Source organism: Ambystoma mexicanum, chromosome 12 (genome assembly GCF_040938575.1).
Source record: "Ambystoma mexicanum isolate Mex_15411 chromosome 12, UKY_AmexF1_1, whole genome shotgun sequence".
NCBI classification, from domain to species: domain Eukaryota; kingdom Metazoa; phylum Chordata; class Amphibia; order Caudata; family Ambystomatidae; genus Ambystoma; species Ambystoma mexicanum.
Window position 1 is genome coordinate 254,321,395 of NC_090936.1, and position 72,089 is coordinate 254,393,483.

Consider the following 72,089-nt stretch of genomic DNA (forward strand, 5'->3'; position numbering starts at 1 on the left):
AACTTTTACCCCAAAATATCTGGGACCTTATTCTATTACGGCAATAATTAACCCAGTAGCGGTTAAACTTGATTTACCAGCTAATATGCAAATTCACCCTGTTTTTTATGTGTCACTCCTGAAACCAGTGGTACCCGGAACCCGACTACTCAAACCTCCAGAACCTATTCAAATAGATGGGGAACCCAAATTCGAAGTGAGGAACATTTTAGATTCAAAAATGTTTAGGTCAAAGCTTTTCTACCTAATTGATTGGAAGGGGTACGGACCTCAGGAGAGGTCGTGGGAACCCAGTGACCATGTGCATGCACCTCGATTAGTCAGGAAATTCCACTGACTCTTCCCAGACAAACCAAAACCCCCAGAGGGAACAACCTTGGGAGGGGCCTTGGGGGGGAGTGCTGTCACGATGCCCGCTCCTGGGGAGCCGGCTCCGGCCCTGCGTCCCCGAAAGCGGACATCAAGTCCCCAGGGAAGGTCCCAGCAACCCCTTATAGGGGGCCTTTGGACAGTGTCCTGGCGCCTGTGGCGCCAGGCTCATAGAAAACGTCAGTCCTGGCGCCATAGGCGCCAGGCTCATTATGAAAGTGTTTGGGTGCACTTACCTGATGCAGACCATGCTGCAGAACCCCGGCCTCCTTGAGGCCTGAAAGGAACTACTTTACCTGTGGGACTCATTTACCACCCGGGCGTGGTCGGGGAAGGATACATACCTGATTGTAGGAAGGACACATTCTAGGAACTTCTTCCAAGGCTATTTAAACCACACCCGATCAGCCACACGTGCTTCGCGTTGTTCTGCATCTAGCAGCTGGACGCTCACCGTGTCTGCTCCTGCATCCTGACTTCTGCCACGCCTGCCAGCATCCTGAATCACCTGCAAAGGAAGGGAACAAGAGAACAGAAGAAGGAAAAGGCCTTACCTGCTAAATCTGCATCCCGGAGACATTTCGCCGACGATCCTGAAAAGAAAGACATTTATTTTTAAAAGCACATCACATCGATCGCTGCAGCGCCTCATTCTACTCATCTTACAGGGCGCTTCCATGTTCTGCAGCGACCATCCGGATTCACAGTCGCGCCCCAGCGCCTAGGGAGAAAAAGACAATAACGAAGGTGAGAGAAAGAAGGGAAAAGGGAAGCTAAATCTCCATGTTAAGACTTACCTGCTGGGTCATTCCCTTTTCGTTTCGGGTCCGCGCCGCATCCAGGCATTTTTGGACCCCGGCCCCTAAGGGGAAAAAGACATCAGCGTTAATGAGCGAATGAAAAGACATTACCAAGACGCTCATTAAAGACTTAACTGATTTCCACAAGGATTTCACCTCTCATCTTGGGTCGGTGCCTGTTCCCCGCATTCCGTACCCCGGCCCCTATGGGGAAAAAGACACTAGCATTAGAACATTAATACATGGACACAAGGGGAACCACTTATCAAAAACTTACCTGGAAGCCAAGCAAGTTTGGTTCTCACCAATCCGAAAATCCAGTGAAGTAACTGGATACCAACGTGCCCCTGCATCAGAAGCAGGATGGAGAGCTCGTCCTTCCAGACCGTAAGGTGCGACGCTACGGGGAAGCACAGAAGGGTTTTGAGGAGGGTGAGAGGGGTAAGTGGGAGGCCGATTGCATTACCCCGCAGACAGTTAACCCCCTATTTTCACCTACAGAAGGATACTTCTGCGAGTCAGACAAGCCAGATTTGGGGCCCGGTCCAGTCCATCTCCCGACCCCTGCGCATCACTTTAGACGAGGTCACAACAGCGCGAACCAGGCCAGCACCACCGTGGGAGTCAGGTGAGCGTTACACCATCCCTTGCTTTCACTTGGCATCCCTTTGTCACATTCACTGTAGCCTTCAATCACAGTTCAGTTAACTTTACAAGTTCTACTAGCCTTATAGCATTCAGAAACTCTTAATGTCTTTTTAAACAAATATTTGGTTAACTTTCACTGGTTCACTCAGGTCCCCCTCCTCCGGGCTCCGACCTTCCCCTGTAGGTAGTTTTGGATTCCCACGATCGGGCACGGGCCTTCAAACCACCAGCTTCAATCTTGTTTCTTTACAATCTTTGACGCTTTCACTTTTATGTACTTGCCAGTTTGACACAGACACTTCCGATAGACGATCGCATCTCGCCGGGCTACTCTGTTTTATTGCAGCGTTTACTTTTCACAATTAAGCTTCTGTTTCTCACGGCTGCCATCCTACGTGCAACCCACAATACTGCATACAGTTCAAAGGTTTATACCGCCTCCCCTCCCAAGGCCTTCTGGTATCTGCCGTTCCGTTCACTTCTTGTCAAAGACTTTCGACTGTACGCTGGGATTTGTACCCTTGACTTTCTGCTCGTATGACCACTTTGACTATTCGCCTCCTTTCTTAGTTATTTCCTCTTGTGGCTTCTCTCACATGCACAATATCAGCATTCTTTATTCTTGCTACAATGTGCTTTCGCTTGCGGTTTCTCGACAACCTAACTAGCACTTCAAACTTTAATGTCCTTTTCATTCACCATCACAAGCCGGTCTCCCTTTTCACTTGCCGGCAGCGGCTGATAAAATGTATCGAGACCTTCCGCTCAGTCAAGGCTTTTGGCCCATTGCGGTTAGCCTCCTTTCAAGTCCTCACGCAGCACATGAAGGAGGTACCACCATAACCTTCTGCAGTGGCAGGGAGTTGCTCCTTTGGGATTCTGTAGCGAATTTTACCTTGCAGCTGGTTGGACCTTGCCTTTCGTTCGCCTCCTGGTCCCGTGTGCTCTGCTTCCATATTCACACTGCCTTCCCAGGATTTCATGCCCTTCCGTTCTGCTCGTCTTGCTCGCTACTGTTGCACGTCTCGCCTTGCTCTCTGGGTCCTGCCATGCTCTGCCTTTTATCCCAGTTGGGAAAGGTAACAGGATTCAGGTGTGAGTCATTAAGGATTAAGTGCCTGACTCTGCCTGACCTTTATTGGTGGGACATGTCAAAAGGACTGGTTGTGTGTGAGTCTGTCTTTCCCTGAAGTGCTTTGTCCATGCAGCAGAGCGTGTGTAGGAAAGGGGGGGCTAAAGTTCCTAAATAGTACATGGAATGGAAGTGTTCTACAGGGCAATGGGTACAGGGTTACCACGTCCCTCCTCTGGGTCCCCCACTCCCACTCCCCAGTGACACATCATCCAGGTGATCCTCCCGGACTGGTCCACCCCTGCGTTCTGGATCCAATAGTGATGGCTGTGCCCTGGCCACCTGGATGACAGATCCTAAGGGACAAGTCGGTGCTACACCCTTTGGTTTCCCACACAGTGTTTGGAACAAACACTTTTATATTCCCAGGCACAGATACGCCTGCCCAATCAAAACGCCCAATCAAAAAAGCCCACAGAGGGCTCTGACCTGCCCAGTTCTATCAGTAACTGCAGACCCGGAAGAGGAACCACAGTTCGCAGGGACAGGACATTTTCATTTTTGGTCGACATAGCGACTACCAAGTCCTGCATTAACCCCTTAAGTGCTATGGATGAGATTGCCCGTCCTAGATGCATGGGAATGCCCATTATGAGCATTTTCCTTAGCAGTTAAATGGTTAAGGAGGGAAGATTGCCTTTGTCGTACAGAATAATAGGCATGCAGGGATTTTCCCCTCACAATAGGCACACAAGAAGTTGTAGCACCCTTGTTGCATTCAAAACAGACACTGATTAATATATTGGGCAGAGATATTATGAGAAAACTAAACATGACAATCTCATTTTCAGAAAAGGGCATATTGTGTTCTACCCCAGGCATGTATCACACATGGGTTGCAGCAATCATCCAAGCGTCCTGCACTCACAGCACCGTCCGATGTGCACAACTTCATCGAGAGTTTTCCTTTACGGGATGCAGAAAAATAAGTAAAGGGGTAGACCTGCACTAGAATCCCTGATCCTTCAGGTATTATACAGTTATCACAGAAATTGGATCAGTAGAACGGGATGACACTGATTAAGTTTTAATACATATCACGTTTTATTCAATTAATTAATCACAAAAAAATTCATACTAATATCATAAAATCACATAAAAATCAATCAATTCATACCCTCATTCATAACCACATATAACACTCATTCAGACCTTTGAATATAAAAAGCCCTAGTGTTTTCACAATAGGTATTCAAAATATCATTACATCCCATGTTCATTACAACAAATGTATTCCTTTGGCCTATTCAGCAATGACCCAGTCCATAGTATCGAGTGTCATTGTATAACTGGTATCGAATTCCACCAGATATCTTTTTCAGAAAAACGTCGACACGTGTTTCGGTCGGAGACCATCTTCAGGACGTTGGGCTTGGAGCAAATACCCCACCCTGTTCTTTACGTATATGGGCCAATAGTAAATCTAAAAATCAATAATAAAAACAACAATGTCATCCCTATTTCTTAAACGAGGTGACAGAAAATGTCACATTGTGTTAGAAATTAATACACACAAAGGCCCTACTCACCCCCAAGATACACTTCTCAGGATCGTGGGTGGGACAACAGGAATAAATCCTCCACTAGCATCAGTATGTATAATGAGCCTGTGGAACCAATAAAAGCAAACAAAGAACACCACTTAGTGTGTTACTTAACATATTCAACACTACCAAATGCAACAATAATAACCGCTTGAGCATTTTTCAATGGTTAATCGTCATTGACCCCCCTAAAGAACACTATACATTGACCGATCTGATTGGGAGTCTTCCTCTTTCACATGACAATTAAAATAGCACCCAGATCATGACCTGTTGCATTTGTAAAATATTGAAATTCTGCAGTTTTACACCTTACATATTGTAGCCCGGGATGGGCGGGTTGAGTATATTGGAGTTCAGTTCTACAGAGTTGTCTGACATTTCCTGACTGTTCCTTTGTGAATAACATTTTTCTTGCAAGTTGTGAACTTTTGTGTTATTTCCTTGGATTGCTTTGTGGAGGCCGCACCTTTACACCATTAGAACCAGCACAATGTTAGGGGCACTAAGGGATCTTTTTTGGGTAGAAAAAACAGGACATGCAGAGTTTGCAACCCATTATGCTCCTCAAAAACAAATACTACAGAAAAATACAATAATTGTGGATTTGTGATAGTATATGTATGTGTTGGAGGAGACAGGGCATGGCCAGAGAAAGATGAAGGAGAAACGTGTCACTGGGGGATGATAATCGGAATAGGAAAACCAAAACCAAAGGAAAGAGCACACAGGGTTGTTCAACAGAGGGCTATACACAATGTCAATGGTTCACTTTGAAAAGGATGTGTAAAAAGGACTAAAGGCAAATTAATTGTGAATAATTATTACAAGATGTGCTTCTGTTTTGGGCATTAAACATGTAGCATGCAAGGACAGTGAATGGTTCATAAATGACTGGAGCAATCATTGCCAATCTAGCGTCCAGACAAGCCCCGTGCTCCTAATTACAAAAACACACAGCTAGGCTGCTAGGACATTAAGTAGTTAACTATTGCCCCAATGGTAATGGCAAAGATAACTCTTCAATTATCCAGTATGACTATTACTTTGGAGAACATGGGGGATTGGGATTGATGAAGCACAGTGGTAAAGAGCATTGACAGAATGAGTGTAAGAATGGTGCATGGATGGGGGAAATGCACAGACTAGGAAGGTACGTAGGTGAAAAAGCAGCATTGAGTGATTGTTCCCACAGGGAGGAGCATGGTGGAGAAAGTTGTAAATCAGAGCAGGGTGACAAAAGAGCACAAAGAAGGGAGAAGTACACTGGAGGAAGGAGAACAGAAGTAGAATAGGAGCATGCAGTACAGTTGTATAGAGCACATGGGAGGAAAGAGAACAAAAGAAAGAACACAAGAGAGTTGGGCAAGGAGGAGCAACAGAAAGGTTGGCACACAGGAACTGAAGGATCATGTGTGTGGTTCAGGCATTGATTGGTAAGGCGTGGAAGGTGCTCTTGTGAAGGAGTTTAGTTAGGGAAGGTGCCTGGTGGGAGAAGGCGCTCAGGTAAGGAAGGTGCATTGTGGAAGGTGTGCTCAACATGGTGGCAGTGTGCAAGGGGTGAATTGGCACAAGGAGAGTAAGATACATGAGGATGTAGGTTGTACATGGGAGAAGTTGCCCACAAGAAACAATGATAAGAGAAGCTGCACAGGTTGTACAATTATTGAGGAAGTATCCGAGCATCCAGAGAGTTTAGTAGTGGGGTGATAGAGTAAGGTATTCCTGGGATCCAGGTGTTTAATCAATAGATATTCATTGGCCTGATCTTCTACATCCCCACACATAAAAAGCATCTGAGTATGTTGGACCATTCAGTAGGTGATCAGAAGCACACACGTCAATTAAATCTGCATGATGACACTACAGTAGGATAGAAGCATTCTACAGGCCACAGGGAAGTAGCAAAGGAAAAGAGAACAAGATTTGTGTCTCGAGACCGGGTGAGTGCCAGAGTTGATTAACAAATGCATTAAAGCATCCATGGGCCTAGGCATAGGACCCCTGCACCTATACTGTTGCAGTGTGTAGTGGCTAGCTTTGACATGGGCAACCCCCACTCATATATTTCACATGAAGCCAACATTTTAAAGTTGTTTTTTAACCAGAGCATAGCTTTAGGGATGCACCACCAAACTATTTGTGCTATCCAGGCCAAAGCCAGCTGCCCTAGAGGCAGCTCAGTAAGGCTGCTTAGTCTCAGGCATATGCATACTACCTTAAGAAAAGGAGTTGATTTTATGAGTGTAAAGGATGGGTTGGGTTCTCTGTGTCGCATTTTCACATCATCTTGTCATAAAGTCGGTACAACAGATCATGCAATACACAAGACTAATTCAATAATGCAATGCTTTTATTAAATCTTTGCAAGGTGGAACTGGGAATACTTAATTGAATCCAAATTAAAAGAGGGGATTCTTTGTTAAGTATGTCACGGTGGGGGGATACATCTTGTCCAGTGAAAGTGCTATTTTAAGGGGAACTTATGTACTTAATCCAATGTTCAGTCTCTCATCAAATATACACAATTTCAAGGGGTCTGCACCCGGGAAAGTGTCCTTGAAAGAACACACACTCTCAGGGAATTTTTTCTGCCCGTTAGTTGTATATGGTAGGTGATTCAAACATTGAGCAGTCTGTCAGGACTCTAGCTCTTTGATGCAATCCTACTTGGCCCAGACCTTTAAACTGCCTCATTTGCTCTTGAGGTCTCCTGGTGCTCTTAATGGGGCAAGACCATGAGTGTTCCCATCTTATACTAGTGCTCTTTTTGGGTAGGACTTTCTCACTTCTCTAACTGGGCCATTTTCAGGAAGCAGTAATTATGACCCCCCTACAGCCAATGATTGTTCTCCTGGTTTTGAGCCCACTGCAGGCTCTTCTGAATCTCTCAAGGTTGCAAGATTCGTCTTAACTGTTGCGTCTTTGCAGCTTGGAACTACCATTAGGATCTGAGCTGCAGCCCGCAGCAAACTCCTGTCTTGCTCCTTCTCTGTCATGGGCTCTGGCTCCTGCCAGCTTCTGGGTCAAGGCCCCCAGTAGGCTTTTTGCTCTGTTCTCTCCTACAAGTCTCAGTCTCTTACAGTATAGATTTGTTGTTTTATCCACCCTTTCCCCTCAAATCTCCCTTCTGCCTCTCCCACTTGTCTCACTATTACAACACCAGCTGTCTAGAACACGATCCTAACTCCCACATAGTATATTGTGTTGGCGTCTTTTTATTTATTGCTATGGACTTGAATTGTTCCAGTGAGAGTTTTGATTGATAGATCAATTTCACCATTAGCCCCGGGTAGTCTGATTTGTCTATGCTTTATGGTTCCACCGTCACCCCAATTGCAAATTCCTGTTTTCCATTTATTTTTAGGTGTTGTAGTTTCTCTGATTATTCAATTCAGCCAGTTCCCTAGTGCACATGGCTTAGGGCTTAAATTGTATCTCTGTCCTCTTGTGATCAGGCCAATGCATTATCGGGGCTTTCAGCTCCTGTGTTCTTGCTGCTGAGGTTGGAGTTCCATGCAAGTATCTTGGCCCACTTTCACCCTCACCCCTTTGCGATGCTCTAGTCCACACTGATATTTCAGCTATCATCCTTTTCTTCAGATCTTCCCACCACATTTCTGTTGTCAGCCCCATTCTTGTGTTCCATGCCATTGCTATGCGACGCTTCACCAGTATACACATTAAGTCTTTCATTTTTGCCATGTGTGCCCCCTGTTTGCCACCCCTTGGGAACAAGCTCAGTGGCTAGGACTCTGGCGACTACACCTGTATTTGAATTCTGCCTTCCGCTGCCCTATCTTTAACAGTGTCCCAAAAATTAGTTATCCCTGGGCAGGACCACAGCATGTGCAGCATATCAGCTTTCTCTGCTGCACAGCGCGGGCAGCTCTGGGTTTGCTTGCTACCCATGTTAGACATTCTCTTGGGCGTTAGGTATGCTCTGTGTATAAGATAACGCTGCAATTGCCTGAACCTCGCATTCCTGGAGACTTTCTTTACATAGTGGAGGGCTCTGCGCCATTCCTCATCTGTGAAGGTTCTCTGGAGTTCCACCTCCCATCCTGCTCATGATTGCAGCTCTCTTGCATTGTTGCTGACCAGGAGCTGTTCATAAAGTCTGGATGTTGTATGTCCCCCTTCCAACACATTGTACCACGCGTCCATCTCCCCCTCTGTGTCTTCATCTTCGGGTATGGTCTTCCACCTCTTCCTGATCGTCCTTACCATGCTGTTGTACAATATAAATTGGCTTCTATGTATGTCCTGCTCTTTCATCAGGGTCTGGAAGTCCACCCACTGTCCATCTCGCCATAAGTCCCCGATCTGGGCCACTCCCTTCTCTTCCCACTGTGCATGATATGTGCTAGAGATTCCGTGCGGGCGTCGACTAATCCCACGAGGGGAATTTGCCTGGAGCAGGGGTCTTGTGTCCCTTGGGTTTTCCGTGCCCTCCTCCATAGCCAATTTGACCATGGTGGGGAGTGATTTGGTCAAGGATTTTTCTATCCATAAGAGCTCCCTCAGGTAGTATTGTCGTATTGCCGGCTGAAAAAGCAGTGTCTGTGGATATATCGTCTCCCAGCCACCTTACCACAGATTGGAGTTGTCCTGCCAAGTAATAACGTTCAAAATCCAGCAACCTGATCCCTCCCCATTCATAATCCCTTTGTAATGTGTTCAGAGCTATTCTATTTCTCCCCCCACCCCACAGGAAAAAAGGACCAGGGAATGTTGTGTGGGATATTAGTGAAGTAGTTTAGCAGGTGGACAGTACCGTCATCTTCAGTAGGGCCGCTCTCCCTATCATGCCCAGTGGGAGCGTCCTCCAGAATGCAATTGCTTTCCCTATTTTGTCTTGGGCCACCTGTGTGTTAGCACTATGCGTCTCTGTGGTGTCATGATGTATGTCCACTTCCAAGTAACGAAAGGTGTGTAGCGTCCATGTGAGGCCCAGATTGGGGAGTTGGTCAAGGGTAGCCCATCCCAAATCCACTAGGGGGAACAGCAAGGACTTCCCTTTATTAATAGAGATTCCCGACAATCTCGCAAACACACCCAAGGCTTCTAGCAGGTCCGGCAAGCGTACCCACAGGTTCGCGACATAGAGGAGCATGTCTCAGCATATATCAAAATTTGGTGTACTACTCCATCTGTTTCTATTCCAGCATCTTTGTACTCTGCCCTGAGAAAAGCCACAAATGGTTCCCGGGCCAGTAAATATAGCATCAGGGATAGTGGGCATCCCTGTTTTGTACCCCTGCAGACTTTCCACCCCTCCGAGATGGGTCTGCCTGTCTTCACCCTTGCCCTGGGATCCCTGTATAGGATCCTTATCCAGCGTAGGAATCCCTCTCCTATCCCAAAGTGGGCAAGCATGCCCAGCAACCAGTTCCAATTTATGGAGTCAAGGCCTTTATGGCATCCAGTGACGCCACCACACATTCTCCCTGTCTCTGATTTGTACTCTCTACTATATGTTGGAGTCTGTGCAGATTCCACGTTGTGTTCCTCCCCCGTACATAACCCGTTTGATCTGAGTGCACCAATGTAGGTATGACTCATTTAAGTCGACTGGCTAGGGTTGCTGTCAAGATTTTGGAGTCCTGATTTATCAGGGAGATCGGTCTGTAGGGGCCGCACTCAAGGGGTGGTTTGCTTGGCTTTAATATAGGTATTATTACCGGTTCTGACATGCTCTTCGGTAGCTGTCCTCTCTCGTCGGCCTCCTCATACATATCTAGCAATCGTGGGGCCAGGGTGTCTTTGTATTTCTTGTAAAATTCACTGCGTAACCTGTCGGGTCCCGGGGACTTGCCTGTTGGGAGATCAGCTATTACAGCCATCACTTCCTCTACTGTGAGGGGTGCTTCCAGTGTCTGTGCTTGCTTATCCATTAGCATGGGAAGGTTAATCTCCACCAGGGCGTCGGCTATGTCCCCCACCTCTGCATCCTGGTTCCGGGAGTACAACCCTTCAAAGAATTGAGAACATACCTCATGCATCCCTTCCTGGGTCCTCACTTCCATCCCCTGGTCATCTTTATTTACATTTATTGGGTCATGCCTGCTTTCCTGCCTGGTTAGCCAGTCTAAAAGCCTACTGGGCTTATCACCCTTTGAGTGTAGCCTCTGTATATACTTCCCATAGTCCATAGTCCCATAGTCCATAGTCCAAGCAGCATTGAACTGCAACCTCAGAATAGTGAGTTCCCCCAGTTCTTCCGCAATCGTGTCTGCCTGTGTCTCTACGCATTCTATCACTCTATTTCCCCCAGGCATGCCAGAATGCTTCCCCTGAGTCCTCCTGCATTCCATATCGCAGCTCCCCTGACCACCACTTTGAAGGCTTCCCAGACCTTTCCCATGCTGTCACCGTCCCTGCGTTATATTCAAAATAGTGGTTTATCGTAACTCGGATATGCTCTTGGAAATCCCTGTCCGTCAGCGCCTCCACCCTCAGGTGCCATGTGGGTATGGGGGTCCCCCTGTATGTGTATGACCATGTTGCTACCAGCGGGACGTGGTCGGATAGCGTTCATGCTTTGATATGTATCCCCGTGAATTCCCCCAGAGTCTCCCTGCCCGTGAATAGATAGTCTATTTGGGTGTTGTGCTGTAGTGTGTGTATCCCATGGTGTCTGCGTGTACCTTCCTCCAGACGTCTTCCAGTTCCAGCTTGTCCAGGACCTTCTGCAGCGCCCTGGCCGGTGGTGCTGGCTTTCTTTGCTTGGTGTCAGATCTGTCCAACAGTGGGTTCAGTGTGCAGTTATAGTCTCCAACCCAAATAAATGACGATTCCCTGAATGGGGCCAGCTGAAGTGTCTTGAAGAACTCTGTCACGTCGTGATTGGGGGCATATGTGTTTATTAGGCACACCTCTCCGTTCTCCAACATTCCGTGTACTATTACCATTCTGTCATCCGATCCCTATCCGATATTATGAGCTGGAAGGGTACTCCTGGGGCAAACCACGTCAGCACACCCCTGGCATAGTTAGAATATGTTGAGCTGTACATTTGTCCTCCCCATTTTTTGACTAACTTTTCAGCTGTCTGATGCGTTTCTTGCAGCATTGCGATTTGAACTTTCTCCCTATTCAGCCAGACATACACCCTTAGTCTCTTAACATAGGAATTCAGTCCCCTGACGTTCCAGGTAGCCATGATGGCTTTTTATTGGCCCATTTGTTTACTGTGTCCTGCGGCCCGCCTATTCGATGGACCCATGTGCTGTCTTATGTCTGGCAGCTGGCTCTCCCATTTCTTCCTCAGCTGCTCTCCTCCTGCTGGGGTGGTTCTGACCCTTCCCCTCCATGTTAATTCTTGTCTGCACGGATTCTATACTGGACCACTGCCTTGATGTTCTTTCCTGACTTCAATTGTTGGGGTGTGTCTCTATTAGTCCGCCACCAGCGCCTTGTCCATGTCCCAGTCTTGATTGTAGGCCTGCAGTAGCTGCTGAACCCTCACAGACCCTCAAAAGCGTGAAGCACTGAACTACTCCAAAAACAGTTGAGCACTCCACACCTCTGGGGTAAAGTGGATAAAATAATGAAGTCACAGATTCCTTCCGCACCTTCTGGATATCTTCAGTAGAGAAAATAATAAAGGGGAAATACATGAATTAACCACATATGACACCTAACCCACTCTTCTATTATCTATTAGCTGAATAAATGATTAACTGTGTTTCCTCTGCTTATTGCCCAGAGGAAGGTTATGGTTTTTCTTCTTGTATATTAAAGTGTAATTTATTTAAAAATAACTCTGGTCTGTAAACTACGTTGAGGCGTCAGTTTCCTTTCTGTGTTTCCTATGATTATTACCCAGAGGAAGGTTATGGTTTTTCTTCTTGTATATTAAAGCGTAATTTATTTTAAAGTAACTCTTGTCTGTAAACTACGTTGAGTCATCAGTTTCCTTTTAAAGGAATATCCTGTTTCCTTAACCTGAATATCCTGTTTCCTTAACCTGGACATGGTTATTAATCAAGTACAACAGGTGCCCTTCAAAGTGCTAAATGTCTTTTCAAAAGAAGAAAATGTTGCTTTCTTTAACACACACAATGAACTGTTTTTTCATTTAGGCTCCTTGAAACTGTTTCTCTGCTTAGAATCTTTAATATTCATTTGCAGTCCAACCACACTTGCTAGTGGCTCTTATAGTTGTAGAAGTCTCACGTTCCTTGCGCTCCGAACAACCACACTCCTGTCTCCACGGAACGTATGAGGAGTCGCCACGAAATTGTCAAAGGAAGAAACCCAACAAACTATTTAAATATCCATGACAGAGCTTTCAATGAAGTTCATCCGGGAAACAGACTTCAGTTCCCGTATGCACTCGTTGCAGCGTGCTTGCCAAAATCCAGTTTCAATTTCCGCACCAACCACGCGTCCCATCAACTAAACTATGCAGCGTTCATGTTACCTTGTAGTAAGCACTTCAATTAAGATTGGAACACGATACTGCCCCCCAAGTATTATCACAGCCTTAAACTACCTCGGGAAGATCAAATGACACTTCACACACATTAAAATGTTGCGAAAAATACAAAACTAAAAGTAGATAACTAGGAAAGGGCATCGACTGCAACCTTTAAATTAACGTACAGCGAAGGGTATTATTACAGTTCTCCTTCATCTACCAAACCAAACGGACACGCGGGAAGCTGTCAGATCTAATAATGAACAGGGAAACTCACTAACCCTTTCCGCTTCAATGCAACTTTCAAGCTAGGGAACTTACGAACGCATTGCAGTCTGGCCATGTCAAATATTGAAACAAAGTTTATCTAAAACAGCAACTACATGAAACTTATAGCTTTCCTTAATTTTACTTTTGTGATGAACATGAAATTACATTACTTTTGGCTGCACAAGAAGTCTTTTAACATATGAAATGTAAACTTAGCTCTGATAATGTTCACAAATATGCCTTCTAGTTAAATCTTCTTCTTGTGGACTTGAACTTGTAATCAGGACTGTGGAAATAGGCCTACACCTGGAACCTCCTTAATCCTGAACCACTCAGCTGAAGAGTTGACAATGAAAGATAGTTGAGAATGTTTCTCAACTGACCTTATGAAGTTCTTAACCAATCAGGTTACTGATTGTTTCCTCCATCTTGGCTTGGGCTGAAATCAACACTCTGAACATCAACGTTAAGGCCCAAGCTGTATCTTCATTTAATTTACATTCTTTATCTAAACCAAGGCCTAACTCCCCCAAGGACTACCAATTCACCCCAGCATGAGAGGACCCTGACAGTCCATGTTGCTTGGTGCTTCCTCCTCCACTCCTGCCTTCTACCAGCCAACCTGACCACACACTAACTATAACTAATAACAAACACCTGGCCTCCCACCCCCTGCTCAGGCTCCACCGATTTCCTTGCGCCACCCTCCTTCCTGTGGGTGCACTCGCTGCAGCGTGATGCCTTAAAATGGGTATTTCGCAATTTGTTCCATTGTAGGGTTCCATTCGTGGCATCTGGCGGCCAGCCCTCTGAGTTTGTCAGCTGCTGCTCATCAAACTGCTGGTTCATGTTTCTTTAATGTGGTTCCTCTGTCTGCATCGTTCTCTGTACCTTATAGGGCTGCATTCCGGTTGTTCTGCTCGTTCCCAGCTCTCAGTTGTGGGATCCCCTGCTGATCCATCCACTCGTGGGCATCGGCCGCGGTCTCAAAGATATATGATCTGCCATTATGTAGCACCTTCAATTTGGCAGGTACAGCAGCATGAATCTCACTTTGCCGGCCCGAAAGGCGCTCCTTTGTCGGACAAAATTGTGCCCTTTGCTTTGGCACCAGTGCTGTGTAGTCCAGGTAGATAGTTATTCTTGCGGCGTTCCTCATTATCACTGCTCCGTCCTTTGAAAATGCCAAGAATTTTTCGGGATCATTGAAGTTCATAATCTTTGCAATCATGGGTCTTGGGGGCGCCTATGGCTGGGGTTTCCTGGTCAGAGCTCTATGTGCCCTCTCTACCACAAAGCCCTGGGATAGGTTCCCAGTCCCCACTTCTTGGAGCAGTAGATTCTATATGTAGTTCATGGGGTCTCTGCCTTCCTCCCCTTCTGCTAGCCTCACTATGCGCACGTTGTTACTTCAGGCTCTCCCTTCTGCATCTTCAGCCCTATGTTCCAGGGTGCGGATGTGGTCTAGCACCTCTGCCATTTGGGATTGAGCGGTCGTGACGTTCACTGTGTTGCTTTGCACCTGATGTTTCGCCGTGTTCAACCTCTCCACCAGGTTCCTTACATCTTGCCTGAGGAGCCCTACATCTACAATCACTGTGTCCATTTTTTTACTCCAATGAAGTCTTTAGAGCCGCTATGGCTTTGAGATATGGGGCCCTACCCCTTCTCCGACTGTTTGGAGTTGGATGTGCTCGTGCTGGCCTCCGGTGTCTCGGGCTGGGGCGCGTCATTCTTCCGGGTGAATGCCCCCATTCTGATTTGTCATCCTTTTCCGCCTTTCTGTTTCTCTGGCATTCCTGAGCCAGTGGTTCTTGTGTGTTTGTGTCAGGGCCCCAGCTTCCCCACCGTACGACTGACGCTGTTGCTACTAGCCGGTGTCTTGACAGTATGTTGCGGATCAGGCGTCCCCTGCTGCTTGCTGTTGCTTGTGTAGCCGCCTCTTTTTGCCCTTTATTTGTGCACCGTTTCAGGACTGCCTCCATTTGCGTGAAGGCAGTTTGTGCTTCTCGTGGATATGATTGTACTCTTGTGTCCATGCCTTTGCAGCAAATAGATGTGGTCTTATGAATTGATAGACTGTGGGACCCCACGTATTGTGGCTTTATTGTTATGCTGTGCAGGCGATCCTTACCCGCTGATGTGTGTCGCCAACAATATGGCACATGTCAGTGGCGGTTGGGCCCCCTTTACTTAACTTGTCGCAACTCTTGCCGTTCTGCCCCTCCCTCGGTTATACACTGGGTGTATCCATGCTGGTTCGGGACAAGGCCTCTGTTGTGGCGAGCGACCGTAACACTCTATGCCAATGGACTGTGCCCTCCCATGTGTGAGGCGTTGTTGTTAGGTGGTTTGAGCGTTCTCCGCTCTGCCCTGTAGGCCGCCCGCTGGTGGCTGCTACCAGTGGTGATAAGAGTCTCAGCCCACGCTGATTCACCCACCTCTTGTCGCTTCTCTAATTGTGTCCATGCCAGTGTGGGCCGAGGGCCCCTTTCTGGTGGATAGTCATGGTGCTGTGGGCCAATGGACTATATCCTCCCACATACAAGGTGTTTTGTTTCTCTGTTCAATCGTCCCTTACCACCTATGTAGGCCACTTACTTGAAGACGACTGTGGTGAATGGGCCGCTCTGCGTCACAGCGCACTCTGTTTCACCCACCTCTCAGCTTCCCTCCAGTTCCTCCATGGGTCTCCGCCTTCCATGCCCCTCCACTATTCCGTTAAGGCACTCCTCCCCCTGTCAGGGTTTCGTAGATTCCCAGAGTCTATGTGTTACTGCTAGCTCCGGGGGGGGACACCCCTCCAGTGCTCCAGATGCGTTCTTGTATGCCTGCTGTGTCCTTAATTGTCTCTGGTGCGCTGTGCAAGCCTGTTTTAATTTAGGCTACGGCTTCCAGCCCCCTCGTAGTCTTCCTGCTCTCCGTCATTCCGTCTGATCCCCTCGGTGCCAGAGCCACCTCTGGCTTGGGTGTATGCCTGAGGGATATAAGTGGGCAAGCACCGGAAAAGTTGTTAACGGGGTTTATAGTGATAATACTGAACTTTAAAATCTCGAAAAAAAAATCTCGAAAAAAAAGGCCGAAATAAAAAAAAATTCGATATTTTTTTTGACTTTTTTTTTCGAAATGGGGGGGTTCCCTCCAACCCCCCTTTTTCTATTTTTTTTTATTTTAACCCTTTTTTACTTACCTGACCCCAAAAACACATATAAATAAATAAATAAATAATTCAATATTTTTTTTTCAAGATTTTTTTTTCGAGATTTTTGTAATTCGGTATTATTTTTTCAGCCTTTTGACTGACCACCTGTTATTAACGGACCACGTTTGTTCCCGTCTCTTGACTCGCTCCAGCGGGTCTGTTTTCAGGGTCCCTGTGGGCGCATCCTCGCTCACTGCAGGGTGTTGGTCTGCTTCCTACCAGGTCGCAGTGTGGAGTCCCTGGAATGCTCTCAGCAAACTTGCCTTGTCGGCGTCTCAGGGCAAGGAAGCCTGTGCTCCGCCCTCCGTTCCTTCCTTCTCAGCCCTTCTGTGTTGCGGTCCCGCTCCTTCGGCTTCACTTGCCCGGTATCCGCTTTCGCAGTTCTTATTCCGCACTCTCGGTCGCGGTGTCCTCCCAGGATCTTGTTCACCCAGACTTTCACCTCGTAGCGGTCCGGGTTGGGGCCAGCCACCACAAGGTATCTTGGGATCACCTTCCTATCAAGCAGGGGTCCAATTTCACTTTTGGTGCCCCCGTCTGTGTCGATGCTGAGCTTCTCTCACCTCCCGCTCATTGTGCGATGCTGCTCCGTGAGATGCCTCAATGAGGGCTCATCAGTTCGATGAACGAGTCCCGCCCGCCATTTTGTGAGGCAGTGCAGTGCTCGCTTCGGACTCTCTCGACTGCTGTATGCTCCATTTTCACCTAGGATTCTCGCCAACTGAGCTCCAGACCTTTAGGCATCCTTCCTTTGTGTTTCTTCAAGTTGCGCATTCAGCCAGCATGATGTATCGGCTTGTCCGATCATGCGGGAGCTCCAAGGTGATGCGTCTATCGCATGGCCGCCAAGCCACGCCCCCTAACTAAAATATCACCTGAAGGAAAGCAGTGACTGCAGTGCAGCTGAAGCAGTGACTGAGGGGAGACCCATATCCCACCTCCAGGAGTTGGGTTGCATCACATAACTGCTGGATTCCTCTGGCCCCAAGAGTTCTCAAGTCCCTCTCTGTGTTCTCCCAAAGATGGCTATAACAATAGTCAGAGTCAAAGAGTCTGTGTGTTGGCACGGCACAGGCAGTGGAATAGGATTCTGAGCACACTTAAGCATTAAAGCAAGATTACCCCAGGAAAATGGCTGACAGGAGTAGCTCTAGTCGGACAGGCTAAAGTCCTTAGGATACTGAAAATACAAAATACACTATAAAGACAGAAAATAAAAAGAGTATACATTTAGTTAATCTCAAGAGGCTAATAGTCAATGTTTAGAATTCAATTGCTTGTTCTAAATGTATGGGCCATGCACACATCTTTGCATTTTCCGACTAATTTGGGATGACCAATATATCCCTTAAAGAGAATGGAAACATTCCTAACATTAATTTTCTCATCATCGAAACACTGAAAGTCATGTGCAATTTCTTTTTTTATTTCTAAAATGATTTCTCATGTCAGAACACAGAGTACCCAGAGCAAGTTCTTAAAACCTAAGGGATTTCTGTGAAATATATGAAGCTGTGCAATAACTCACTGGAACGGGCCTATGAATTATATCATTCCTAATGCTGACAAAATGCTTAAGTCAGCAACTAGAGGTTAATGTGCAACATTATTTGAATACCCATGCTTGGTCTGGAGAGTGATTAAATTCTCATAATTTTGTCAAGTGTATTTTATAACTGTTCCCTCCTTTGAACTGCTGTGCCATTGCCTTTTCAAAAGGCCTACTGCGAAAACTGAAGAAAATAGAACTGTTAATGCCATGCCCATGCACAGTAATGAATCCGAAATGTGCACTTGCCATTGAGGTGAGGTAAGCATTACGTTTAAAGTTATTGTGTATAATATTGACGATGGAACAGTAATTGCAATAAGACAGAAGAAAAAGCAACAGCATGGGTGACTATTCCAAAAGTGGTGTCTTCCTATCTTCATGGAAAACAAGCAAAAGGAACATATTCAGAGTTTGTAATGTGGACCACACGTAACGGGTTAGACCTGTGAAGGCTGGCAGTTAGCCCCACACAAAGAGGAGATACAATGAGTACAGATGATGAAATCGGTTAGCTATGTAATGACCAACTTGTATTTCCAAAGTCCCAATAGAAATGTAGTATTTGGTTTACATATCCTAGGGGGAGCAAATCCCATCACATGACATCACTAATTTTCTTGTTTGAATCCACATTTGAAGTCAAATGGAATGTTTATTTACTTGCTTTGTTCTCTCTTTTTTGCCTAATTTAAGCAATGTTTTTCTCAGTCCTAACTTGGAAAGGAGCACCACTCTCATGGAAGTAATCAGTTGTTCTCTTTAAGCAAATCGAAATATTTCACTTTTCCTCATCTCATAAAGAGGCTGTGCCTCATAAGATCATTATGTAGAGCCCCAAAACCATAATAATTCTGCTTAGTTCCCAGGATACTTTGGGTTAGGTGAGGGATGTGGTGGACCATGATTGGGAAGAAATTGACTGTGGTAGCAATTACAAAAAAAGTAATGAAACATTACCTCATTGTACAATAATCCTCATTCAAACAATCACAAGGTGAGGGCATACTCATGCTGAATCAGCACCCACAAGTGAGCTTCGAGAGGAGCAGAAATAATATAGGACACAATACATCCTTCAATAAAAACACAAAACGGACTTAAAACAATTTTCACTCAGACAACTTAAGACTCAAAAACGTCTATTATAATGGCAATGTGCAATGCTGAATAAACAGAGATGGCCTGGAAGATGTTCCTGCATTGCAGGTGCCATTCAGAGTCACCCCGCACTGAGAGGCGCGAGATGATGTAACTCTGGATGTGGATGCTCCTTTGACCCCCAAAGTAATCTTTCAATCACCCACGGATGCCGTAGGTTACCATTAAAATCCAACGATTTAGTGTGAATTCGACCATAGGAGATAAAGAAAGATTTAGGGCGTAATTATATGTTCTGCCATAATATGACAAAAAATAAATATTGTTACTGCATGTGGTCTGCAGGATCCTACTTATGCAGAGCCAAAAATACTTCCCAATTTTGGAGGTCCATAGAATTCCATGGGGTTTGAATAAAATTCACGTGGTTAATTACTGCATGTGGCAATGCTTTTGGGTGGTGGTAATTACTACCACTCAAAATATCAGCCATAGAGATGAGTTTCTTTAATGAAACATAGAAATGTACTTAGTGGTAAAGATCCAGTAATCCAAATGAGATCAAGGCCTGGCTTCCTGAACATTCTGCATTGGCCGTTTCCAGGGACAACCCTCTTGGCATCAGGATGGCTTGATCCATGTGAAACAATGTCATGATATTGGGTGTAAGCCTAACACATGTACTTAGAATCACCTTATCTAAAAATCTCTAGAAGAAGTTAGGCTCCATTTCCAGGGGTTCTCGGGTTCTCAGTATGCAGCAGAAGAGATATAGCCATCAGGAGACCACCTTGGATAAAACCATTTCTATAAACGTGACACTTGTTGGACCTTCCCATCTAGATGGATGTGTTGACGTTAGATCCCTTGTCACCATGAATCTAAGGAACTCGAGACACATTGGAACATTCTTAAAGCATCTAACAGTTCCTACAAGGAGCTGAAAAACATCACAGACAATGGGCCTCATTACGACCCAGGCGTTAAGGGGTTAACAGCACTGTAAAAGGCTGCAGCGCCGTTAACCCCTTAACACCTTACTACGAGGTCCCTTTGCGGCTCCCGACCTAAACGGCTGGTCTGGACCAGCCGTCAAATTAGGGACCCGCAAAGGGACCTTGATGGAAATTACGGTACCGCAATATTCCCCATTCCCATTGAGCCCTATGGGGCAAAAATGGAAATGGGGAAGGGCCATGGAGAAAGGGGGAATTACCGCCCCACCAACCTTGGAATGGGGTGGTAATTCCCCCTTTCTCCATGGCGGACTCCGGCATGGACCATGGTGCTAATAGCACCATGGTTTAGCGCCAGAGTCCTAATGAGGGCCAATATCCTTGTTGAACAATCATAATCTACACAATGTCACATGTCAAAAGTGTCAACAACTTTTCATGCAGCCGTTGTTTTCAAATATGGACTGATTTGTGCCATAGGAAGCTAAAGTGTTTGATTTTTATGAGTCACAGACATCCACAATGACTGCTCTGGAGTGCCTTTTGAAGATGGACTAAACATTTTGCTTCTTTGGGTGTGGAACAGGGTCAGATAGTATTTGGGCTAATATTGAGGGGGAGCCAAGTGATCGCTGGAGCTTCTAAATCCATGTGTTGTTGGTGACAAACAGGTCCTTTTTTCTTGACTAATAAATGCCACAAGAAATGAAAAGTTACCTGTTTGACCCCCGCCACAGGAACATTGCTCTTACCCTGCTCAAAAGATTTACATGCAGACTCCTCATCTACAGACCTAATAGGATCAGCCCTGCAAAGGGCAACTGTAAAAAAAAAAACGGCTTCTGGCCTCCCACTTCTTTTCAATTGCTAGGGTACAGCGGTTTATACACTGCAACTTCTGCACCAGCTGCTCACACAGATACTCAGTTAAAATGTTGCTTTTAAAACTCTGTAGTAAAACCAAAAGAAAACAAACATATTTTACTTCTTGAGAAAGTATGAGACTCTCATGCAAAACAGCAATTGTAAGTAATGGCATTCTTTGGAAAATCCATGGTAAGATACATCCTATCAGCGATCGTTGCCCAACTCCGGAGGTGTTCGTTCGGTACATCATTTTTGGAGAAAATTGTGCAGCTGCCAGTGTTTGATTTCCACTCTTGCGCCTCTTTTTTGCTTTCCTGCAGGGTGCTCTTTTCTAATTGGCTTGCCTGCGTTGTCCCGTGCTGCTTGCAGTTACAGTGTTGTTTCCTTGGGACTGTGTTTCCGGAGCGTTCGGTTTTACATCGCCTTGCTACATTGCCCTTGCCGCCTCGTGTCATTGGAATGGGTGTGTGGATCTCTGCACCTCGACCCTGACCTGGTTTGGGCACGGAGGACACAGAGTAGTAGGTATGCTCTCGTCTGGTGTAGCACCCACGTGGAGTGTTTATTTTTTCTTTCCTCACTTCGTTTCATTGCAGTGTTGCCCGCCAGAGCAGTTTCGTTCATTTTCAATGAAAGTCCTGCATAGTAATGTCTCTTATCCTGATGAATTCTGTGCCCGCTTCCCAGGCTATTTTGTCCTCTCATGTAGGGGACCGATTGTCAGAAGTTCTTTCATTAAGTGCACATAGGAGGCAGCATATTTGTGCTAAGCTACTGAGACATCTTCTGACCCCAGGGGGTCACCTGCTAAGCTCTTGGTAACCCCCAGTAAAGGCCAAGAGCTGGGTCAATTTCTAACAAGTCACTCCTAAGTCACAAAAAAAAAATCCCTACAGCCCATGTGGCAGTATATTGTGTGGAATAGTTGACTCCCACTTCCCTGGCAAGTTCTCCCCGGGTAGACGGGGTGGCTAAACCCAGCTATGTTCCTCCTCTTAACCCCGATAGCAGGGGGGCTTTACTGCATTCCACCTCTCTGCCAATTCCCCACACCCCGCCACAGTTGGGTGGGGCTGCAATATCTAACTAGGCTCTCTGGCAGACACTGAGAACAACATTATCTCCGAGCCCTGGAGGGATTGGAAGGTCACCCTCATCAACGAGCTGATTAGTTGTGCTGCTGTGGGCTTTGATTCTTGGCTTTTTCATCTTTAGACATTTCTGCTGAGAAATATCACTACCTCACCTATGAAGAAAGTCTTCATACAATCCAGGTTTTACCCGTGAGCCATCTGCCTATCAACAAAGTGAATTGTTCATCTCAAACAGACCTGCCTTTAAAGGAAGTTGACATTCATGGGTATACCTCAGTGGTTCCTGGTGTTGGTTCCACCTCCGAGACCACATTACCCGTGAAGAAAGTATCATTATCTTTCCCCCAGCCAGGTAATAAGCAACTACAGAATTATTGCTCTGTCGCTCCTGAGAAACTACGTCCGGATGGTCCTTGTGTGTCCAAAAATCCTGAATCGGCCAACCTACGGTGTTTGCACTCAAGAAAATCTAATATGTCAATGCCTAAATATGTCTCGATCAAAGCTCTGGTTTTGGACCACTGTAATTTCATCATTACGAATGTTATGAAACCTGTTCAGAGAGAACCAAGAGACGCTGTTCGAAACAAAGGTCTCGCATGGCTTAGCGCAAGATCCGGGCCAGTGGTTGTTCGCTGCTCTGACTTGAAGTTCTTGCTTAGGATTGAACTGGATGACTGGTGTGTGCCCAGGGGAACAGGGACTGCATAGTGGTTGGATGTAGAGTCAGTACTTTGCCCCTCTATCTGAGATAGTGTAAATATTTGCCATGGGGCTCCTCGAACCTCAGGCTCATAGTTTGAGCTCGATCTACTGTCTGAAATTTTGGGTTGATGGGTCTAAACCGGTCAATTTTTACTGTGCCCATTTTGTTTTTGTTTTGTTATTGTTTGATTGTTATCTATGTTTGTATATTTGTAAATCATGTTCCTTGTAGCACTTTGAGGCATAGGGGCAAGAGGCTTTTATAAGACTTTGAAATAAATAACCACCAGACACATCTGATACCCTACAAAAAGGGTAATGACTGCTGCCAAACTAACCTTTTATTATAACCTCTGGCTTTGGATATAAATGCAATCCCAGAGTGACCATATAGGGATTCTCTGATGATTTTGAACTACATTTCAGTAAATGTGAGAAAAATTGTTAGTCTCAGTTGCTTGAATCAGAGCATAATTTGCAAAGCTTAAAAACATGGATTTACCATTGGATGCTGTTAAACTTAACTGACATTCAGTTTGTCAGCTATCAGTCTCTGCTCCTGCCAGTTCTCTGCTGTGGGTTACTCTCCATTATCATGTGATTTTTGTTTTTTGCATTTCTCTGGGTTTTGTATTGTGTTTGGAGTGCCGCTGAGCTTCTCAAATGTTCACAGCATGTAAATGGCATTCCGTTTTCCTGGTCTTCTGGCTCCTTGGACATGCATTTACCTCGACCCGTCGTTTCGCTACACATTTTGTTTCATTGCTGTGGATCTTATCATCAGGCTGGCACTGGTTTTTTGGACTTCTTTTGGATTTCGCCTGGCATGTTAACTCTGGACTTACCTTAGAAACAGGATTGCTATTCCTCTTTGGATCTCCTGGATCGCATTTGTCTCTGCTGTGACTTTATGAACCTTTTCTGGATGTTTTGGTGTACTGTTGACCTGCCTGGTTGTGTGGACCTTGCTTACCTGCGTGCGTCTGGCTCTTGCTTCCCACTAGACCTGTCTGCACGCAGGGGCATTGAACTGGCTGAATCTGGAAGGGTGCTTCCTCTCACAGGTACGCTGGGCAATGGGGGTTAGGGAGGGTGGAGAGGGTAGGGGCAATACTAGTCTTAATAATATTGTCTCTTGTTTTCTTTGCCGCCCTTTCTGGAGGGAGCCCTGCAGCATTCCCCCTTTACCTTTCTGTTTACAGACTCACCCAAAGTAGTTCTTTTGTTGTCTGTGGGTGGACTAGTGGACAGAAAGATCTTGTCCCCCGTCTGAAACTTGGACTCACCTGTAGTAATGACAAATTGGAGAGCCACCCTAGTTCACTTTCGTAACCTTTGTGGATTCTTCCAACCCAATTACAGCCTTTATTTTGTCAAATGTAGAACACTGTATGTATATGACAAGTAATTATGCTGTCATTAATATTAATAATAGCATGGAACGGATGCAGGCAAATGCTTATCCACTGAGGAATTGGAATGCTTCTCAATCGCCATTGTGCAATAGCAAATACCTGAGTTGATTTAAGCAGTGAATGACATAGCACATTACTCAGGTTCTATTACCATACAAACCCAAGATGTGGTGATGATTACCATTAGCAGCCTTAAGGAAATCATAGGTTATGATCTCATCGATGTCCCTCAGTTTCGGCTGATCCTGGGTTTTCCCTTGCCATCTTTACATAATCTGGTGTAGACTGGGGCAGTGGTCAGTGAATACTGATTCTGTCTACTGTTATGAACATTGTTTGCCTGTCTAAAATATGGACAGCCTTGTCCATGCTGTGATCGTTCTACCCTTTCCTTTTGTCTGTGCACTGTGTTGAAGCCACTACAGCATTATCCTCTTGTGACCAAGACTATATAGATGTCTTTATTAAGACTTTGGCAGAGAAGCAAACCCACCCATCTGGAGCATGACTGCCTAATAGATTTAGTTCCAGGAGGTAATATAGTGTGTGGGTAAATGTATGGGTTTTGTCCAAAAAGACCAAATTGAAAAGACCAACCCAACCAAAATTCCGAAATTAGGTACTACCAAATGCTCTACTTTTGAAAACTTCGACTTTCAAAAGTATGACATTTCGTAGTACCTAATCTTAGAATTTTGGTTGGGTTGTTCTTAAAAGGAAAATATAAAGGGCCGCGGGGGTGTCCCCGGCAGCAATCCTGCAGTTCCGGAAACAAAACAAAAAATTCTCAATCTGGCTGTCGAGGAGAGAGCATTTGGGAAACAACTGCTCTGCAGATTTTTTTAAATGCGCTGCAATGGCATCTTCTATGGCCATCTCTGCTTCCCAATCACCCCCACCACCACAACAACCTGGAGGGCCTGGACAGGTGAACAGGCAGAGGGATACAGAAGATGAGGATCAAGAGGAAGAAGAGGATGAGGTGGAGGAAGTCCCTATCTCCAGTACTCAGAGTGGGTCCTGAGTGTGGCAATTTTTTACGACCATTGGTAATACCCCGAAGGCTTGTGCAAGCAAGGTGAAATGCACTTGGTGCAAAGTTGTGCTCAGTCGCGGCAAACCTGGCTTGTATTTCTATGGGACAACTTCCGGAAGGTGCCTCACCAAATCTAACCACCTGAATGCTCTGACAAAGGCAATACCTTTCTCAGGTAAGAGTAGATTGACATCCTCCACCCCAGCATCTTCAACTGCTCCTGTTACCACAAATGATACTCATTTGGGGCAGAGGATCCCTGCGGCTGCTTCACAGGCCATACAGAATGCTGTTGATCCTTACCTTTCAAGGGTCATAGTCCTATGTTTGTATTGTGAAGCATTGATCTGTAGTTTCAGAGTGCTTTCGAGGCCACCGTCAAGGAGCACGAGGAACACTGCAAACTACCTTGATTAAGGTGTACCCAACATCTTCCTCTGTCCACCTGCCCCTTCATCTCTGTGGTTGGTGCCCCCTCCCTGTCTCTCCTCCCCCACTGCAGATTAACTAGCCTGGAAGAAAACATGAAAAGCCCAAAAAATTTCAAAACCAAAAAACACTTAAAAAATGTACCTTTAGGAGCCAACTTTCCCAGTAAAAAAATAGAAGTGAGAAGTGAGAAGTGAGAAAAAAAGTCACAGGCACCTTTGCAGCTTCATAGTCCACGGACAGAGTGGTAGTCTGCGGACACCTTAAAAATCCCAGCCGTGGGGTGGGGGCATGAACATCTTTTCTATTGTTTTTCATGTAAAAATGGTGCCTCTTAAAAAAATCTTTTTTTTGTCTTTTAATTATGTTTTTGATTATTTTGTTTTATATACTAAACTTACAAAGATTCTACACAATGTAGTAATTATAATGTGTTCACAAAAACTGCTTCAATGCATTTTGAACGTTTTGCAGAAAAATCTGGTTGCCCACATCAGTTAGATGCACTCTATCTCTCCAAAAAATGTTCACAATAGCAAACTTAATGTTCTCATTGTGAAAAGATGAAATTCCATCATCTTGCAAAAAAGCACACACAGCGTTATGCACTTTGCGCCTTGCTTTTTCCATCTGCAGACAAAATACATCTTAATGCATCCACATTTGTCTCTGAGCAATCCGAAAAAAAAATAATTTTAGAATTTGGAAACATTTCCATCAACTTTCCAAATGTCTCCTTCATTGCAAACTGCAATGAAATTCCAGTGACGTACCCCAATCTGTTCCCTCCAAAATGAAGAACAATGATGTCTGAATGAACCATATTTTCACAAAACAGAAGCACATCCGCCCATTTCATCTCTTGCACTCCATACAATGACAATTCAAATTCATGGAATTCACGATTTTCACCCAATCCACAGTGCTCAACATACACTCAGCCAATGGATCCAAGAGTCCCCTAAAATCCATACACTCTGCCACCTCAAAGACAAACACATAGCCATAGCCATTGTCAGTGCTCTCAAAACTCCTGCAAAGAAAACTCCTGCTACCCTCACTTCCTGTACACCACACATAGTAAACCTAATTGTTAATCCCCACATTCCGCTTTCCATGCCTGGCATCCTTAAAAGACACCTCAACCACTCAAAAGGGGTGCTGGAGGAAATTTAAACTCAATTTTAGTTATTTATTCTTTAGTGGTGGCTCTGAAAAGAACCTTTTTTGTTGTTTTTTTTGCATTTATTTACAGTAGAATTATACACTGTACATTTCCTTTACAATTCCTTTACAATTGTCTTTCTTTTCAATGCATTCATTGTAAAGAAAAATCACATTTCCCAAATCAGTAACATGTACTTCATCTTCACAAAAGAAATGAACACCATCAGACTTTATATTGTCATTCTCAAAAGATGACATTCTAGCAGAAAATAAAACAAGCAGATACAGCTTGAGAAGCTGCATCAATTGTTCAGTTTCTGGACTGAAAAAGTTTGGACAGCTCTATGTTTGCGTCCGATTCATTTCAGAAAAAGTAATCTTTGCAGCAAGAAACAGTTCCATTAGGCTTTTCAAGAAGTACTTCAGGGTAATGCATTGGAGTAACATACCAAACGGGCCCCTCCACAATTCACAATAACAATGTCGGGACATTTAAAGTGAGCCATACAAAATGACAACAAGCTTGCACAGTTTAAGCCACAAACTGCATGCCACAAAACCTCACTTCTGCCATTCCAATACTTCCAAAGATGCCATGATTTTCAGCATATACCTTCAATGACTGAATTCAAGAATCTCCCAAAATCCACACACTCTGCTTCCTCAAAACCATAGCCATCTTCACAACACAGAACAATCAAAAATCCTACTACCCTCTCTTCATGTAAACCACAAACAGGACACCCCATTAGATAATCCCCACAGTCCCCTTTACATGCTAGTCATCCTTAAAAGACCTAGATGTGGCACTTGTCGTCTGTGGACTACTGCATTGTCCGTGGATGCCGTAACACAGGGGCAGCCCTTCTACCATTTCCATTTTCATGTTCTCAACACTCCCTCATTGGCTGCTTTCAAATAGTCAAGCATCCATCCAACAATTACATCCAAACACTCTACACATAACCCTGTTCTCAGTTCAACACTTCAGATGTATACTTGAACTCTGAGAGTACATATCTCCTGTTAATTAGAGCCATCTGCATACAAAACTACTGTGAAACTCTCAATTTCTATTTCCAGATTCAACATCTGCATCTAACAGTACATAGTACAGATATGCTTATATTTTGTAAAGTATTTTTGCAACTCTTTTATAAATATGTATGTCTATATATTTCAGTGAAAATAACTTTGTTAAAGGGACGTTATGGTTAAGTTGCGCTACTAAAAACCTATGAAATTCAGTGAAAAAACTTTGTTGAAGGGACGTTATGGTTCCAAGGAAAACTGAAAAACCCTTGAAATTCGCCAGTTATGGTAAGCTAAGCAACCATAACTCCCACCACCACGGTGCATTGCTAAGCCTAACACCCAGGACATCAAAGATTACATCACAAATGTCATTGATGACATCACTGATGACATCACATGTCTGGCTCCCTCTTTTTTCCTTTACAGACATATCTAGGCCAGTAACAGTCAGGAACAAAAAATTCAAAAAGTACTATATTTGTAGACTTATACTTCAAATATGTTCTTACAGTAATTCACTTGGGGTTCACTCAAAGCATATGAAACATATACATAGGGGAAAACACAGATTTGGAAGACAGCAATGCTTTCTATGCATGAAGATGATCAGTAAAGTTATCAACACGTTCATATAGTTCTTTTTTTTTTATTACTTTACTTTCCCTGGATAGGCTCATATTTGTATACATTGTATGCACACTACTTTCCTTAGTGTCCAGTCAAATCATATGATAGTTATACATAGGGAAGTAGTAGCTTTGAAGCAGAACAATAATTTCTGTGCATAAAATTAATCAGTTAGGATATGAAGATTGGCTGGTAATACTGTTGTTTTTGTGTTTACTTCATTTTACCTGTATATGCTCATATTTGTATGTGTTGTTGTCTATTTGTTTTTTATTTCCAATAATGCAATTATGTAGTAAGTGGGTTTTATTAGCTACTTATTAAATGTTTCACAGTAGGCAAAACTGTAATAAGAAAGAATTTATCATTTTACTATTCAACATGGTAAGATTACTAATATTGCACCTCCATCATGTATGTTGCACACAATGCCTACGTTTCTACATGACTAGCTTAGTATACTGGAAAGAACCTGATAATATTAAGTTATTCGCATCAATGCATTACTTATACATAGGCACTATGTACCTCATGATATTTATTCCAATAATCCTTCACACTTTTTTTTATCAACATCACTATAAGAATCCCTTTTATAGACTTTTCATGAAAAGTAAATGCACATGTGATGTCATCAGTGATGTCATCAATGACATTTGTAATGTCATTTTTGATGTCCTGGGTGTTAGTCTTAGCAGTGCACCGTGGTGGCGCAAGTTATGGTTGCTTAGCTTACCATGACTGGGGAATTTCAAGTGTTTTTCGGTTTTACTTGGAAGCATAGCGCCCCTTTAACAACATTTTTTTTCACTGAATTCCATAGGTTTTTAGTAGCGCAACTTAACCATAAAGTCCCTTTAACAACCTTTTTTTCACTGAATTTCATAGGTTTTTAGTAGGTCAACTTAACCATAACCTGTTAACAAAGTTTTTTTACTGAATTTCTTAGATTTTTGGTATCTCAACCTCACCATAACAATTTCTCACTGAATATAGATATAGATAATATAAATTTGATAAATGTTTACTAGGATTCCCTTAGCTTACATACATATAACATAGAAAATACTGAACTGCCTGCCCCTGCTAGTGATTTTGATGTCCACGGACCGTGCGCATGTCCGCTGACGGACGCGGTCACCATCAACACTATCCAAAAACTCAGGGGGTATCTTACATTATTGTATCATACAATAAAAACACCGAACATGTTCAAAAAGCAGCACATAAATACATTACATTTAATAATAGATAAGAAGTGGAAACTGTATATGTAAGACACCAACCATCCACTGAAATAGCGTTTGCAATATAAAGGAATATACCAAAACAAAATAAATATGCCTCCAAATAAAATTACCTCATTGAAACTGCACAGCAAAAAGCAAGAAGTACTCCGTTGTGCACGCTCTTCTTAAGAAACCCGCTACACTCTACACTATCCTTCTCTCCTCACATCTCTGACATCTCTAAGAAGTCACACTACCAGCTGCACCTCCTCAGAGGTATGCTTCCTTTCCTCTCCTTCCCCCATAAACTCACGGTCTACAGAGCTCTGGTTCTCTCTATGCTGGATTATTCTAACAGCCTCTTTCTAAATCTCCCTGCTTCTACTCTCCGACCTCTGCAACTTACCCAGAACAGGACTGCAAGACTTGTCCTTGGCCTCAAGCCCAGGGATCGTATCTCTGCAGGACTGAAATCTCTTCACTGGCTTCCAGTGGCTGCGAGTATTAAGTTCAAAACCCTCTGCATCATCCACAAGGCCTTCTGGGGCCTGGGGCCTCAATACCTTCAACTCTGTCTCCCTAAATACCTCCCTTCTTGAGCTCTGCATTCATCTACCTCAAACTCCCTCAGGTTCAGTCGCTTCTCCAAGCAATGTGTTGGTGGTAGATCTCTTTCTTCAGCTGGGGCCTCCCTCTGGAACAGACTCCCTACCTCCCTGAAAATTGAGGAGAATCATCTTCGGTTCTGGAAGCACCTCAAAATCTCTTTGCTTCTGCTTTTTCTCCTCCTCTCACTTGCTGACCTCCTGGCTGACACTGAAATTCCACTGGTTCCTGGTCACCCTCTGATCTCGAGCCCAGGTCCCCTCCCCCGCCAGTCGCACTCCTGCACTGCCTATCCGGCAACCCCCACACTTTGGGACTGTTTTCTGTATCCCTACAGTCCCATTACCAGCACTTGACACCTGATGTCTGCACTTACCCTTGCACTTGCCACCTGCTGGCCATACTTTTACTTTATTTAGTTTTTCTTCTTATCCCATCTACTGCACTGTCTTCTCCCCCTGCTCACTTTACTTCTCCTCCCTCCCGTTCCCATGCACTTGCGCTATCTGAATGACTCCTGGCCTAGTAGGATTGTTGTCTGTCCTCCCTTTGTTCCCCTCCCTTGCCTTGTCATGCCTTGAAACACTTGTGTATAGGCGCGTTATGAATGCCATATATCATATCATGTGAGCGCACCCACGCTGAGAGTTTGTCCTTACTTGCGGACACTGTCCGGGCCCGTGAACATTTAAAAAGTGCTTTTATGAGCAATCCAAAGTATTTTCCAGTAAAAGTTCTCCATTGTACATGTCCCAGACAATGTCCCTGGCGATCTACATACTTTTTGGAACTTTTTGAGCCCTTTCTTGGTGTTCGACGTGTCCGCGGACAGCACGGGTGTTCACGGAGCACGCACCTGCACCCCTATAAAAGGCCACACCCCAGAGCTTATACTCATTCTCTCTTACTACTACTGCAGATTGACCTGCTTTTGCTGCTCTTGCTGCTTTTACTGCTCTTGCTGCTTTTGCTTCAGCTAACCTGATGGCATCCATGGCTGCTGCTGGTGCTACTGCTGTCTCAGCACCACCCCCAAACCCTGCACCTCCACCCCAAGGGCCTGCAGAGGGTAACAGGCATGAGGATGCAGAGGAGGATAAAGAGGATGAAGAAGATGAGGTAGTGGAAGTCCCTACTACTAGCACTCATTGTGAGTTTTGGGTCTGGCGGTTATTTACCACTCTTGATGGAGTGCCAAAAGCTCATGCGAACAAGGTGATCTTCACTCAGTGCAAGATGGTGCTGAGTCGTGGAAAGTCTGGTTCATATAGCTATGGTACTACATCAATGAAGCAACACCTAAAGTCGGTCGACGGTGGGGCTATTCGTATGGTTGAACCTTGCGATAAATGTAGTAGGTTGAGTTCCCCTGCAGCATCCTCCGATTCCATTCCTGACACCACAAGAGACACTCCTGTGGGACAGCACATCCCTCTAGCTGCCTCGCAGGCCATTCATGATGCTGTTGACCCTTACCTTTCGAGGGTCACAGTATTGTGCTTGTACTGCAACACAGTACTCTGCAGGGGGAGAACCTTTGGAGTGCTTTCGAGACTGCGGTCAAGGAGCATGAGAAGAACTGCCCACTACCTGAATAAGGCCCACCCTATATCTTCCTCACTCCACCTGCCCTTTCTTATCCCCATGGTTGGTGTCCCTTCCTTACCCTTCTTTCCCCTCCTTTCCTTGTGTGTCGTGTTTAAAAAACCAAAAAATATATAAAACAACAAAAAACAAAAAAAAGCTCTTTTCAGAGCCGCCTTTCACAGTTCAAAAATAGAAGTGACAAATAGTGCAGGGCCCTTTGCATTTTTTAGAAGTCCGCGGACAGTCCGTGAACATTTAATTTCTTTTGGGGTACTGCCCTATCAGAACCATTGCACTTTTCTCTAGGAGGAAGTGGTGGCTCTGAAAAGAGCCTTTTTATGGTGTTTTTTTGTGTTTCAAAAACTTCAAATGGTCAACACCTACTACAAAATGGATTGCTGTAATTCCTAAAAAGGTCGCAATGCATTTTGTATATTTTGCAGAAAAATCTGATTGCCAGCATAAGAAAAATGTACTCCATCTGTGGGAAAAAGGTGTGTACTACTAAACACAATGTTGTCATTCTGAAAAGAGGACATAACAACATCTCTAAAAAAGGCATAGACAGCCTTGTTAACATTGTGCCTTGCACCATTTGTGGACCAAATGAAAAAGAACCCAGCCACATTTGTCTCTGCGCAATCAGGGAAAATATTACTCTGGGGTTTGGATACATGTCAATGACTTTCCAAAGTCCTTCTTTCATTGCAAATTGCAAAGAAATTCCAGACACATGTCCTAAACTGTTCCCTTCACAATGAATAATAATAATGTCTGGATGACGCTGTCTCACCAAAGTAGCACAGAGAGGTACCAAATCCAGCCACTTCATTCCACGCACTCCATGCCAGTGCACTTCCACATGAGGGAATCCAAGATGTGCTGCCACTCCACAGTGATCTGCATGCACCGCCAACCAGTTTATCCACAAATCTCCCAAAATCCAAACTATCTGCTTTCTGAAACAAACAGCCATAGCTATCTGCTCTTGTCTCAGGAAAAGATCTTTCTGACAAACTCTCTCCTTACACAACACACCCGTTAAACCTTATTAACCAATCCCTTACTCTGCTCTTTCTCATTTGCATGCCTCTCAACCCCAAATCCCTGTATGTAATATGTGATGTCCGCGGACAACCGCAATGTCCGCAGACAAATTGAAAAAATTTAAGAGTGGGGAATGAAAATTTAAATAGTGTGCCCCATTTCCCCTTTGAGGTTTGCTCTGAAAAGAGCCTTTTTTTTAAGATTCTTCAGAAACACCTTTTGTTTTCAACCTTTTTTTTTCTCCTTATTTTCCTCCAAATATCTTCACATTAGCGTCTCCAAAGCAATCCTTATGTTTCAAAAGAGCATGTCATTTCCCATGAAAGATACAGACATGCCATCTTCTTTAAAATAAACAACATTACCAGAATCAATGTTCTCTTTATTACAAAAGAACATTCCAGCTATAAGCATGAAAGCAAACATCCCTCGGTTGATTGCACACCTAGCCATATTTGGCTGAGGACAGAAAACAGAACTATTGTCCCATATTGCCCTAGGTACTACACCAGAAAAATTAACTTTGGCATTTGGAAGTACTTTCATTACTGCCTGAACCAAGTATTCCAGATCTTCCAACAAAGTAGGGAAACTGCCATAGCCCAAATGCAAAGCATCACAGTGCAAAACAACTACATGTGGAGTGTTCACCCTGCCCAAACTTGTAAAATTCACTGCACATTGAAATCAGGCACAGTGCTCCACTCCACCTCCACTCCTTTAACATCAAAATTGTGTGTCACATTCCTGCATTTAGCATACTGCTCCAAACCATGCATAAACATATCTCCAACCACCAACACCTTGACTTTGTCCACCTCTGCCATCTTCACTACACACAGCCTCTTTCAACACAAACCACAACCTCAACACCTGATTGGCTGATCCCTACAGTCCTATTTCCATGACAGATATGTTGAGAAGTCCCGTATGTGGCACGTCCTGTCCGTGGTCAGCCACGGTGTCCACAGGGCACGTACCAATGGGGCAGCCGTTCTACCCTTTCCACTTCCCTCTTTCCACCATTCCCTTATTGGCTACTGTTAAGCAGTCACACAACTATCCACCAATCACATCCAAGAACTCTACATCTAACTTCATCATGCCTGATCAGCACTTTAGATGTACTACTGATCGATCTCAGAACAATTGGACTGTGACTGCAAAGGACCTACAGCAACAGCTACTATAAGACTCCCCAAAATTTCTACTTGCAGATTCATGCACATCCACATGCATGAACACAGACTACAGGTATGTTTATTTTCTACCCAGTACATGTACAGCTCTTCTATGAATGCATATAAACAGAGTAACTGCCAATTACCGTGTATAAACTGTAAAAATGAACTTACTGTCATTTCTCCCATCTGCTATGATCAAGTGTCACTTGCAAACCGGTCTGCTCTCCAAATTTTTGTTTGCACGCACATCTATCTAAAAAAATGTCTTTTCATATTAAAAAATGGGAGAAAAACAGTATAATTATGGAAAAAGGCTTTCTAGTGTGTTATAAAATTAAATGTAGCCAGGATGAGTACATGCATCTTCATTCATGCACAAAGACAGACAATACCATTAGAAAGGCTCCCATCTGAAACAACACCACTGCCTCTACATCAAATTCTTCTGCTTTATTTCTCACACCTTCACAACTGCATACATTGCATGCTTTTCTATACAAGGTCTGTCATTTACCCTTTAAAAATAGCAAAAAATGCATGTGATTATTTCTTCTATCTCCTAACATCCAATAACATAGCCTTAAAAAGCTAAGTGTGCTCTATACGTTTACTATTATACTCATTTGTAAAACATGTTCAACTAAAAGATACTAAGTAAAATATACAGGATACACATAGGCAAAGGAAAGTGCATGTGCATACTATGCTCAGTTATCAGAAAAAACTACTACTACAAAAACAAAAAAAAATCAATGTCTACATTAACAAAAGTGCTATAAACACACATATTCACTAACTTCTTTCTTTTACAATTGCAGTGAAGACAACACTCCTGAAAAGCAGCAACGTCTGAAGTATAAACAAGAACTACCCTTTCCATACAAAGAAGTAAGTACAATACTACCATAATGTTCTGTTACTCAAACATACTAGCATTTTAGTATTGTAGAACAAACATGTGTATTAACCCTCTACCATTAGATTTAGTATTAGTGCTTCCCCTCATCAGCTGCATACTTTATATTGTCATTTGAAGCCCAGTATAGTAACACACAAATACAAAAATAGCCTTCCCAACTTGATGTAGCTGTCCATTGCACAATCACACACCTCCACAAACATCCTTACCATCATACTCGGACACTCATGCACAAAGCATGCATACACTGCACAACAGCCCAACCCACACTTTCTTTGTTTCTCCAACAGACCCCAAAGAATGCCGACCAAAAAGCAACTTCGTAGAAAGCAACGCAGAAGTAGAGCAAATCAAAATAAAAGTGTCCAAAATAAGCATCCATCTCTAGCAGATTTTGTACAAAACTTCAAACAAAACAGCTAATACAGTCATTAAGCGAAACAAAACAAGCTTCCAGTACAGTAACGTTGCCTCCTCTATCAAAATGTAAAACAAAACAAAAAGTGATTAACAAGACTTCAGCTACCACTACTGCTAACAGTGCACCTATAAATATTGATGTAGTGTCAAGTAACCATACCAAAATAATTATTTTACAAAAAATGTTCCGCCACAGAGTCCTTCAGAACCTTTTAAAAACAGGAGAGAAATCATGCACAACCCTTAAAACCTACCATAGAAGATTAATCCTAGAAGCTCTCATAGACGGTGCAATCCTTCTCAAAAGGAAATTATTTATTTTGGTTTTAAACAGAATGAAACCACTAACAAAACTAACTACTAAACTACAAAAAAGACTTCTCAATAAATGATATATAAACAAAAATAGCTTCTTAAACATCAGTGGAGGTGAATTGATTCACACTACGAGCCCAGAACCATATTTTAATGAAGAAGCATATAAACAAAAGCAAACAAACCCAATTGCCATACATAGCAGTGGACGAGGGTATGAAAAACTTAAGAACACCATTATGGAACAAGAAACTGCTCATAAAAATATCCTCAGAAAACTCAGTATCACCTCTCAATTACAGTGAACCAAAACATCCAGACTACAAATGGCTGTGCACATCAATGTGTAACATTGCAAAAAAATCTTTGAAATATTTATGCCAGTCTCTCAATCAGTATATAAAAAACAAAGACACATTCAAAATAAAACTGCTACAAAATATGGATGCCTGTCGAGTGTGCAAATACACAGCACTACAAGGACATTCATTAGCCTGCATTTTAGGACCTATTTGAAAAGCACCTTCCATCTTATCAAAATGATATCAACACATCATTTAACTATAAGAAATCTGGTCCATAAACTCTACTATGCTAAAAGTCCTGCTTTAGCACTAGCCAATTTAATAACAATCTTCTACATGGGACAGCCAAGCAACTACTCGAAGAAATAGAGCATATCCAAAGAAAATATTTTGGAAGTCAAAGCCACTTACAAAATGCAATTCCTTCACAACAAACTAGTAACGACTGTACAAATTGCAACCTTCTATTACACACATACAAAAAAGAAATATTAAAGTTTAAAAGTAAATCACTGAAGTACCACACCATGTGTGAGTGTGTTGCCGCAGGACTTTTATAAAAGTAGCACAAAAACTGTAGGCATAACGTACCAAATAGAAGAGAATGAAGTTTCCAAATTGTTTGAATTAGCTCTCTACCTTATAGCAGAAAACAAATATTAAATTACTGATCCCTTAATACTTTGCAGTTACTGCACTGAAAAACTTGACAACAACCAAACTCCTTCAAGTGCTATCACAAATAACTTGGAATTATTCCCACTACCAAAACCCCTGTAACAACTCAATTTATATGAGAGCATCATAATTCAAACAGTGCACCTATTTCAAGCAATAATAAACCTTCAACCAAAAACAGCAAAATTACCTCCCTCTGAATTAGTGAAAGGCCTTCATTTCAAAGTAGTTTATTTATCATCTCTCCACTCCTCTCTCCTGTAGTGATCACTTTCTCCTAACCTCCCACCTCACCCTCCCTACCCCACAGGCAAAGCTACCCTCATCATTGCCACCCACCTTCTCGGTCATCCGACCCATGAAGCGTGTGTCAGTTGAGGCTTTCGCTTCCACCTTCTCGCCCCCCTCCCCCTTCGGCTGACTCCCACCCTGACACAGCCCTCTCCATGCTCCACTCTGCTATATCTGATACTCTTGATATCCTTGCCTCTGTCATGAGAATCCGCCTGAAGCCTAAAGCCAAATGTAACTCCTGGTATGACTCGGATCTCGTCACCCTAAAACGCAAGTGCAGGGTGGCTGAGAGGAAATGGCGTGCTTCATGTTCATCCTCTGATAAACTGGCCTGCCGCCTGCTCCAAAGGCAATACCGTCTCTCCGTTCTCACCAAGAAGAGAGCCCTTATCCAAGCCTGCATCTCTTCGGCATCCAACAACTCGGCTGAACTCTTTAAAATCTGCAAGGAGTTGCCAACCCTCCAGCAGTCTCTACCTCTCCTGTCCCCTCCCAGGCCCTCTGCACTGCACTGGCCTCTCACTTCATCTCAAAAACTCAGGACATCCTGTCCTCACTCTCCTCCTATCACCTCCCTCCCTCTCTTCCCGACTCTTCCTCTGGCCCTTCTGCAGCCACCCCTCCTCCCTCCTTCTCTGCCTTTCCACTTTTTTCTGCTGACGAGGTTTCAAGACAAGTCCGATCTATGAAAGTCTCGTCTAAACAGGTTCACCCCTGTTCCTCCAAAACTATCAAGGACCACATCGACTCCCTGGCACCTTCCCTGGCTGACTTTTGCAACCACTCCTTAGCCTCTGGAGTCTTCCCATCCCCCCTCAAGCACTCCCTTGTGCACCCTCTTCTTAAGAAACCCTCCTCCGACCCCTCCTGCCCGGTTAACTATCGCCCAATCTCCATCACTCCCTTCCTAGGCATGCTCCTGGAGAAACTGGGCATCTCCCAGCTTAACCTCCATGCTGAAACTGTTGGTAGTCTCCATGACCATCAATCTGGCTTCAGAGCTGCCAGAAGCACGGAAACTGCTCTGCTGAACATCCGTGAGGACCTGCTCTTGAACCTCGACTCCAACACTCCGTGTGTTCTCATTCTGCTTGATCTCTCTTCTGCCTTTGACACTGTCAACCATGCCATCCTGCTCAACCGTCTCCGTGATGACCTGGGTAACACTGGTCAGGCTCTGGCGTGGCTGACCTCTTTCCTTTCCAATCGACCTCCCAGGTCCAACTTGGGTCCTTCCTCTCTGACATCTTTTTCTCCACCTGTGGTGTTCCCCAGGGATCTAATCTCTCTCCCTGGCTGTTCAACCAGTATCTGGCACTCCTTGCCCACCGCATCGCCGCTCTCTGCCCCTACTTTCAGTGCTATGCGGACGACACCCAGCTCATTTTCAGGCTACCCTCGGCCTCCTCCTTTCCTTCCCTCATCTCTGACTGTCTGTCTGTCTGCCATCCAGGAATGGTGTGCCGCCAATGAGTAAGACTGAGATTCTACTCATCGGCACACCCACTCCCTCCTTCCCTGTAGCTCTCTGGCCATCCTCGCTTGGCCCTCCTCCTGCTCATTCCTGCAGGGCAAAAAACCTCGGGGTCATCTTCGACTCCACACTCTCCTTCTCTCCTCATATATCTGACGTCTCTAAGAAGTCACACTACCAGCTGCACCTCCTCAGAGGTATTCTTCCCTTCCTCTCCTTCCCCAGGAAGCTCACTGTCTCCCGAGCCCTGGTTCTCTCGAAGCTGGATTACTGTAACAGCCTCTATCTTAATCTGCCTGCCTCCACCAGGGACCGTATCTCTCCAGGACTGAAATCTCTACACTGGCTCCCAGTGGCTGCGAGGATTAAGTTCAAAACCCTCTGCATTGTCCACAAGGCCTTCTGGGGCCTGGGGCCTAAATACCTTCAACTCGCTCTTCCTAAATATCTTCCTTCCCGAGCCCTTCGCTCATCCATCTCCAACTCCCTCAGGGTCAGCCGCTTCTCGAAGCAACGAGTCGGGGGTCGATCTCTCGCCGTGGCAGGGGCCTCCCTCTGGAACAGCCTTCCTGCCTCCCTGAAACTTGAGGAGAACCATCTCCGGTTCCGGAAGCACCTCAAAACCTTCCTCTTTGCTTCTGCTTTCTCTCTCCCTCTCCCCTGCTAAAGTCTCGACTGGATCTGCACCGAATCTGCAACTGGGCCAATCTCACCGACCTCGGTCCTGGTTCTAGCCACTCTCCTCTTGCACTGCCTCCCTGGCAACCCCTGCACTGAGGGACTGTCTCTGTATCCCTACAGCCCCCCCTTTCCCAGCACTTGTCTGCACTTACCTTGCACGTGCCACCAGCTGGCCCTATTTATTTACTTATTCTACTTACTTGTACTGCACTTCCCCCCTCCCCTTCCCCTTGCACTTTTCCCTTCCCCCTACCCCTGCACTTGCACGGTCTGAATGACACCTGGCCTAGTAGGATCGTTGTCTGTCTTCCCCTTGTTCCCCCCTCCCTGCCTCGTTGCGCCTTGAAACACTTGTGTATAGGCACCTTACAAATGTCATATCATATCATATCATATCATTAGATCTTAAAGAAAATCTACACACTCTGGGAGTGCAACGTCCAATAGATCAATCTTTAATTGTCTTAGTAAATGGCCTACCTACAAAAGACAAAAAAAATTGGCAACAACTCGTGGACTTACATAAAGTTAGATAAGCTCTGCAATATCTAACAAAAACAACAAGAAATACTACAAAGAAATGAATATTGAAGAAAACCACAGAGAAACCATTGAAAAAATTCAAGTCACCAGAAACTGGTCAATTTCAACTTCTATATACTGCTACAGAATCCAACATTTTAGACCATTATACAATTCATCCTTTACACTCTAAAGACACTATAGATGATGCACTGGAAACATAGCAAATGCGAAAAGCCAAAGGATCTCCAATCAGCATATGGGAAAAAAGTATAGATGCACGGGCCTTTCCACTACTCTTTCCTACTGGAAAAGGAGGAAGGTTTGATGATAGACCCACACAGATAACAGCATCAGAATATCGCTCTTTGCGAATGTATTCTGACTACCCCAGATTCAGACAAAAAGTGGAATACATATTTCACCTTTTCTTTGAAAGTGAACTAGCAACTCGATGCTACGGAGTTGCACACACATTAAAATCATGTACCCATTTTCAAAATATGTCAGCTATGCAATTTCTGCAAAAAGTGCAAGAAAAAGATGAGGTCTTACAGTCAAGTATTACTAAACTTTTAGCAAAAATGCGTAGTACAAAAGAATACTGGTTCCAACGTCATGGAGATGTACGCTGTATGATAAGAAACCTTGGCCCACCTACTTGGTTTGTTACATTAAGCTGTGTAGAATATGGATGGGAAGATTTACACAATTTCCTACGCATAGCAAACAAAATCAAAACAAACATAGATATAAAAACACCAGGAGAACTCTGCTCTCTAGATCCTGTAAATGTATCAAGATATTTCCATCATCACTTCATTGCTATGCTACAATTTATTTGTAATAAGACTGTTCCTCCCCTCGGAGAAGTGCAACACTTCTTTTGGAGAAAAGAATACTAAGCCAGAGGAGCACCACACATCCACATGCTATTATGGATTAAAGATGCTCCTAGACTTGGTCAGGACAGTGATGCCACTGTTTTGCAGTTCATCCAAAAATATGTTACTTGTGAAATCCATTCTCAAACAAAACATACTGACCTTCATGCACACATTTTACAATTTCAAAGACACAAATGTGGGAAATATTGTTGTTGCAAATATAAAAACAAAAGGAAATACTACACCAAATGCCACTTTGGTTTCCCTAGACCAGTTTCAAAAACAGGTCAAGTAAACAACTTCCTGGTTTCAGTTAGACATAGTGTCAAAGGTAAATCACATAAGAACACATATTACATAAAAAGAACAGAAGAATCAAAATACATCAATGATTAAAACGCAATCATTGCCCTCCTATGGAATGCAAACATAGATGTGCAGTACATTGCAGACAATTCCACTGCAGTCACACGATATGGCACAGCCTACTTAAACAAAGCAAAGAAAACAGAGCTTCATGACCTCTGGGATGATATATCATCACACAAAACACTATGAAGCTGCAGACCGCTTAACCGGTACTGCCTTGTATGGTAAATCTGACAATATAGTATGGCTAAGTTTTGGTCTTGCTAAATCTAGAAAAAGAGTTCTTAAATCATACGAGGACATAAAAACAATAGCCAAAAATGATCCCAGCAGCCAAGATATTTTGAAAAACAATTTACTAGACACAAACTACCCAAACAGGAGCACCACTTTGGAAACCATGTGTCTCTACCACGTAGACCAAAACTTCACATACAAAAATAATATTAAACCAGATGAAAAGAAATGTAGATACAGAGTAGCAAATTGTGAAGGCAATTTACCAAACATTGCTTAATTAATTGTATCAAATTGTCATTAAAAACTCCTTAACATAAAGAACTGTATTACATGTCCCTGCTACAACTTCTAAACCATGGAGAAAATAAGAAGAGTTACTGGATACGTATGACTCCTATGAAGACACTTTCAACGCAAATGAAAGCACTATAACAGACGTAAACCTTACACAGTACCAAACAATGTTGAACAAAGAACAACAAGAAGAAGAAGAACTCCAGGCCCACCTAGAAGTGGACACTCCCAACAGCAGTCAACCTTCTGTAACAGGAAGCCAAGAACCACTTGGGCAGCCACTAATAGCAAATGAGGCAGAATTATCCATGACAGAAGTAGAAAACACCATGTGTCAGTATGAACAAGCTACAGAAGACTTCGCTGCACTGAAATAACAACTGAACAATGAGCAGCATAGCATTTTCCAAGAAGAAACAAAACAAATTCAACATGGTGTGCAACATGAAATTAAAAACGGTACCTGCCAAGACTACAAACCTATACTGCTATACAGCAGTGGTCAAGCTGGTTCAGGCAAAACATTCTTAATTAACATCATCAGCAAGTTTCTCCAACAATTGACAAACAAACAAACTGTCAGCTGTTTTAACTGACCCCACAGGTTTAGCTGCCTACAACATAAGCAGTGTCACTTTACACCGATTACTACTCCTTCCAGTAGAACACCAAAAACAAATTAGACTATTACAAACTTTCTACAGAATCTGCAATTGAACTACACAGAGTTTTGAAACAAATGAAAATGCTGCTAATAGATGACGTTAGCATGGTCTCCAACATAATGTTGGCTTTGATTCACCTCAGATTACAAGAGTTACTCAAAACAGACTACGAAGAGCTCTTTGGAGGAAAACACATTATTGTTTTGGAGATCTTCAATTGACACCAGTGAAAGGTGAACCTATTTTTAAACCTTAGGTCACAAACTGTGCCGTAAAACCCTTGGCAGCATAGGAAATGTCAACCTTTGGCAAGATTTCCAATACAGAGAATTAACTGAAAACATGCGCCAATCTGCAGACCTCACATACGCTAACATTTTAAAAAGTATTAGAGGTGGTGTACTATCTCAAGAAGCACAATCAATATTAAAAATCAGGCACATCCATGCACTCTATGGCCATTACTCATGTGCTACTGATGTCATGGAACAATTAGCACACAAAAATGTCAATTGTATATCCTTGATGCCAACTAATGTTAAAAAAAGAAATGCAACCAATAATTGAAATTTGCTCCATCCACAGATAAACTGGACGTACATGGTATGTCACATACCCATGTGTATAACAAGACTAAATACCATAGAAAACTATCTCCAACGCAGCTTGTTTGGAGAAAATATTAAAATTATCTTTAAACTGCAAAGTAATGCTTAAACGTAACCTTGACGTGGAGGAAGGACTAGTTAATGAAGCAGTTGGTACAGTTGTTAGCTTTCAAACATACCCACGTGACAACAACATTCAGTTTGTCAATATTCTCTTTGACAAACTATCAGAAGTTAAAAAATAGGATGCTCAACAGCCCTCTTCCTTCTTTTCAAAGACATGTAAGTACGCAGAGAACAATTTTCACTAACTCTAGCATATGCAGTTACCATTCACAAATCAAAAGGTCTTATCCTAGATAAAGCATTGATAGATATTGGTAGCACAGTCTTTAAAGAAGGCATGAGCTATGTAGCACTATCACGCTTACGTACACTTCACTGACTATTTCTAATCAACTTTGATGCAAGTAAAGTAAATGCTGATATTCCTTGCATTCTAGAATACAATAGACTACGTTCACTGTACACCCCCCATCTAAAAACCTATCCGCAAAAAGTAAAACTTTGTAAAAGAAAATGTCATGATCTCTGCTTCCAAAAGATCAGGACTTGCCCGACTCCCTTGGAAGCAGACCCATAACCCCGGTTCCGAGTGCCAGCCAGTCCCAATTGGGACCTTTTGGACCCTGTCCTAGCGCCAGTGGCACCAGGCTCATAAAGATGCCCAGTCCCAGCGCTGGAAGCGCCGGGCTCATAATGCTTGGGTGGACTTACCTGCAGCAGACCATGCTGCTTACTTACCTGCCAGTTGAACCCCTGATCCTCTTCTGTTTGGGACTACTTTTCCTGTTGGGTGGGGCAGGAGCCACTCCCTAGGTTCAGAACACTGGAACTCTTCTGGAAAGCAGGAACTCTTTTCTTACCTAGGCGTGGCTGTGGAAGGAGACACCTAAGCACTACAGGAGGCTATTTAAACCACACCCGATGGATGAATCTTGCTTTGCGTTATTCTGCATTCTCTGCAGCAGAACGCTCATCATGTCTTCTGCTTCTGATCCTGGGCCTAAGGGAACAAAGGCTTACCATCCTGGAATCCAGTCTTCAGCAGCACCTGTAAAGACAAAGAAAGAACAGGTTAGCACTACGGTCTTCAGTGGCAGCGCATCTCTTACCTGGTCCATCGGCTGTCACCAACGCCTCGCGCTGCATTCCGGCATCTGAAAGACAAAGGCTTACCTACTCTTCGCATGCTCCGGAGGTCTTCGCACTGCATTCCGGCATCTGAAAGACAAAAGCTTACCTGCTCTTCGCACGCTCCGGAGGCCTTCGGCGCTGCATCCCGCATCTGAAAGACAAAAGAAGGTGCGTTTAAAGACATTGGGCAACTTTATTACTCACGTGCCATTACTCCTTCCCACGCCGAATCCAGTGGGTATTCCAGCACCCTTCAGCTTCTCTAAAGCTCCGAACTTGTACCTGCAAGATAAAAGGGACAGTTAGTGCTCATCGTGAAGCAGGCTACAAGCGCTTACTTACGTGCTTCCAGGCGCTTCTATTCCTCACGCGGGTTCGATCCTCAACTCTCATCAGCCCGCCATCCGCCATCGCCGGAACCCTGCAAAACAAGAGATATCATTACAAAAGACTTTTAAGACATTTGAAGTGCCCAGAACTTACCGTTCGTGCAGTTAACGACGGACAGCAGTCCTCTGAGGTCAAGAGGCCTGCACCCTTATCCAGTGAAGAAACTGATTATGGCACCCTGCCCCGAGGCAGATGGAGAGCTTGGCGTTCACTTACCTAAGGTGAGGGCGTTAACCTTTGGGGTTCTACAGGAGAAGAGAAAGGGAAGAGGAGAGAGGCACCCAATAACCCCAGTTCATTAATCCCATATTTTCTATCTGCAGACATCTTACTCTTCGAGTCAGACATACAGTGCACAGAGGTCCAGCCCAAAGAGCCAACCGTGTGTTACACATCACCTTTGAAGATACGGCATTCACCCATTGAAGACCGGCTGCTCTGCGGGAATCAGGTGAGCGTTACAGAAAACTACTTCAGACTGAAACGAAACAGGATCTCACTGCATTTCCTCCAAAGAAAGTAAAAGAAGCTAATACTTCATCAAGTACCACAACCAAAGAAGAACCTACTGCGCAAAGTAACTCAACTACTTCTTCAAAGAAGCAACGCACACTCCGAACAAATGACTTCGACACAGAACTGTCAGGTCCATTCAAATTTTCAAATACAACTTGTGTAAATTGCTATGCAAATGTTGCAATGAATATTCTTGTCCAATTGCCACCAATTATTGACAACATTTACTTACACAGTACAGACCAATTGTGTTTGCAAATGTTAGTCCTTCATAGAAATTCAGCCAACAATCCTGACAACACTTACAGTGTTTCTGGAATAAGGCAAGAGTTAGACTACTTTGCTGGAATGATGAAATTCACTATAAACTCACAAGAAGATCCACAAACATTTCTAATGCACTTACTAGTACTGGAAAACAAAAACATACCTATAAATGAAATCTTACACATTTCATACATATGGAAACATACATGTACTCTCTGCAGCCATGTGGCACAGGAACAAGTCCCCAATGAACGCTTCATGTATGTATCCATACCTAACTGTGAATCAATTCCATTTCAGCAACTTGTACAAAATGCAAACCATGGCAGATTATGTACTGCCTGCAATTCAGATAATCGCTCCAACAAACACATAGTAAATACGTAATACTAATGCTTTTACGTTACAATGCAGATGGTACTAAAACCAACTGCAAGCTGATTGGATTTACACATGGTCAAGCATCACTTGGTAAGACAACCTTCACAACAATAGGTATAATCTACCACACATGAGCCACAACCAATGCAGGTCACTACACTGCATACATAAAAAAGAAATGTGGATGGTTTGAATGTAATGATACTACCATTACTCTGAAACAGAGATTAACAGCAAATCTTGTAAACACTTATTTAATATTCTTCAAACCAAAATTTAATAGCTAATCTCTGCATAAACATTAACAAAACTTCAATTTCAAAACTATAAACGTTTAGAATACGCCAACAGGTATCTTACTGCCCCAAGATTATGCAACAAGCAAACAGATAAATAAATACCACTAAAATGTAACAAGAAATAAAAAGAATACGCCAACAGGTATCTAACTGCCCCAAGATTCTGCAACAAGCAAACAGATAAATAAATACCACTAAAATCAAGCAAGAAATATACAGTTAGAATACGCCAACAGGTATCTAACTGCACCAAACAATCTGCATCAACACAACAGATAGAATAGCATAAAAGTAGAAATAAACACTTAGAATACGCCAACAGGTATTTAACTGCCCCAAAAATCTGCAACAAGCCAACTGATACAAGATTAGCAAGAAAGAGGAAATAAACACTAAAACAATGAAAGAAATATATTGTACCACAACATAGAAGTTTTTTTTTTAAATCCAGCATGGATTTTTTTCTTCCACAGACCCAATGATTTAAAAAAACAAACACAGAAATCTGAGCAAATTGTGCATTACACTGGTTTGAAGTATAGTACTTCTAAAGTACTAAATATGAGGGTCGAAAAAATACAGAAATATCTATTATATAATGTAATAACTCATTATGGACTACCTACACTAACATATGATCTTTCCTTTTATCACAGAGACCAAAAAAGGATGCCTGCTCCAATTACCCATGTCATGAAAAAACTGCATACAACCACAAAAAGTCAACCAGTAAGTATATAATATGTTGACTCACAAACACTGCTGCATAACACACCCATTCAAGCAAACATCTAACCATACACCACAATCCAAAATGTTTACTTCCATGGGTATCTTATGCCGCAGTGCTTGTTACAAACTCTACAATCTTAACTCCATAGCCTAGCCAAAACCTCACATACAGACTCTACAAATGAAACAGTACACACATTTTTGAAAACATATATCCCCTAAAACCAGCCCACATACCACAGTCAAAATGTTTGGTAGAATAGGTGGGTTATGCTGCAGTGGTTGTGGCCAGAGACTACAGGGCCTGGGGGGAGGGGAGGTGGACCTGTCTCAGGGATAACTGGACAGAGCGGCAGATCCACATTGTCATTTTCTCATACTTTCAAAAACACATCCTGTAACATGCCCTAAATTCCAACATGGCATAACTCTTGTTACCTTAGCCCCCGAACCTCGCTTTGACTGCAACTCTTCTCTGACTTCATCTCCTATGCCTAACTAAGTCAGCTTCGTACCCACACATCCCTTAAAACATAACAATGTACACTACCGCTAAATGCAAAATACATCACCCTATCTTCAACCTCTGCAACCACACTGTGAATGCATTGTTGTTCTTTCTGTGTGGCTATATGGGTGCATTCACATTCTGCCGCGTACAACGAGAACTACTTGCACCAGGACACCTACTAATATATTTTTTGCAGTCTCATATGTGCAGTCCACATATCCATGAGCCCTCAATTGGCTCCTGGATATGTGGGACCTGTGGTGTTGCTAACCATGTTCCAGAGGCAAGGAATGCTTCTGTTACAATTTCCCACCACAGATTACAGAGTTGAGACCTTCTGCCTGTTGGTAAAGGGGACAATAGACTCATCAGCTGGCAAAGCCCTGCAGAGCACTCCAATTGCAGCTCATGGGACCAGATTCGTGGCCAGCAATGCTTCAGGAGATCACATGACCAGATGAGTAGAAAAGGAAGTCCAACACTGGGAAATGTTTTTCTCACAAATAGTTTTCAAGTGGATATTCTCCTGAACCAGTTCTTGAAATAAACAGGAACTTTGAAGTTACATATTTTCTCTTTGCGTTCCTGATTTGAGGTTGTGGATTCTTGCAGAAACCTGGTGACATTAATAACAGCTCTGGTATATTGGTCCCAGGTTCTTGTTTATGGATGTCTGGTGTAGAGCACCAAACCAAACCCTCATCGCGCTTCCCAGGATGCAAATGAGGAGTGAGCTTGCACCTTCAGGGTTCCCAAGAGATTTCAGAATTCTGTCCAGGCACACCTGATACGTTGCAAGTACTGTGTTATACCCTTTGGGCTGTTCAATTTCCCTTCCATTTTTCAATGTTTAATGGAAACATTTGTTCAGATTTTTTGTATATATTGTGTTAAAAGGTGTTACAATGTATTGGGATGACATATGGGGTCATTTAAAAAACAAGTGCCAATTGCAAGAAAGGGCGGGGGGCGCCAAAGCTATCACGTATGTGCTGTTGGATTCCATGCATGGAATGTTTCACTTTTTGAAAATCAGAGTGCAAAAGTAAAGAGCAAAAACCGGCAGAATACAAATAATAATGATTTGTTATTTATATAGAGCTTTTGCCAAAGCGCTGTACACAGAACATTTCTACATGCTCACACGAACCTTTACAAACACATATATACTAAGATTGAATACAAATACTTAAAATAAATGTGAGACACAATATAAAATGCAATATAAAACACAACATAAAAGACAATATATAATTCTTCTAAGAATATCTAAGAGAAACCTATTATCCTGTCACAGCACGTCATTGTACAGTATTATAACCTATTTAGAACAAAGTTTATTGATGAGACAGTTATAACAGACATATAACTAACTAACTAATAACTTCACTAGTTATGCCACTAGACACCGGAATAGACAAAGCTGGAAATGGCATAAGTAACTAGATCCCAAACAACAAGCTCACCTAAAAGTGCATCAAGCCGACCAGCTGGAAAAAGCATTATTGTCTGAGGAATTGGTCTCAGGTTACAGACGTTAATCTTACATATAGAGCTCATCATTGTGACAGCACTATACTGCACATGGATGGAAACAGAGGGATGGTAAACATAGTATTTTAAACTACAAAATAAGTAAGGTCAGCTTTGATTAATGGTACTCATGCAAATTTTTTCCAAACGTACTACATAAAAATATCCTGAAGGAAAATACAAACATTTTTAAAAAAACAACACAAAACAACATATAACATCAGATCATACAATAAAAATACTGGATTAAAAACCGTTGTAATTGGACGTGATCCTTGAATAACTACTTAAAAAGGACATCAGACAAAGTATGGTAGAGAGTACTGTTTCATGCAACGTTCTCATGGAGGCACGAAGGAAGTGATATAACTAATTTTGCCAGGCATCACTTAAGCCTGTTTGCAAAGGGATTTTAGAAAAGTAATTATTTTAGAATCCACTGTTGCTTGTCAGTGTTCCAACTCTGTTAACTTTGCTATGAAGAGTGATAGAAGGTGGGTAAGAGAGAGTATTAGGGATTGGTTTGTACCCCACATACAATGTATCAACAAGAGATTACGTGAGAAGGGTGAGTCTACACATAAATATTTGCTAAGGCAAACTTTACTTTGGTTTTCCCAATATTTGCAAAATATAATTAAAGTTTCTTGGACATCACCCAATTTGCAAAATCTTCAAGAGACATCGGAGTCTATCCCTTGTGTTACTGCCAATTCTTGATGCAGACATTTGTGTGAAACTAGTTTAGTTTCAATCGAAGGTAGAGATTTCTGGCCTTGTTCTAAGGCAAGCATTGCAAATATGGCAATTGAGGAAATTGGTTGTGAGTAAATTGTGCATATTCTTGGTACGATTTGTACTCTGCATTAGACCCGATAGTATTCGCCCAGTCAAGCTGAAAATACCATTTTTTAACCAAACTAGGATGGTCGCAAAGATCCATAGGCTGCATCGCTATAAGGTGAAGTGTAGATTTCAATTTAATAGCAAAACGATTGATAGAAGCTGGATATACATTTATACAAAGAGTTGGCCGGAGGCGGCAACATTTTAGTATAAATTGTTATCATCCTCCAGTAAAATATGGATGCCAATGAGTTGAGGCTAAGCTCATGTAACAGAATGGAATTGGGCAATGATTTTGGGAGCCCTAGAACCATAAAGCCCCAGAAAGCCTTGTGGACAATGCAGAGGGTTTTGAATGTAATCCTTGCATCCACAGGGAGCCAATGGAGAGATTTCAGAGCTGGAGAGATACGATCCCAGGGCTTGAGGCCAAGGACAAGTCTCGCAGTCCTGTTCTGGATAAGTTGTAAAGGTCGGAGAGTAGAGGCAGGTAGATTAAGAAAGAGGCTTTTGCAATAGTCCAGCTTAGAGAGAACCAGAGCTTGGGAGACAGTGATCTTCTTGGGGAATGAGAGGAAAGTGAAGTGTGTACAACCACAGTCTTTTCCAATTAGGAAGTCAGATCAAATTTGCAGGACCAGAGACATGCTGCTCACCTTGATTAGAATTTTTGTTTTGCGTTGTTTGATAGAAATTGGATAAATGAGTCTGTTTAAGAGCTACTGGAACAGAAGTAGAGAATCAGTGGCTTGATGTTGATGGGGGAGTACATCAGAGTAGAGTATTCAAACGACTGAATAGAAGTAGATGCTGTGGCTTGCGGTTTGGATGTTTGATTGATCTTCGAGGTAGAGTGGGGAACGTGTTTCTGTACAACAGCCCCTTTAACCTGCAAGAGGGATTTGTTCTTATCATCAAGCTGATTTAGGTCCAAGCCAGGGTCGTCCAGAGAAGTGTTGCATGAATTTATGATGTGGAAATTATGCACTTTAGACTTGTTATTATGCATGTTTTTATTTTTTTATTTGAAGACTCGTTTTGATTTCTATTATTTTTCTATTATTTTTGAATGTATAGCAGTCAGTCTTATTTTTTGGGCTCTAAGTTGTAGACAGCGAGTATCGGAAAAAACCTATAGAGGTTTGATTATGCGCCAGAAGAGGGGAGGCCTGCCGAACTATATTCGCCTTAATCAAAAGATGTTCGATTTGTAGGATTCTGTCATGTTGGAGCTTTGCTACTTCAATTAAATCTGTACGTTGTATCTCCTCCGCAGAAAGCTGATAAGATTGTTGTCCTTTAAGCACCTCGGCATAAGATCTGATTTGCCCATCTGCGGTGGCAAATGGGTCATGGGTTTGCATAGACAGATTGGTTGACGTGCCAGCATTAAACAGGGAAACATGGACAATGTTCTGAACCGATGGAGGATTCAACACGTGAGCAGCTTGAAATAAGGAGAAAGACTCCTGAGCTAAGATAAACCCTTCTATCTTGTTTAGTTTTGCGAGCATGTCAGCTATTGACCCTTTAATTTCTCTGATGGCGTAATGGGTGAAGTCATGACACTTGTCCAAGAGATTAAAGATACACATCAGAAGAGGAAAGGTTTGAAGATTGTGATCATTTAGCTCAAGCAATGGGTCTTCCGAGGTGAAGGAAAAGGGTTGTTCATGAGAGATATTGAAAGGCACAGCGTGGGCTGAATCCATCTTCTTGCAATTCAACGGATCGAAATCATAGAGGTGTTTGCGGTTAGACTTGTTCCTCAGATGAAGGGATGATGGAGAGCTTGCCAACACATCAGCATTTTTTTAATCCCTGCAAGGCGAAACACACCTGAATGTCGGGAGCCCATGGGAGTGTGAGCTGCCGGAGTGGTGCAGGTGCACTTGCTCCAGTTGTGCTGAGGATCTAGCAACCGGAGTCGAGGAACCCAATGAGAGGCGAACTTGCTTGTCTAGTTCTGCCATAACTACTGAGGCCAGTGTTATAAAGCTCAGTCCAGGCAGCTTTAGGTTACTTGATAAGTTTACTTCAGTTCCTTAGTTACAGTTACATGACACTTAGACATCAGGTATAAGACATAAGCAATAAGAAGAGACACCGGCACCCATCACCCAGGGAGGGAGGGCTCAACTGAAACAACACAGAACACTCACCACAGCATTCTCCCACTCGTACAACAACATTCCACAGGGACTCAGGTGACATCATAAATCACATGACAAACCACATCAGACTAACCAAGCACATCACAACACATCTCCCTCCTTACCAAACACACTTGCAACAAGAGCTTCACAACACATCTCCCTCCTTACCAAACATTTTCACAAAACAACACACATCACATCCAAACCAGAGAGCAATGGACGTTTTACATGAAAAACCCACAACTATGCAATTCCGGAACTCCGCCTATCATTCTTAAACACCATAAATAACAACACTAATCACCTCCCATCCACCCCTGCCATGGGCAGACTCTAGACTCCCACTCTAGACACAAACCAGCCCAGATCCAAGGCTATACCTAACCCACAATACCATAACCAACACAAAACAACTTTGGTCCTCCTGCTCGCCCCTGCCACAGGCGAGCCTTCAGGCTGCCACCCTGAAGCACCACTTGTCACCACGACGCAATACTAGTCATCCAGGATGACAACGAAATCACCATAGACAGATAAGAGATTCAGTAAAACTCTACAGCTCACTAACACAAAACCAGCAACACGCATGCCTTAGAAACACACATATATATAGGTGGACCAAGCCAATCAAACAAACCTAACCATACCATGGTGTAAAGCTCCTAAAACAGCTTGGAGATGCTGGCCAGTCAACTCCAAGACCATCTACACAAACATATGGTTAACTCTAGCACTCTTCTCAATGGCAGTACAATCCAGTCCCATAATCAAACCCTGACCAGATAAAAATAGCCAGGATCAACACATAACACATAAAGATAAACAAATCACCCTGCGATTCTTCACCTTGAACAGCATCTTTAACTTTAACATAGTATTTACTAGAGGGCATCCCCTACCAGCAACCCGCTTCATCTGACTTCTACTAGCTGTCCCTTAGGATAAGAATCATTCTCCAAAGAGTGCACTACCGCCATAACAAAGACACTAGACTACCGCTATAGCAAAGACACTAGACTTTCCAGTACCATTCACATTAGTGCAACTCTCACTAACCACTCATTAAAATTCCTGACAAGGCGCTACCCTCAGGATTCACCTTATTCGCACAAAAAAACCTAAAGGGGCGCTACCTCACCTTAGTTGCATCACACACGCAATCTCCATGACCCCATAACTACTAACTACTACATGCTACTAAAAGCACTAAAAGAATTCACTACTAAGTGGCGCTACCACCTAACCAAACTCATCAAAACAGTGCAACTACCTACTGTTAATACCAACGGAGGCGCTACCTCCCTAATATCTAAAACTTATATTTAAAAAAAATGAATGTTGCACCCACTCATTCTTTTATACATCCATATGTATTAACTAGATAATATACTAGTGACATGCCTTCACTTTCCTACTTTCCAAGTACATGGATATACATGACATTTCTACATCATCAATTAACATGTTTTTCTTTTAGCAATTATAAACACTATAGTTTTATAGTTAGCATACGCAAAGTTGTTTAAAAAAACAAGCATGTAAATTGGATTTCTCTATTAGTCATACTGGAGAGTCAGAAATAGAAAATTCAAAAATCCTCACAACTTAAAATAATTCACTCTTAAATAAGCTCCACGTTGCATTAGCACCTTGCATTGCATTAAGATATGCAAACAAAACAAACTAAAATGCTAAAGAAACCAATATGTCCACAAACCTGCAAATGCTTGAAACTTGTTAATTCCCTAAAACATTACATCTTCACTCACCAACGAAAATGTCCATTTACCTGCAATTGCTTGAAACATGTTAGTTCCCTAACACATTACATCTCTACTCGCCAATTTTACCATTCGCCCGACCGTGACACTAAAGCATTTTACCTCCCCTTACACTTGCCACAATTTTTTTTTTTTTTTTAAATTGCAGAACTTAGAGGATCACAAACAACAGCATTGCATTATTTAAACAAAACAAAATGTCCCGTGTTGCCTTCTTCACTTCTCGGCCATTAGAGATAGCAAAACCTAACGCAATGTTAATTACGTAGCGCAATGTTAATTACTCCTTTTAAAACATGACAATGTCACTTGCATATTTCATCAGCTCACGATTACTCGTAGAGGCATAGCATATCCCAATGGCCGTTACATAAAGCTTTCCTTGGGAACAAGACGGAATTCACCTCAGCAGCCTCGAACATGAATGAACCCATGCGCACTGCATAAATCCTTATCAAAGTGAATTCCTGGGACTTACTCGGTCACCCTTGGCCGCTACCAGACACCCATAATGAGCGGAGCGGCTTGCATTCTCCCCTTGTCACGGCGGTTATCGCTGCATTAATCCAACGTGGAGAGCTGCTTCAACACTTCAACACGTAATGCGGAAGTCAGAGTCTTTTAAGAAACTCTGACTTCCGCATTACGCAGCGTGAAACATCACGTTGCGTGAGCTAAGCAAGGTCCTTTACTTAACCCTACACACAAAGTCCTGGCGCATCTTCAAAACGGCCTCTTTAGAATGCTGGGAACGTAGCGTTCTGATGCTTCGCTGATACCCCCATCTGGAACGTTACGTCATCACAATTGAATGTAACACAGATGATGAAGGTACCTCTGCACTGTCCCATGAAATAAAGGTCGTTCACTAGTGCCGCCTAGGACAATGTCAAACGCTCACTTCAGCCGCAAATGTAAAACCGTTCCTCTTAGACATTACATCACGCTTCCTTCAGTGCTTACTCCAGCCGCTCATTAAGTGCTCCTATTGCGCTTTTAAACACTTTCTTCAGACGCACATGAAAAATGCTCCTCTTATGTAGTAAAGCAGACCAACTTTGACAAGTCCCTACATGGCTTTTCAATCCTTTTTCTCTGAATATATTGGTGCTGCTAAACTGTTTTCGACCCTCTCCACCTTCTGCAAGCGTTTACGATGCACACACGGCCACGACAGTCACTTTAAGCACATTTCTGAGGCTGCAGCTGCATGTATACACGAACGTGCAGCTTTTCATAGTCCCAGTCAAACGTGGCTCCAGCATCGACTCCCTTAACATAGGCCAGTTTCTCCCCTGACACAGCATACCAAAATTATTGAGGGCAGTAGATACGACTGATACTACCAGGGGCACCCTTCATTAAAGGACTGATTCCAGGTTCACTTCCAAATCACATCACTCCCGAAAGTAAAGGTTGCTGGTCACGTCTGAAAATACTGGGCGACCCCTCTCTCATGGGCCGCTTCCTGCTTCTTTTCCAAGGCGCAGCACTCCCAGGGCTATGGCCTAAGCTGCTGCATTCACTCTTAATGGACCATGTGACCCCTCCCTCCCATGTCCACCCTGGGTTATGGGTTTGCTTACTTGGGGGCGGTGTTGTCTCTTTCTTCTCCTGGTCCTGATGTTCACTGCACCCCCCGCAGCAGTCCTCTTCAGTCTTCTCCTGCCTTTTTGCACCGTGGGTAATTTTCAGTTGGAAATCCTCGTCGCCAATGTTATAAAGCTCAGTCCAGGCAGCTTTAGGTTACTTGATAAGTTTACTTCAGTTCCTTAGTTACAGTTACATGACACTTAGACATCAGGTATAAGACATAAGCAATAAGGAGAGACACCGGCACCCATCACCCAGGGAGGGAGGGCTCAACTGAAACAACATAGAACACTCACCACAGCATTCTCCCACTCATACATCAACATTCCACAGGCACTCAGGTGACATCATAAATCACATGACAAACTACATCAGACTAACCAAGCACATCACAACAGCAAGCATTGAATTGTCTGCAATTGAGTCATGGAATCGTTCTTCTGAGCAAATATGCAACGGAACTATTGTTAGTGCAAGTGTTGTGTGGGGTATCAGAGTTTTTGTGTTGAGCATCATTTACTTCTTTCAAGGAGAATGTGCACATATCCTTTTCTGGTGGAGCAGACACATGAACCTGTGCTTTTATATGTGTGACCGAGGAACAGTAGGACATAGTGAATAATGTGCTTAAAGGGACAGCTCCATTTGCTGATGGACCCTTTTGGTGAATCTAAACAGGAGTACTCTTGTGGAGCAGAGTCCAACGTAGGGTTTGCAATTTGAGCAAGGTGGGGGCAGGTTTTTGGAGTTGGCTCCTTGAGTCGTATTTAGTGAAACAAAATACGGAAGTTCCTCAGTTACATTACAATGGAAGCAGAGGGTTTTATTTTTGTTTTTTTTTTAGTTAAAGCATGAAGCGCATCAACATATTTAATTGGGGGACCTAATGGGTGGTCAGGGTGACACAAATCATCACACAGTAGGTTTGGAGAATAAGCGGGACTCACAGCCAACAAAAGATCACACACGCTCATACACGCCTTCTAGCGAAGTGAAGTAGATACTAGCAGTGCGAAGTCGGCGATATATTCAACACGACCAGATAATCAAGAACAAGCACGCATGTGTAAGATGAGCTCTTGATAGCGTCGTAGATGTTGGCAAGTAATGACAAAGCTAGATAGAAGGGCCAAACCAGAGTCACACTGGCTCGGTAATTATAGAAAGTGTGCAGAGAAGGTGACCTCAAAATGTACTGGTCCAAATGAATAAACGTTTATGACAGACTTATTAGATGTAAACACAGGGCACCTTCTTCGTACACCCAGGTACCCGCCGCTTTGTAAGGTGTTAGGAAATAGAGGCGTGGGGGTACATGCAGGGCTCTTTCTTTGTATAGCTCACCAATTGAGAACCAGAAGAAAATGCAGTATCATGAAAGAAAAATTATGACTTATTCAGACATCATGCCAGACGCCGAGCTGCTCAGAGCCAGACAGGCTTGACAGGCACTTCAGAGGCACTTTTCCTGGGCGCGCGCAGGGGCGCGTTCCTGTGCCTTTTGTAGGAAGTGAACTGGATAGAGGGGGTGGACTTAGGCAGAACAGAATCACATGTTAAGGAGATGAAACAGCGTAGCATGGCTGAATGGTCAACTGGCAGGGGCTCTCACCAGATTCTCACCAGGCTCGACAGGCACTTCAGAGGCACTTCCGCTACATGCATTTATTATAACCCAACCACAGTTGGTGCTCATTTATTAAACTCATAAGAATAAAATGCTGAGTTACCATGATTTGAACATGCAACCGGCCAATCATACACAGATCTCAGCAGCGTGAGCTGAACTTACTGAGCTCTCTTACCGAAATACCCTTACTCTTTGTTTTTACACTTTGTTTTGTAAATCAATGTAAATTTTGCCTGTAAATTATTCTTTACAGATGGCATTTACAAATTAATTCTTCAGGTGCTAAATGGGGGCGCATTGGATAGGAATCTATTTTTGTTGCGCCTGCTTGGAAATCTCACAGGCATAAAACAAAGTGCATTTTTGAAAACAGCAAAGGAAAGCATGGAGGAAACGTCACTTCTGGTGTGTGCTCATACTCCATCTTCAAAGGGATAGAAAACGTCCCCGAGTGGTAAAGCAAGGCCTACATGCTTTACACCATGCTTGTATGCCTTGGTTTACCACTCCACCCGCGGGGTGCGAGGGCGCGGGTGTTGGGGCCCGTTTTTCGGCATTTCTGCTAGCCCAAGAGGGCCATCATATCTGTGGAGGGGAGGCCATGCCTCCTCCTTACAAATCCACCAGCGTCGACCCGCAGGGTTGGAAGCCCCCAGGGTGCAAGGGCGTGGGTGTTGCACACCCGTAGGGTGTTCGGTGCCTGGAGGGAGAGGCACAAAGACAGTCCAGCTCAAAAAGGAGTAAGGACCCTGTAAACTCTGTGTACCTGGACTCTGAGGTGAGCCAGCCAGCCACTGTGGTGGACCTTTAGCGTTGGGGGGCTAAAGGGGGAACCTGACTTTTTTCAATTGGCTACTAAGGTCGGGTGCAGAACTCTGTGGGGCTGTGGGTGTTGTGGTGAGCCCTCTCTTCTCACTTGGAGCTGGGAATTCATGGATGCTGGAAACCTTTTGGCACTTTTGAGTGGTCTCCTGGGCCCCTCACCTTCCCCCCACTATCCACTACATGATGGTTGGCCCCCCTCGTGGTGAAACCTTTGGTGCCACGGTAGAAGGAGACATCTCTTCCCCTTTCTCACTCCACCACCTATGGCAATCCTACCTTTTGTCGATCCTTTAAGGACCCCCTGTCTCATTGAAATATCGTAAACCTATTCAAGGAAGAAGATAGAGGAGTGGCCCGGCATGCATGGCTCTTGGTGTCATTCAGGGAAGCGGAGCATCTCTTGGGACCTCATGTGGGAATGGAGCACCTTTGGCCCGCTTGGCACCTTTGGCTACTGCCTGTGTTCAAGAGAGAGATAATGTGGGAGTCTCTGTGGAGTCCATATCTTCACAATTTCACACGCACAGTTCGCTGGCAGGGCCCCTACTATGGGTCTTGAGGCGTTGTGCCATTTCCTCGTTCTGCAAATAGTCTGGCTAGCCCCTTTCTAGAAGACTCAAGAGAACCAAGGGAGACACCCTTCGGAACAAATGTCTTCACTGGCTGCGGGTGGTGGTTGATTGTGGGTTTGTGACCAGGGGTTCTTTGCTAGAGTGCACCAGCATCCTTCAGCTAAAACGGGCACTGTTAAATTAGTCATTGGGGACACCCTCATGGCAAGGGCAGTTCTGGAAAAGTGTAATGGCATGGGTGATCAAGGAAAAGTGGCATCATAGTTTGTCCTATCCCCACTCATGCCCTTCTGTGTCACACTGGGGAGGCCTCTAGCAATTGTCCCCTTTCAGGGGCTAATCTGACTGCCTTGGGCCTGAGGCGTCATGGAAATTGGCTAAGGCCAGTGGGTGGTGGGACCGGATCATGGGCTGAAAGACTCGTCCAGGGGCTCTCTATTGAGGGGGTGGTCCATCTGTGCTGCTCTTTTGCCCTTTCTATTGTTGCGTTATTTTGAAATCTTGCATTAGAATTGTATTTTCCTTTTAGAAATGTATTTACAGGTTGTACTTTGATGGCCTTTTTTGACCGAATAACGTTGTTTGACTGACTGACTGACCAATCCACCCATTTAAACATGGCCACCATTGTTTTTATGTGATCTGGTCCCATCATTTTGTTGAGTGTTGGCAGCACGTGTGAGGTGTGAAGTGATAAAGATGGGAGGTGTGTGTGTTGAAAGAGGGGAGGTGTGTTATATAGTGATTGTTTGAATGCATGGAATATATGAGGTCACTGGGAGGAACTTGTGAGCAACCTACCTGATGTATCAGGGAACATCCATTATAACACATAGGCATAATTTCAGCTAGGTTTTGTATCCATGTATTAATTGCTTATATTTATTTCTTGAAACTGAAATGTGCTTCACAACCTTTGGGGAAGGAACTGAAAAGATACATAGGAGCAGCTTAAGTCTTACATACATCTTCAATATTTACAGATAAATACAAATATGCAATCCAGTGGGGATGTTAATTAGGGTTCTTGGGCAGGGCGAAAGCCCTGGGGCTCACTCCAGGAGCAGTGAATTGGTCGTTTTTTAGTGCAATCTTGAAGCCAATCATTGTTGCAAAGCCCTTCATTTCATGGGATAGGGAGTTCCAGTGATAGGGAGTGGCCATGTCTGGGAGAGATTGGGCTGTTAGTGTGATATGATATATGATAAGTTATGGCGACCACGTTGCCCCTGAGCTATCCTTCCGAGCAAGAGAGGGATTACTGGGAGATAGACTTAGCCAGTTGTAGAAGGGCAGCCCATTGGAGGATTTATAGACATGAAGAAGGTATTTTTACATGGTGCGTCTTTGCATTATAAGATACTTCGACTGAAGGTAGTCCATAGAGGTGGACATAGACCATGGGAGGATGTCGACATATGTGCACTTACCCACTTCTAGTGTACAGTGAAAAAGGGAAGTTACATTCACCCCTTACTTAGTAAAAGATAATGGGCCTTATTACAAGTTTGACAGTAGCCTTGCCGGTAAAACCGGCAGGCTGCCGCCAAACTTGTGAATTTTTCCAGTCCCTGGCAATGGGGAAATACAGGGCCATTACAACCCCGGCGGACCCTGTATTTCCCCATTGCCAGGAGCCAGAAACGTTTACACCCCATTCCCACTTGAGCCCCATATGGCTCAATCGGAATGGGGGAGGTCGGATGAACTGGCACCATTCAGAATGAAAAGGCACCCGCATGCAGAACTCGTAGTTACCGGACCGGCAAACTTGTAATGAGGCCCAATGAATTAACTACAACTCCAGAGCAGCAAGCTTTGACTTGCCACTGTAGACTGTGAGGAGGAAAAGCAGGACTCCGTGTAGTGAATACTACTGGTAAATCGGGGGTCTGTAACCTCTCAAGATATTTTCATTATGAACTCCCAGGAGCCAACACCAATGACTTTGCTGACTGCTGCTGATGGAAGCTACAGTCCAAAACATATGGTGTTGGTGGGAGTTGTAGTTCAAAACAGTTTTAGAGCCAACGATTACAGATCACTGACTTGAGTAAATAGGACATTTGTATTTGGAAATGGTAGACTGGACAATTAACAATAAGTCATTGGTAATGCAGAACATCACCTCAGCATGCCCTTACTCAAGATTGATATCCATTCAGGCAATTAATGTATGTAGATACCGGTATGATTGATGCAAACTGAGTGAGACATCGTGATGCAATCTGTTCATTTTAGAGTGCTTTCAATCACCCTCGATTTGTATGCACTCCAGGGCCATCTTAAGAACTTTTGGGGCCCTGGGCACAGACATCTTTGGGGCCCCCTCCACCATACCAAAGGAATTAAGGGATCAAGAATACTGGTTGAAACCCCCCCCGTTCCCCACCCGTCACTCTCACAACCTATAGGTTGATATGCTGTTTCGCAGCATAATAAGCACGTATACACCCTTAAGTCCCCTTGCCCTCTTCATTCTTGCTCTAATCAGGATGATAAACAAGTAGCATTTGAAGACCAACATTAGCAGTCTACAAAGGGGTTACTGTATGTACTAACATACAGGATACTTTTTATCAATAACCTCCAGGAAGGTAGATGTTGTATTAATGCAGGACTGTATGTAAATGGTACACGTAACCCATAATAGACAGAGAACTCACATTAGCTGCCTCAGAGAATGCAAAAGTGCTCATGCATGGATAGAGACCACCAATTGAAAGGAAGGAGAATGCTACTCATACCATAGCATGGATAGTGGAGACAGGGAAGGTGTCTTTATCCAGACAAACTGAGATTAGAAGTGGGATATGGTTTTCAAATAGTGTTGCCATTAGATATCAAAGGAACAAATGCCTGTGGTGTGCGATATAAATATGCTCACTATTAACACAGCAAAACCATGAATAAGGCTTTTATGAAGATCATACCATGAGAAGGAAATCACTCGGAAGGGCTGACAATTTTGAAAGGTTTAGGGACTGGCAATATTGATAGGTTGGGCAATACAAGATTAAATGAGATGCCCAGGATTACATATTGGTTAAGGGGAGAAGCTGGGATGTGTGCCAACTCTGCAATTTCTTCATTTGAGCACTTCCTCTTCCAGTTCTAACCTTGAACTAAAACTATCTAATTTTTTTTTGTTTTTTAACAGACTTGGAAAGTCCACAAATCACATTACCAAACATGACAGTTTTTATACAAAATATTATAGAGGGGTGTTATGCAAAATGGGAATGATTCTAGTTTCATTCTCTCCATCATCATGGGAAGTATATAAGAACCAGCATACCAATCTTTGTGATTTAACACACTGGGTTTGTCTTTTGTATTTTAAAGCTTTAAATACTTCCAAAACAATGGCTTGTGACATTTTCATTTATAAACGTGCATAAAAACCTTTGACTTTTACCAAAAAGCAAACCGTTTTTTGTGTCAAACAAGCAGACCTTAAAAATATGCTTGCCTGAGTCCTGCAACGTATGGTACGCTCTCTTCTGTCTACAAACGCTTCCACCCGATGGCTTACATAAGAAGAAAGATCAAGTAATGGGCTAAACCATACCAGCAGTATGCAAGAAGGCAAACCTCACAGAAGACAGCACAGTATTGTAAGATATATTAGATGATTTGACCAGGATCACTGTATCATCTGCTGGCAAATCCAGGATACAAACATGAACACTGTCGTTCCATAGTCTTGATTTGGATACTTATTCACCTTTTGAACTAACAGTTTATGCCATCGTTGGAAGCGATTGCCTAGGTTTTACAACACCCTATCGGAACAAACCAATTTCTAGACCTTTATCATACAGATGATATATTAGTTTTTATAGCAACTCATATCTGGTACAGGTACATTGCTGATAATAGCAGATGTTGTTCTGCAAAACCAAGTACATATGCAGACAGGGTTATAAACTTCAGACATAGGAAAGGCTCAGCCAGTCTTGCGGGAATGTGATATTCTAATTTTGCATATGAACACATATCTCTGCAATGGGTGCTTCACACGCTGAACTAACTTCTGAACCATTGTGGCACTCAATTTATCAATAAGCATTTCACCATTGCCTATTGCACATAATCAACAAAATTCCCAAAGGTAGGAAATAATGTTACAGAGTTGTGCCATAAGGAACACACAAACTATGTATATCACAGTGAACACAGAAAGCAATACATGATGAATTGATCAAGGCAGAATGCACTTGCCAAAACAGAAAGGCAATGAGTTTAGACCCTCAGCAGCACCACATAACATATCCTGCCGTGTACTATTTAAGCCTGGTGAACAATGGAATCTTACTTCTTCAGATCAGCTAGCCTTGTGAGGCCCCCTCCACGGTGGGGGCCCTGGGCAAGTGCCCCTTTTGCCCTACCATAAAAACGTCCCTGTGCACGTCACGCAATGTGCATTATTATAATGTTAGGTGCCTTCATAACTGGTATGATTGCACCTTACAACACACCACCCTCTGATGCACCGGTTCACAATCATCTTGGTACCATACTCAAAAGACTTGCAAAAGTTACATTGACTTAGAAGCTGAAACCTTAATTTAAAGATGATGTTTGTGTCATTACATTTTTGGGGACGAGTGAAGATAAAAGAGCAGTACTAAAACAACAAAACAAATTATGGCAACACATATGCACGACAGTACAGTCACTCCTGAATGATAATATTAAAGCGAGAGTGAAACTTAGACTCCAACACATTAGGGACATTTTAATTTTCTGGTAGCTGTCTCCACAGCTGCATTTAGTGGAAGACTATGTTCTTTTCTATTTCCCACTGGGCCTAATTCCCTGATAACCTTATTGAAAATGTGTATTGGCAACACAGCTACAGATTAACTGTCCAGGGGCCTGCCTTTTGGAGCTTTCTTGAAGATTAAATCAAATGGCAGGCAATATATATGTGGCAACTGTTTCTTCCGTCAGCCTGTTTGCTCGAACAGTAACTAAAATATGGACGAATGTCACTTAATATCACTGTAGGTGTCCCTGGCGTTTCTAGTGTAGAGCTGTGGATCCTTACTTTAAAAAAAAAACAGCATAACCCATTTATGGGTCGAAAATATACATCATTAAAACAGTCTTCCAAGCAATTCCAAATACGTTTACTTTATCAGCTTTAAAAAGCATTCATTTGTCCAAAAGGGGTTTTACTGGAAAAGGCAGGTTATGTACAAAATGCTATGCTATACATGTCTCCATAACTTAGAAAAAACATATTAAAAGGTGCAAGGTGCTGTGGTGAAGATCATTCTGGTATCGGACATCTGGAAAACAGGCAACATTCTGCCATAACATCCATGCCAGGGATTTGCTTGATTCGAATATACAGGTTTATTGACCTTGATGTGTACATGTCGTGGTTGATGTATACTTCAGAACCTGCTACTTTAAACCACATGCATATATTCCTCGATGATATCTCTGTCTCGTTGGCAATCACATTTTTCACAGGTGCACGACCGTAATTAAAAACAAATAAAGTAAATTCTGATTGTATTTTTTCTATTGCTATACAAAATATGCATCTCTTTCTCTAAGTGTTAGAGGTTTTTTGTTTCTATAAAAAATGTCCTTCGGCTTCTCTAAGTGTTACATGCGTTCCAACGGTACTCTTTTTAAGCATTACTTTAGTTTATCGGGTTAATCATTGATAGTCAAACATGGCCCTGGTGCTTTCTCAAAGGGAACAACATAACACTTTGATGACGAAAGACGACTATAACGAACCTCCCTTTATTTGGTTTGTAAGTCTCCATTTGACAATCTATCGGCTAACAATATGTACAGATGTCGATACATGCAGTGCCAAACATTCCAAAACAAATGGTCAGGCAATCTCACAGAGATTAAACAAGAACTCACTAAAGGTATACCTGTCTCATCTTTTGGTAGCATTAGCTGAGCTCATAGGCTTCTTTGAGAGAGGATGTTATGGCAAGAAGAAAAGGATCAATCACTGATAAAGCAACACTGTTAAAAACGTGTTACTGACAGGTCTCATACAATGTAATAAAATAAATAACCATATACTAGATGATTATGATAATGAAAATAATGGCAACAATTGAATATTGGAGAAATGAATTAAACAGGATCAATGAGAGGTGATGTGTACGCCTATTAACATGGACCGTTTTAGAAGTCAATGATATTGTATAGTAATACAACTTTCCGGGAACAGAATATCTGCACCTTTGGGTGTTGGTTTCATAATTGCATTCCTATTGGTAGTTGTGTGCCTCCTTGCATTGCAACTGGGCCTAACATATGGTTATTACTTTTTATGACATTGCAAGGAGACTTATGGGTTTTTGTGATATCAATAGAAGAAGACAACACAACATACTTGCCATTCCTTGTACTTTAAGACTTTAGACTTAAAGGGAGTCTCACCAGTTTCAGGAAGACTTCTGTTGAACAACACCAGGTTTTCCCACTCTGGACTTGAATGTTTTTCCCACTGATTCTCGTATGTGTAAAGTTTTTCTCAGTGTTGATTTTACCAGCACTATTCAAATTAAGTTCATTTCTCTCTTTGAGTACGTTCCATTTTCGGCACAACTCTTCATCAATGGCTTCAGAATATGACAGCACATCCACATGCTTCCTAATTTAAACACATTGATTTGGAGCATGCTGGGAAGGGTTAGATGAAGGCCTATTGAATGGGAATTAAACTCGAAAGGGAGGTTCTAATCAAACAGTGGGCGGGAGAAGGCCAGAAGTAAGTCTCTTGAAAGGGCCTAATCTAAAAGGGCTGAAGGCCCCAAGTCTACTCCCTATTGTAACCCTCAGTTACCTGGGCATCTTCCCAGGACAGGGTTCTTGAAGTCAGTCACTGGGATTTTACTCAGCCTACTTCTTTGCCTTTGCCTTAGCCTTGGCCTTTGTCTTTGCCATTGTCAGGGTCTTCGCCTTCTAGTTAAGACGCCAGCATCAAGGTTGCTTCTGGCCAAGCATTTTATTACACCCTCTTTCCATACATGTTTCTTGAATGTTCTTTGCTGGCGGGACCTGTAACTTCTGTCAGTAGCGATTATCACACGTATCTGGGTATTTCTGGGTAGGACCTGACGCCCAAACCTAAGTTTTAAAAGTAAAAGATTCCCTGGATGGGTTGGCGACGATTAAGCTGCCACAAGAGTATGGGATAGAGACCCCACATGGCTTCTTTTTGACTGCTTTCTTTCGAGGCCTGGCCGCCCATTAAATCCAAGGACCAGGCTTCCTAGGCTGCACTCTCCTTCAATTTAGCCTCTTGTATCATGCAGATTTATTGCCACAACCACCCCAATATCCTCCTTTAGCAAGTTGGGCTAACACTCAGGTTCTTCCTCTGTCACTCCCACTCCACTCACTGTGAAACAGCTCTCTCTTAGGAACTGCCTCCTAACACCATCTAAGCCAGGAGGCCTGTCCATCTTTTTTAAACAGGTTTTGATGGAATAATTGTCCTGAAGCATTCTCTGTTTGGTGTATCCATTGCCTCTTTAGCCTCTGCCTTCGGGATTGGGTGTTCCCAAATTGTTCCTTTCCAGCTCCATGTGTGTGGCATTTACTTTAATGTTCATGAAAGTCGTATGCATGTTTCAACGATAAGGATTTGACCGTGCCCCTTCCCCACGCATTTCGAGGCTACAAGAACTGTGTCTGTTGTATTTGGATCAGGCAGCAGTGTCAAAGCGCCATGCTGATCCATTGTTCCAGCTCCCCTGTTTAATTGTGAGTTACATAATTTCCCACTTCCAGCAAACCACACTGTATGCAAGCCTTCACTATACGTGTTTTTCTTTACGTATATGTTCCTTTCGGCTCCAGCTTGCAATCCGTGCCAGGCCATGCCTACCTGGTGACTGCTGTCTGTTCAATCCAGCTATTCACAACCAGCTGCTGAATGGCCTGTCAACGTACTCAATTGACTGTGTATATTTTGTACAGCTACCCTGAGGCTGATTTTCTCTGTGTTTTCCCCTTTTTTAGAGAGGCATGCTGCTGAACGCAATCATGTAGCCACATTCCAGTCCTTCATAAGACATGGGCCTCATCACAAGTTGGGTGGTATCTCAGCAGTAATTGCTCTGGGATACCGCCCAATGCTATTAGCATTACTGCAACTCCGTCCGGCGCAATTTGTGCCAGATCCCGAGTTGCAGTGTCACAGTTAGTCCCCATTAATTATGAGTCCATAGGACTCTGAGGATTGTCAGCGTTATTACCACCGACGGTAGTAGCACCAGAGGTAATAGCGCTGAAAATGGGGCAGAAACCTGGAGATTAAATCCCCAGTTTTCCGGCCAAACTCGGGATTGGGTGGAGCATAATGCAGCAGTGATAGCGTTACCGCCTCATTTTTACGTCTCCGCCCAACCTGTGATGAGGCCCAGTGTGGGGGCGTGGGGTCAGAATGTAAGGTGAAATAAAAGGGTTTAGATAAAGGCATTTCTGTTCCTATCCTAAAGAAAGTTTCCCTGCCTAAGCAATCAAAACCAAAGATCAGTCTGTGTCTCATGAAAATTAGGAAAATTGTCCTCGAGTCTAAAATGTATCTGACCCTCACACTAGACATGAAAAACAAAAAGGTGCAAGGTAAATGACTCTGCTTTAGATTCAGCAAAAAGTGTGCAGCAACTAAGTATGCAAATCCAGCAAAACAACCCTTGCACCCACAGTATGATTCCCTTCATCTGAACTGTCTCAGGTAGCATATTGAAAGTGTTCTGTTCAAACAATTTATTGTGCATTTCTAAGGCGCTTATACATCAAGAATGTGTGTTTCAAAGCACCCACAGGGCAAATGGGAGGGAACATGGGAACACATGTGAAAAGAAAAACTGATGAACAGGAAGGGGGCAGTCCTACTAGGCCTTGTGAGCATTCAGAACATGCAAGTGCAGGGAGAAAGAGAAGGGACAGGGAAGGGGGTTTATCGCTAGGAGTTCCACAAGAGAAGTGCCAAGGAGCCATTTATATGCAACAGTAAGTGCTTGGCAGAGATCAAGTAGTACAAAGTGATCACCTGCCATTAATAAGTGTAGGCCTGTGAAAACACAAGTCAGTGGTTGCCCTAAAGGCAAGTGATGGGAAGGCAGCAGGCTGAGGGCGGAAAATGCCAGGTCCCACAAGGACACATAAGGTCCCAGGCACCAATCCCAGTAACTGCTGGATATTAGCACAGGAGTGAGAGGGGGAAGGAGCAGGCGAAGATGGAAGTCTTGAGGAGCTTCCAAAATTTGAGGAAATCCAGCTCAGGATGGAAAGGAAGGGGGAGGCTGTTCCAGAGGAGGGAGCCAGCCGAGGAGAGCGATCTGGCCGCAGCTCGCTGCTTAGAAAAGTGCCTGACACGCAACGAGTTTGAAAGTAAAGATCTGGAAGGAAGGTATTTGGTGAGAGCAAGTTGTAGATAGATTGGTCCTCGGCCCTAGGCAGCCTTATGGATGATTTAGAGGGATTTGAATTTTATTCTTGCAGTAACCGGGAGCCAGTGGAGGGATTTTAGGACTGGAGAGATAATGTCCCTGTACTTGAGGTCAAGGATAAGTCTCAAAGCCCTATCCTGGACAAGCTCGAGGGGGCAGAGAGGAAAAGGGTAGATTGAGGAAGAGGCTGTTGCAGTAGTGTAACCTAGAGACTACCACAGCTATAGATACATTGAGCTTTTGGAGAAAGTGAGGAAAATGGGCCTTCTTGGCAAAGTCCAAGATGTGATTGAGGAAAGCGAGAGGAGTCAAAGAGGACTCCAAGTTTTATGGGTTCAGATGCAGAAGAAGGGGATAGCCCATAGTGGGTGGCCACAGTGAAGGGAGGAAAGAGGGAGTATGAGTCCCAATAGGAAGGATCACAGTCTTGCTGGCAGTGAGGCAGAGATCATTGGAGGCACACCAGGAATGGATAGCAGATAGGAAGTCAGGAATGGTAGAGGAGGTAGAGAGAGCGTCAGAGGGAAGTTTGAAGAAGGGTTGGGTGTCATCTGCATTAACATTGGAAGTGAGGGGAGAAAAAAGGGGATACGGTGAGCAAGTGGAGCAAGATCGATGTTAAAAAGCCAGGGTGAGGGGTTATAGCCCTGGGGAAAGCCATAGGTGGAGATCGAGGTAGGTGAGGAGAAAGAGCCCAGGATGACCTGGGAGGGTCGGTCAATGAGGAAGGTCAGCCAGTCCAGTGACTGCTCCGACATACCAAGGGTATCAAGGAGCTGTTTTATGAGGATGGAATGGTTCACTGTAACAAATGCGAGAGAATGTATAATGAGGACAGCAGGCGAGTTAGTGTCAAGAGATGCAAGCAGTTCTTCACAGGTGGTCCGAAGATCAGTTTCCATGCCTCTGTATGCTAAAAATCCAGACTGATGGTAATGTAGGCAACCAACAAGCTCAGTGTGCTATAGGACAACACGATACCAAGTGTTGTGATAGGCATCAATAACACGCAATGTCTTATAGGTATTTGTACCATCGCATAAACAGTAGAGGTACTAACCAAACAAGTATTCTCTTTTGCTGATAACAACTGTGGTTTTTGCTTTTGTTTCAACAAACATTTGTTCTTTATCAATACTTGGTGAATTACGTACATGTGTGCCTTGATTATATAATTGTACCGTACTATATATGCACTTTGTAATCACCTGTTAGGTGATAAGCACAGAACACTTTATTTAGCACTTGCAATTTTCATATAATGGTTTTGATTAATGTTTTTAACCTGTCCTTTCTATGTATTAAAAATGGAACGTTATTAAATCTTGTGATATTGGGTTTCATAATGTCAGGTTGAATTCTCCATGCACATTGTGTTCCCCAAAAATGTGGTGGAATCATGTGAGTGGTTTTTCTCCAATACCCTAAGTATTGTTATTTCCAAACCCTTTAGATACAGGGAGCTCTTTTTTGTTAAGTTAAGTTTGTATTGAAATCAGGTTTGCTCCACTATCTCCGTCCGTTTACACATGGTACACCCCACCAACCCCCGGTTTATACATAGCAGTTGTGGGAAGACCAGCTTCTCTAGAAGTCTCCAAAGGAAAGGAGTGATAGAGATGGGGCGATAGTTAGTGGGACATGAGGGGTCAGCGGAAGGCTTTTCAGGAGGGGGCGCACAAGAGAGTTCTTCAGGGGAGAGGGGAAAGAACCAGTTGCAAGAGAGGGATTTCAGAAATCACCACGTGCAGGATCAAGAGAGCAGATGTTGTCCTTAAAAGTCCTGGAAGAACAGGGGGAGACCTGTTTGGATGAGAACTTCATAGAGTGGACAATCCTAGTGACCACGTCCAGTGTGATAGGAGAAAAGGAGGACAGAGAGGATAGGGGAGGATGGGAGGAGGGTGGGAGAAGGAGAGGTAGAATAATTGCATTGAAGTGGGGGGCCAGTGCAGTGCAGAGGGCCTGAGAGGGAAGAGGCGAGGTGGAGACTGCAGAAGGATTGGCTAGTTCAGCCATGTTGTTGAATGCTCCAAAGACACAGGCCTGGATATGGGCCTCCTGCTTAAAGAAATGGTGAGACGATATTGCCTTTGGAAAGGCAGCAGGCCAGTGTGTCAGAGGATGAGCCTGTGGTCTGCCAATTCCATTCCGCAGCTCTGCATTTATGCTTCATGTCTGCTAGGTCAGAGTCATACCAAGTATTATGCTTGGTGGCGTGTTTCAGGTGAATTCTCATGACTCAGGTAAGAATGTTGAGCGTGTTAGAGATGGCAAGATGGAGGTTGCTGAGAGCAGATTCAGGGGTAGAGTCTGCAGTGGGAGGAGAGGGTGGGATCAAGGTGGATGCAAAGGCAGCAAATGACACTAGTTTCATTGGGCTGATGTCCGTGAATGAGGTTGGCACAGCTGTGGATGGTGCCATCAGTGGGGTGAAAGAACCAAAGTTGGAGGAGAGGAGGGAATGTTCTGACCAGGAGAGTGGAGTGGTGAGTGGAGCAGAGAGAAAAAGATCTGTGTGGATAAAGGCATCAAGAGTGTGTCCAGCTGAGTGGGTAGGACCAAAAGGGAGAATGGAGAGGGAGAGCGAAGTGCAGAGGTCATGGAAGAGAGTGGACGCCATGTTTGAGGAGTCAAGGTGGATGTTGAAGTCAACCAGAAGGAGGAGAGAGGAGGAGAAATCAGCCCATTTAGAGTGGACAGTGTGAAAGAGCCTGATGGCCTATAGATAGTGGCAATGATCAGGGAGGAGGTTGGAGAGAAGATCAGCCTGCAGACCAGGCACCTCAAAAGAGGGAAGAAGGTACCCATTCAGGGAAGATCAGGTCAACCCCACGGCCAGAACGGTTAGGGCAAGGCTAAGAGATGATCTTGTAGCCATCAGGGAGAAGGGAGTCAAAAGCAGTGAATAAGCTGGCATTGAACCCGGTAAGAGCGCGGATATCGAGGTCAATGGGCCTCATTACATGGAAGGCGGTAAGGGTTTACCGGTACGGGCACCGGTACTGGTAAACCCTTACCGCCTTACTACCCCTCCCTTAACGCCTGGTTTTTACAGGCGTTAAGTACGGGACCCGCAAAGGGACCTTGGTGCTAATTACAGTACCACAATTTGCGGTACCGTAATTAGCACCTTCACCATTAACATGGAGCCCTATGGGGCTGACTGGCAATGGTGAAGGGGCAATGGTGGATGGCGGAATTAGCACCCCCACACACCTTGGAATATGGCGCTAATTCCGCCATCCACCAAGGCGGACCCGGTAAGGTACCGGCGGCAGCCATGGCGCTAATAGCGCCATGGCTTACTGCCTTCCGTGTAATGAGGCCCAATGTCTTCAAGGAGGAGGCGGCTGTCAGCAGAGTGTTTGTTAGTAGATTGAGCATTAAACGTGGCTAGATGAAGCTGGTCTTTGTCTTTGAAAGTTTACCAAGGAGGGGTACAGGGGCTTAGTACACCAGTTGGAGGAGGGGGAAGAGGGACAGGGAAAGAGGGGGAAGGAGTAGCAGGCACAGGAAGGAAGTTTATGAGGGATGGCAGGTACCAGCCAAAGAGGAGGAGGTTGGGTTGAGGACCCCGAGCCATGATAGTGCCATTGCGACAGACATTAATGATACACCCACCATGTGTACTTCCCATCTGGTGCCACCATTAATGGGTGAGCATAGGAAGGGAGAGAGAGTAAAGATAATATGAGGTGTCCAGAGATCTGAAGAGGGCACAGAAAAGAGGCTATCAGCGGCAATCTGTCTGGAAGTTGCGCTGATGTAGATGTCTGCAATGGGTAGACCAGCGTTGGTAGCCAGGAACTGTTTTTTGAACTTTTTCCTTCCAGACTTCGTGAGAGAAGGAGGATAGGTGATAGTAAAGCAGTTAGCATAGATAGGCGAGATAGTGAGTGCCACAGGGGTGGTGGAGAGGATAAGGATGGAAGGAGAGACTGCACAGCACAAGCACAAACGCACAAGGCAGCCTAGTAGACGAAAGCGAGCAAACAGAAAAAGTAGAAAAACTTGGGTACAGATTGGGGTGTGCAGTTGTTAAAACACACCTAGATTCAAAATTGCCCAAACAGCACACAGATGCATTAAAATCAAGGAGGTATAGAAGGCATAGGCGAAACGGAAGAAAATAGGCTTATGGCACAGCTCTGAGGAGGGAAAACCCGAGCCGACTCTCAGTCTGGGATGACCCCCTAACCGTAAGAAGCAGCAACAACAACATGGCCGCCGGTCATACAAACTTATGCTTACTGCTCCAACCAGGGACAACTACCGTGAGCGGTACCCATCCAGTCGGCCGTATGCTCCCACTGTAACACAAACCCTGCCAAGGATGGACAACGAGGCACAAGACAGAGTTGGGGAGAGCCACATGGACCGACTTGACTAAGACACTGTATTAAAAGCCGGCATGATTCAGGTCGTTAGAGACATCGCAACAACATAGATCTGTTAGACACGAAGCACACGCGCAATCCACGAAAGTCACACACACTTACACAAATCTACACATAGAACATGCACAGTTCGTGAGATAGAGGACTGTGACACCTACATTGTAGCATGTTTATTATTTTTTCATTAGGCTCGCTATAGTAACGCAGAAACGCAGGAAGCAAAAATAACTTCATACGGTTGCTGATGCCTCTACACAACTAACCCTATGGAAGGAAAGGAGCACCTAAGGGACCTGACCTACCATAAAGCTCTCAC

At 43.7% G+C, this 72,089-nt stretch overlaps 1 long non-coding RNA gene across 1 annotated transcript; it reads right to left on the reverse strand.

Annotated features, from left to right (window-relative positions):
* Nucleotides 1-4,072: 4,072 nt before the first annotated feature.
* LOC138512958 (uncharacterized) lies at nt 4,073-53,871 on the reverse strand. The gene is made up of 3 exons (XR_011281634.1): nt 53,783-53,871; nt 4,479-4,556; nt 4,073-4,372 (listed from the first exon to the last, which is right to left on the reverse strand). It is a non-coding gene; the product is annotated as an uncharacterized lncRNA (long non-coding RNA).
* Nucleotides 53,872-72,089: the final 18,218 nt, after the last annotated feature.